Below are 72,089 nucleotides of genomic sequence, written 5' to 3' on the forward strand. Positions count from 1 at the left end.
TTATTTAAACACTTTTGATAAAAATTGATTAAAATACATTTAAAAAGCTATTTTGAGTGATTATCAAACACTCTAATTTTTTTCTAAAATGACTTATTTTCTAAAATAAACACTTAATAATGTAATCCAAACACACCCCTAGTCTCACTTATAAGTTTCTATATTTTGTTATCTATTTTCTACTCATGTTCTAAAAAAAATCAAGTGAGTTTTAAAAACTAAAAGCAAAGTTGTTGTTGTTGGTGCGCTTGTTAATCCCTCTTACCTCTCATACATGGTTAAAAAAAAAGTTATTTGTTTTTACCACTTGAATATAAATTGAATTATTTGTTGAAAATCATAATTAAAAAACAGCGATATTTTGATGCATCATAATATGTTTTTATAATAAAATTAGAATGAAATAAACATAAATTTTAAAATAGAAAACTAATTGTTTTCTAATAGGAACAAAATATATATATGTATATTTTAACAATGTATATGTAGTGAAGAGATTGAAACTTCAATCTCAAAGTTGATAGTACATATTTATTTTAGTTGAGCTATCAACATGTTAACGAGGCATTAATCGATTATCCTAACAAAAGTTATTTGTCAATCAATTATATTCTCCTAGGAGAAGTACATTGAAAAATGTTAAAAGTAAAAGTAAAAATAAAAATAAAAAGAAAAAAGAAACTGTCTACAAAATCAGAAACGTAGACAGTATCCCCATCCCAATTCCACTCCATTGAAGTGCTTTGTGTTTTGTTCTACAATCTCTGAGAATTAGTGAAATTGAAGGAAGAAGAAGAGGAAGAAACTTAATTTAAAGCAAATTCTCTACTCACCAGCCTTGCCTTTTCACCAAGGGTCACTTTGAATTTCGAGCTATCTTTTCCTCCTCATTCTTCTTCTTCTTCTTCTTCTTCTTCTTCTTCTTCTTCTTCTTCTTCTTCTTCTTTAAACTCCAACTAAATAAACCAACTAATCCCTCTTGTTTTCATCTCCATCCACATTCTTTTCATATAAATCCTCTCTACAAACTGATTTTCTCACAACCCCTTTTCATCTTCCTCCTTCAATTCATACACAGAATCAAGATGACCCAGAAAAGCTCAGTAGGAAGATCAGGTATTCCATAAAATATATATATATATATATATATATATGTATACCATTGATTATTGTACATGGTGTTCATTTCAACTCTAGTTTTCAAACCCAAAGAGAGAGAGAAAAACGCTAGGTAAAATTGAATGTACTTTTGCGAGGATATGGGTAATATATCTTATAATGAACAAAGAAAAGTATTGTCTCATTTTATGGGCAGAGAGAGGGTCTTAAATGCTAATGTCTGTCTGAGTATTAGACCTTAAAGAGCTCAGAGAGGTCAGATAAAAGGCATATGATAAGCAGAGATTTGGGTTTTGATTTTAAAAAGTAGTTTCAGTTTATGAATTAATGAGAATTCTAGGTATTTGGGGGAGTTTAAAACGAGCTTAATCAGAGTTTTATTGTAATCTGGGTTTTTTTTTCTAAAAGACAAAATTTATGGGTTTTTTGCAGAGAGGGGAAATGGTTGAAGGGTAAGAGAGAAGAAAAAGAAAAAGAGAAGGAGACAGAAAAATTTAAGGTGGACTTTGCTTTTGGAAGAAAGGGAAGAAGAAAAAGGCTTAAACGATAGCTTTCGTTCCTGACTTGGAATGTGATATATCGAAGGAGAGAAAAAGGGCTTTTTATCACTACACAGCCAAAGTACTGTGTGAGTTATCATCATCGATATGTATAGGACAGTAACCCCACCTGCACTCCATTCAACCTCCTTCTTCTTTTAAAGTTTAACTCAGAAACCCCATTTTCTCTTTTTCTCTCTCTCTTAGAGTTAAAAAAAAAAAAAAGTATCAAGGGAATCCACTGTGTTGTAACTTGTAACCATAGGTCAAAAAAGGGTATTGTGTTTGTATAATTAGTCTTTGTTTCAGAAAAGGAATGAAAGTGGTATGGAGGTGGTGGATATTCAAGAACAAGCCTGTAGGTTTCCACGAATTGGAAATGGTAGAAATGATTCCAACAAGTTAGGGCAAAAGGGGATTTCACAATACTCCCCAGATGATGAAGAAGACAAAGAATTTTCGAAAAGGGTTGCTGTGGTTGCTTCTGCTACTGTTAATCCCGCCGGACGAGTTGAACCAGGTGGAATCGGCGGAGTTGGTGGAGGCGGTCTTCGTGGATGGCACCACTCGTCTCGTATTATTAGGGTTGCTAGAGCTTCTGGTGGCAAAGATCGACACAGTAAAGTTTGGACATCGAAAGGGCTTCGAGATCGACGGGTTCGGCTTTCCGTCGCCACCGCGATTCAGTTCTACGATCTTCAAGATCGGCTTGGTTTCGAACAGCCCAGTAAAGCCGTTGAGTGGTTGATCGAAGCAGCTTCTGACGCCATCGCTGAGCTTCCATCGCTGAATGGCTCTTTTCCTGAAACTCCCAGGCAACTCAGCCATGAGAAAATGGGTAGTGATGGGACCGACCAAGGGTTGGATTCACCAGAAGTGGAGCTCGACGGCGACCCCAAGAAACACCAACAGAATCAGCGGCAGCAACTTTCATTGGCGAGGTCTGCTTGTAGTAGCACCTCAGAGACGAGCAAGGGCTCGGGCTTGTCTCTCTCCCGCTCCGAAATCCTAGTGAATCGAGCGAAGGCACGTGACAGAGCTAGAGAGAGAACTGCGAAAGAGAAGGAAAGAGAGCAAGAATCTCGCGATACCCATTGCCTTCCCAACAACCCATCTTTCACCGAGCTTCTCACCGGTGGTATCAACAACAACGGCTCCGATAACACCACCAATCGGACGAATTCGGCCTCGCAAAACAATGTCGTGGAGCCGAATTTGTTCGACAAGGCGACGGCCATGGATTACTTAGCTTCTTCTGGGATTATAGGCCAACAACAACCGTCGTCGTCTTCATCTTCACGGCCTGGCCATAATCAATCTGCGGGATTTTCAGGACAAATCTTTTTAGGGAGTCCACACCAATTGCCGATGCCGATTCCGCCATTCAACGTCTCGGCCGCTGAAAATACCCAACAGGATCGGCTTCAACATTTCTCGTTTGTCCCAGATAATTTGAACGATTATAATCTCAACTTCACCATCTCTGCCGGCCTTTCAGCTGGTTGCAATAGGGGGACCCTTCAGTCCAATATTTCACCGTCTCTTTTGCCTTACCTCCAGAGGTTTCCTCACTTAGACGGATCAAACGTACCCTTTTTCATCGGAGCTGCGTCGCCAACGACGACGGCTCCATTACAGTTGGAAAATCACCATCAGTTGACACCAGCATTGTTTGATGGTAGCTGGCAACTCTGTTACGCTGATGGAAGCCATCATTCAGATCAAAAGGGAAAAGGAAAGAACTGATGAGTTCTCAGAAAGCACATTTCTTCTTCCACCCCATTTCCAGGTATTTCAAAAACCCATCATCTATTGTTCATCTTTAATTATTCTTTTTTCATTTTCCATCCCAATTTAATTAAACTTCATCGTCTATGATATCCTGTTCCTGTTCCTGACTTCCTGTCTGGTTCTTTTCTTCATTAATCGACATGGTTTCCTTATTGCTGGAATTCTTGACATCTTGGATTCATGTGCTGCTGTTGTGTTGTGTATGTCTGATTTGTTTTCTTGATAGTCACAAGAACACGAATTATTGGACATATACTTTTGTGGGTTTCATATATTTTAATTTTTATCCGTTGAGTTTTTGTCTATATATTATAATGAATATTACGATCCCTGCATGGATTGGTGTGAGGGTTGTTGTCCCCCACTGGCCACTCCCCATTGCGTTGTCTTGTTGGTTTCCCTTCTCTCTAGCATCATATGGTTATGTTTATGTTTATATGTCCATGACAGGTGTTAGAAGCTAGCTCCATCTAACTATGTTCATGCCATGTGTTTGTCACCGAGTGAAAAAAGCGCACTTTCACAAAAGAGGACAACTTTTTACTGTTTTCCTCTTCTTTAAATGGCTGTTTCAGTGTTTAGCTAGCTAGGGTTTCATGGGGTTTAGTGAAATGCCCTAAGCCTAATTAGATTCCTGCTAATTAGTGTTGAACCAACTAAAACGAGAGTAACTATTCCTCTGCTTTGCCCTAAGGCCTATAAATATAATATTTACCCCCTAAGGCCTGCCTATAAATATAGTATTTACCCCCTAAGGCCTATAAATATAATATTTATCTGATCAAGATAATTTTTTTTTACAAATTTATAGGTCACCTCCTTTGAAAACCTTGTACGAGAGCTATAAATTTTACCGTTGTGGTTTATGAAATACATAAATCGTATCTTTATATCTTATAATATCTTTTCAAATATCATATAGTTTATTTTAAATCTCATTTTGACGAACTACTAGGCTGGTTATTGTTTATTGTTTTTGGAATGATATATGTGGTTGATGCTGCTACATAGGGTACTTACATTTAAAACATAGGAATACAATTTGCAGATCTCATAGATCAGAGTGTAACTTGCATGTGCCTGACAAGTCAAACAGTCAACTTTGAATCCCTTCTATGCCATTGGGTTCTTATTAAGACCATAGTCTCTCACAAAGATTATGCATGCTAAGTTTAGGTGGAGAAGCCCCTGTTGGTGGCCAAAATAAGGTATCTATTAAAAGATATCAGCTAAAACCAAAAGAAGCTATGTATATAATATAAGTAGATATCAAGAAAAATTAAATGTTTTTATTAAGACCATAGTCTCTCACAAAAGAAGCCCCTATTGAGGCGATTTTCGGAAATAGAATTTTTAATATGTCTAAGTACTTTTGAAAACAAGAAAAATTAAATGTTTTATTTAGAAACATACTTAGGGAGCGTTTGAAATAAGGAGTTAGTTATTATAGTTTGGTTATAATAATTTGTGTTTGGAGTGTAGATTATTTTAGTTTGGGTTATAATAGTATGTGTTTGAAGTGTAAACTATTTTAGTTTGAGAAAGAAATAGTAAACATTGTAGCAAAAAATAAAAAAATGATGAATGTTAAATAGTAAAAACTATAGCAAATAGTAAATATTGTAGCAAATGAGAATTTTGAAATAGTACTGATTATAGTTAATTAGAGGTTTTGAAATAATATTTACTGTACCACAAGATGGTTATTATAGTCTTAGGATAATCCTTGCCTCAAACGTTCCCAATGAAATTTTATAAATATTTTTTACCATATAGTCAATATTATGATAAATTTGGACGGACCTCTTTGGATAAAATAGGGGATAGTAAAACAAATGTACTTCATAAATTCATCTTTGCCACTGTTATGCATTTGAACACACCTAGAAATGTAGAAATATAGATTTATAAGTAGGATACATATTATGGAGTTGATCGTAGCGTTGACTACGCTCAATTCATTCTTAGATGAGCGTAAGTCAGTCATATACTTGTAAGAGACTATGCTATGCACTGTACACCATTCTTCTCAACACCACCGGCTTTGGACTGTCACTATATGTAGGCAGAAACTAGTCTTTGCTATTACACCTATCATCTATCATCTGTGGCAGAGTTCAACTTAGTCTAAACTAGTAGTACAATGATAAAAGATTTTCTACCACGCATCTTGCATAAGTATTTGTGCTAGTTTATGCACACATCTATTAATCTCGTAGGATAACCTACTACATTTATGTGTCAAGAAAATTCGTAGGGTATTAAATCTCTAGATAGATGACCATCATGATTAAAAGTATTCCCTTTATGTCCTTTGTTATAGTTATGACTCTATCGACAACTAGACCAACTTATAATGTAATGGTTCTTTACAAAGAATTTTAAAACATTTAAAATTAATAGTATTTAAAAGTCATCTCAAATTTACAACCTTCTATAAATTGCTAGTCTATTTGTGATCAATACGTTAGATCTAGATGTTAGGTATCTTTTAAGTTCTCAAATTGTTTGGATGTTGTGTTTTTGGTCAGCTTTAGATGGTAATTTCTTTCAATTTGAAATGAAAAGAAAGTCGATAAACAAGTATCTTCTTGAAAGAAATAGAAATATGGACTACATATCTTTAGCTGTAACGTGCACAAGACACATGTTTGAGCATGCTAGTGTCTTACATCAACAACTTGCTTAGAATAGAAGAACATGCTTTTGACCCCCTCTCTACTTTTTTCACTTTTCATCTCACATTTTCTTCTGATTTTGGTGGTTTGACATTCAAATTTGATTATTAATTATATCCCTTTTGTGGTCAATGGAATAAATTAAATGCAAATCAGAATTCAGATAAGGAAAGTAGAGGTACACCTTTTAGGGGGAGAAGAATCAAAGTGATTTAACCTTTAAAAAGAATTCTTTTCGGTAAAAATTAAATACAGATTCTTCTCTAGGTAACTTTAGCTTTCTAAAATGAAATATAAAAACTAGAAAATTACTTAGTTTCCTTTTAACAGCATCTATTTTTGTGCATTCTATCAAATTGTTCAATCATAATTTATCATGTGACAAACTTTTCTTAATTCTTTTTTAAAATATTTTAGTTCTTTTTCTAAAATATTTTAATTCTTTTTCTATGTATGATGAGAATGAGATATATGAATATGGGTGCATCAAATATTACTCTAAAAACTAAGAGGATGGCTGAGGAAACAATTCTCTATAGTGGAGATCATTCTATTGATACCATTAGTACCCGTTTTAATCAATGATCTCTTCAGTCCTATGGAGTTGTCGGCTCTAACTTTATTCTGTTACTTTAGAAAACATTTGAGGGATCCTCAAAGAGGAAAAAAAAATATATTGAAGGATGCTTGGAAAATCAACATATTATTTCTTTTTTGTTATTAATATTATTGTACTATTATAAAGAAAATTCAATCAAACAAGGTTCTGGAGTCAAGGTCCCTGTTGGTGCCTGACTTTGGGTAAATCAACAAATCATTAACATGAATTGAAATTTAAAACATTTGACATCAAGGTCCCTAATTGGGTTTAAATAGTAGGTATAATTTCAAAATACTGATTAGCAGTTCATTTAAAGACAACAGTTGGTTGATGATGGATAATCATGTAATTAAGAACTATAAGTAAAAGATCAGGACTTCTAAAAATTTTATATGATTGAAGTTTTTACTTTTTTCTTCTTTTTTTTTTTTTTTTTTTTTTTTTTTTTGTAGTGGTGGTGGAGTTGTCAAAATCACTGTTGGGTCATCTGTGTGGTTAACTCAATGGGCTATTGGGCTTATTAAATTAAAAAGGCTATTGGGTCATATGGAAGGGATCAAATAGAGATCTAATTAAAATCTTAAAACAACCAGTAGTACCAACAAAATTTTAGAGATTGTCAAAGACTATTCATTTAATCTAATTCGTATTGCCATCTACTTTTACTTTGTTTCATTTTTCCTCTAGTTGGCACATTTTTTAAGTTCTGACTAGACATTTTCAGATGAGTGTTCATTTAATATGCTCCATAATTATCTTCTTGCTTTAACTGAAAACCAATCAAATAACCATTTCACATTCTTCTGTGATTAAAGGTTGAAAACAAGCAATCCCTCTTTTTATCTGAAGATGAAACTCGATAGAATCCTTTTCGAAATTTCTTTACTTACTGATATGATTGAAAGTTGAGTATATAATTGAGATATTATTTATTAACTTTTTGGTTTTCCCTTTTTGTAAAGGAAAGCTAAAAGTAAAATGTTTGACTTTGTGGATGTGCTTAGAGGGCCCAATTTAAAACGGCTTGAATAGTGAATAGGAGCCTGTATTTTTTCAGTAGAAAATCCTATTCTCTGATTCCTAGTTAATGGGTATACCATTCTTTCTTTTAACAGATTCAAACCTTTCCATGAGATGAAATTAACAACTCGTCAAATCTGGTGATGATCTGCATGTTAGAGAGAACAATATTTTTTGAAATATTTTGTGCATTCTGGAAATATCAGTATCCTAACAGAAAATATCTTTAATGACACAGCCTGTGATCTAAACTTGGCATTCTGTTCCAATGCTTTCAAGTCCAGTTTATGCTGAAAATTTTCACACCGAGAAACCAGTTTATAGATACCTTTTTCATAGATTTCAGTGGATGTCATTTTCCTTGGCAGGTTGTGATGCTGGAAAGATGAAGATGGAGCAACAGAGATGGCCCCGCCCATCGTGAGTCCTCCATGTTCAGATCTACACATTTTTATGGTTCTGAAACACTTGCTTTTTCTTTGCTTTATCCCATTTTGAGTTCCTTCTTCAGCTCGCATTGGTTCTTATTATGTTTTCAAGTGCTTATGTGTAATCTTCCACAAGCAAATGCATGTTTTGGTTGTAGAAAAACCATTGCCAACAGCTTCCTTTGAGGGTAATTCCTTTTGGCTTCCTAACAATCCCCCATCCCCGACAGACTTATCTTATTCTTTGATCACCTCTCCTTTTTCTTAACTCTTTTAGATGAGGAAAGTGTTTTCCAAGTTACACATTTACAGGATATGTTCCCAGGTGAGATATTCCATATAAAGATAACACGACCCCATTAAAACAGCTTAGATATATGTCTCTAGTGTAATCATTTCAAACACATTCTTTCATTTCCTCTCAAATATTTCGTCTCAACCTCCAATTCTGTTCTTATCAGGTATTTGACATTCTGCAATCCTTTTCTGTGGTTAGAAGTAGAACATAAACCAATCCTAAAACTGACATGCATCAATAATCTGATCCATGGAAGACTAAGAAAACCATCTTTAAATGCACTAGAAATCAGAAATCGGAAAGAAAGTATATGTCACCACTTCATTTTGTGCTAGGAAATGAAATAAAAACAATAGCACAGAAATAGTGATTAATTTGTAGGTTTATATACTACTTTGGCTCGTTTATGTTCATGTACTTTCAATTTTAGTTCATTTTGATCTTTATACTTTTAAAAAGTGACCATTTGAAAAGTATAAAAGTATAGGAACCAAAGATGAATTAAAGATGAAAGTGTAAGGATTAAAATGAACCTATAGGAATTAAGTAGTAATTAAACTTGATAATGAATTATAGGAAAGTAATAATGGGTGAAGAAAAAGTCAAAGGGTACAGAGGAGAGAAGGAGGGCGTGCGTTTGAGTTCAACAAAGACTTTATTTCACGTGCATTCTCAACTCTACAAAGCTAAGAAAAGAAGATATTGTTTCATGTGACAAACAGCTGCACATAACAGCTAATTCACTCATTAATTTTTGTTTATTAAATTAATTATTCTCATTATTGTTTTAATCTATTGGCTTCCAGAGATGGCCAAGTGAGACAGGGTATTGAGTTGAGAGAAATTGGTAGAGATTTAAGCAGCTAAGCCTGCATTATTTAGCCAGTAATTACATGGATAATATCCAACTATGACAGAGAAGCAAAAATATTAATAAACATGGGACGACACGTGCATATTATATCATTCTTTAATTTAAGTATTATGAAACAGAAAACCATGTTGTAATATTTAAATCTTCATTATTCATTCAAAAAATAATCTACATGTAATGTAATGATCATCTAATAAGAGAAGCAAGACATGTTTGGTTTTTTTCTCAACGGTATTGCAAAGATATTCAAATGACCAATTGTTCATAAAGGGTTAGATTCTTTTGCCAAAAGGAAAACTGGAAATTCTCAAATTGGTCAAAATTTCAAGTTGAACTAGAACATCTAAAGATACCAAGAGAGAGAGATGAGTGATTCTCAGCAATCCAATGAGTGGAAATGGGAGCACAACAAAATGTGAAAATAGGACTGGGCAAAGTTAGGAAATGCTGCACTAGTTCAATAGTTGAAACGGCATCACTAGCTTACATTCTAAACCAAGCAGCATGGAAGAGATGTGTACCGTGTGAATCGGTCCACCCCGCATTATACGGGACGTTCGAATTTGAATGAAATCGAAAAGTAAGCCTAAAATGCACCTGCTATTCACCTAATAGCCGCCCTAGAAGCTGATGGAATTTTCTCCAATCATTTTAGTGGTCAAAACATTCCAACTCATTTTCTACACTATCATGATTCATGAACAAGAAAAATGAACTACTTTCTCAAGTTGAAAGCAGTGGATAAGCCATGGACACCCCTGACCTACCAAACAAAAAACCACAAAAAAGTTGTCCCTCTTCCTTCACATTCAATAGTGAAAAATGGTGCATAGGACAGATGACATATTAGGAACAAGATAAGGTCCATCACAGACACACCAAGGCCAGTTTTTGAGTGTCACTTCTAAACCTGGGCAATGAAGGCTTTAGCTTTATCCAAGAATTTGGCACTTACAACGCAGCTTCTCATATTATGCCAATATTCCCTGTCCCACTCACATTCTACATGTAATGATATGCTCAGTTGCATCATTGCACAATAATGAGAAATAACAGTGTACAACTAGGCAAAACTTACCAATCTTTGTACACATCACCCCCTCTTGTTCAATGTGTACAAAGCCCGTTGCTTAATAATAGAGCCTTTTCCCAATTCCATTTGTTTTTCTTTCCTAGCCCTTCCCCACACTATGTTTCATAATAGAAAAAGAAAGAAACGGGAGAAAGAAAAGAAAACTCCACAGCAATTCCAGGCCAGAATGAGAATTATTCAACTAAATTTAACAAAGGGCTTACATTTATAAACTTCAAACTATATCACATGAGATCATAATGAAGTTCTTACCTACAGTATTCACATATACAGGATGGACAGAAGTTAAAGGGACTACAAACTCAAAGCTTTTACAACATCATTCTAGCTGTTTGTCTGCACTCCAAATAGCAAATGCCTGTAACAAAAACAACCAGCAGATGCATTTTCAACTATCACCTTTACCAAAAACGGTCGACCATTTGTATTATAATAATGCCAACAACGAATGAGTTTTCTTTCTTTCCTCCCTTTTTGTGCCACTCCAGTCAGAAGTTGGTTTCATTGTCTTCCAAATATCTCATCAATCAATAAGAATTTCTTCCTCATTCTCATTTTCTGAAGGTAAGCAATTTCCTCCCCCCCTTTTTGCACCATTGTTCTTCTCCATACCTGAAAACCCAAATTCTAATACAGTTAAAGTCTTGAAAGTGCCTAAACAACTACAAGAGGTGAAAATCAAAACCTTGCAAAACTCACCATTACATCAGATAACTAAAATTATTACAATAAACTCATTCATTGTACTTGAGAAACATATACAAGGAGCTTCTTTTCAAAATTAGTATCAAGTGAAGTTAGTTATGAATTACGATCACATTCAGTTAAAGGCCCAATCATTCATAATAATTGACCAGTGTATTATTGTCCTATTACAAACGGAAAGAAAATATACAATAATATTATAACTTCCATGTTCCTAAGGTTCATTTAACCCAAAAAAGAATCCAAGTGAGCATTCTACAGACCATGGGGTGGAAGCCATGGACCACAAGCAAATTTCATTGTTCATAGACATAATATAACAAAGATCTAAATCAATTGATCTAGTCATCTAACTTGGAACAAAACTAATCTTGCAAGAATCTAAGACTAGGACAATAATTGCTTGTATGCATTAAGAATTTACCTTGAATTACTAATGTGGTTTTAGAAAGAGTTCATCTCAAGGCAGTACGTTCTCCTCTTCACCAACATCTTTGCAGCAGTCCTATATGGTTCTTCAAAAGCAGTTGAAGCCCAAGAGCAATCAGAAACATCCTTTTTCGCCGCAGACTGTTCACTGGGGCGGATAGCAACTAGTGTAGCGCCCTTCAGTATCAACCCATTAGGCAATTCTAAGTGTGTGGCATACCAAAGTCTCATATTCAGAGCTGGTACAAGAGTTCTCTTAGAAGCCGAAGAAGCAGACAAGGGCTTCACTCTCAACTCCTCAAGTTGATCTTTGTTCATACAAAGCACCCCTTGTCCATCCGCATCAGTAAGAACCAAACTATCCAAAGTCTTGTGATCTGCTATTATTGGTTGCAGCAAATAGTGCCTCGCTGAAGCTGCAATAAGCGAACTAATCGTCCATACGACTCTCAATTTTAGACCTCCATTTGTATAAAAGGATTCGGGTATACTTCCGTTATCATCGCTAGCACCGCCATTGCCAATACAAAACCCCCCATCAGTCCCATTATCTTGAGCAATATCAGTCCCATTATCTTGAGCAATTGAAGGCTTAATAGAACCAGGGTGAATCACCGAAGAAGCACCCAAAATCACACAATTATCCAAAGTGGATCCGAAATCGGCTCGCCATTTCAACAATACCCCATCATCAATACCCAATTCCCCACTCGGAAGCTCGATCCGGAGGAATCGAATCTCGTTGAAATTCTTGAGAACTTGAGTTGGGGAATGATGGGTCACCCCACCTTGATCAATTTCACCATCCTCTTCGGTTCCAACCGCAAGAGAGGAGGTAGAAGAAGAAGAAGAGGAGGCCAAACTGGAAGACGGTCGTGTCTGACCCAAAAACTGGCCCAACGCTTGAAGGGGCTTAACAATGCCACCAAATACAAAGCGAAAAATATTAAAAAAAGGGCCACGAGATTTACCAGAGGAGGAAGAGGAAGAAGACGATTCATCATCGGAAATAACACAATCCACACGAACAACAACGTTTTCCACTTGAGGCACAAGACAATGAAACCTTCGAGAAACAACACAGCATCGACCAAGAGCCTTCACGTCACCGATCTTGTTGAAAATAAGAAGAAGAAGGGAATCAGGAAGACGATCAAAGTGGTCGATACAACAAGAGGTGGAAATGGAAGCGGAATTAAGAGAAAACAGAGAATCAGGTTCTGGGTAGATCTTAGATGTCAGATCTAGGCGCAAAGACGACATTATTAAAGGGGAAAACAGAGAGAAAGGCGGAAATTGAGGAAAAGAGAAGATGGGTAAGGCTGAAATCAAAAGGGTATGTAGAAAACAGAAATGGGATTTGCAGGGGAAACGGAAATGGGTATATAAAAAAGAGGGAGAACAGATCTGAGGAGAAAACAGAGGGAATTAAAACCCTAATCTTTTGGGAAGGAGAAAGGAATTGGGAGATGGGGAAAGAAGGGGTGAGAGAGAAGAAGAGAGAGATTCATAAATCCACGGGTTTGTCTTTTCAGAGAAGAGAACGACACATGAAAATGAGGGAAGAGAGAGAGAAAGAGAGTTGAATAATGAGCGTAAACAGAGGAAAAGCTGTGTTTATGAGAGACACTGTTGTCTTCTTCTCCATCTTCTTCTTGTTTTCGCCTTTTTCTTTCCCTAAAGTTTGTTCCTTTTTTTTTTTTTTTTTCCTTTTCCTTTTTTTTCTTCTTTATTTGGCGAAGAAAAGGGAAAAACATCTTCCAACTTACTTTAAACCTTAGATTTAGGATATCTTTTTTTTTTTTTTTTAATTATGTGTTTCAAATGTTTTGTTTTATGCCCTTTCATTTTTTACTTTTAGTTTTTAAAAATTAAACGTTCTAAATTTTTTATTTTATTATCTACTTTTTATTAATTTTTAAAAATTAAAAAAAATTAAAAATTAAAAAAATTATTTTCAAATAAAAGAAAATGAGTCAATTTATTAACAAATATAGTAAAATATCAATGTCTATACAATGATAGATGTATATAGTTTATCATTGAGACATTTTATTTTACTTAAAAAAATTCAGCAATTCTATCATTTAAAATAATTATCTAAAAAAAAGTAGTTTTTAAAACTTGTTTTTGTTTTTGAAATTTGGCTAAGAATTCAACTTTTGTGAATAAGAAATATGCAAATCATGGTAAGAAATTGAAATGAAACATGTTTAATATTCAAAAATAAACAAATGAAGAATAAAATTGCTACCAAACATGACTTTACTATTTATACAACAACTCATATGATTTACAATGTTAATTTATATAAGTTGATGTGACTAATTTCGTTTGAGTCAACTTATCGATTTAAAAATATAAAGAAAAAATTCAATGATAAAATTAATCTTTTTTAGAAAATTGAAATAGTTGGTTTTGATGATATCATACCTAATTAAAGTTGATACAATACAAGTGTGCTAAGAATCACGAGGGTCCGAATTCCCTACTTTTGATTGTACTAAGAAAAAGTTAAACAACTAGGATATTGAAATTATCATCAACATGTCGACATATCCATATTTTTATAGATTTGTCATCCTCAATCGATATTTTAATTTATTTAAAATAATATATAACTATTGTAAATATAATATAAATAATAAATATTTTAATTTATTTAAAATAATATATAATATTTATTTATCATTTTCTTTTCATTTTTTGCTTTTACAATTTTTTTAGAAAATATTAACTGTAATGATATATACATTGATATTCTTGTACAAATGAAATATTTTAAACTTTAGATATAACATGCTATAATTAACCATTAAATTGTTTAAATTAATAAATTTTATCTATAATTTTTTGTTTTCAAATCTTACATTAATGAAAGTAGATGTACTTGGCATTGGGATGATTTTTTGGATTTTTCTTTATATATATATATATGAAGTGGAACACTCATCTTAGAGATATTTTTAGAAACTACACTAATTAAATTATAATTTTTCTTTTAGACTAAAACAACATGGACAAACACAGAAAATCAAGCACCTCTCTCTAAAAAGGAGGGAAGAATACTATCTCGAAAAATAATTTTATTAAATTTTTGTATATTTAAACTTTAAGACTTGTATATTCGATCTTTGAAATTTTAGAATTATGAATTTAGACTCAATTTTGACTCTATTAAAACTCGTGAAGTTTCATTACACATATTTTAAATTTATATATAATAGATGATCACTTAATTTTTTTAAAAAAAAATAAATTTTCAAGGACTTTTTTTAAATACAATATATGTAGTAGGAAAACTTCAAATCTCTAACTTTAGTGGAGGTAATACATTCTAATTATCACTAAACGATGTTTACTTTGATAAATTCTTAAATGACTTATCAAATACAAAATTGAAAGTTTAAAAATCTATTAAAGACTTTTGAAAGTTTGTGAACTAAATAGACACAAATCTCAAATGTTATGAATTAAACATGTAAATTAATCTAAATAGTTCTCTTCTGAATTTTTTTTTTTTTATTTTTGAAAGTTCTAAAAATCACTTATGTTATCAAATATATATACATATACATATATATATATATATATATCCTTAAATGAGTTAAGAAAAGATAGAAAAATTATTTAAAATGATACAGATAGACACAAATAGCAGTTTATCGCATATAGATAATAAAATTGACATCTCTTAAAAATATGTATAAAACTACTTCAAATTTATATATCAATTACTGGATTATTGTTATGCTCATTTTGGCTACTTTAAATTTTGTTTTAGTTGGATTGTTTCTATTATTATTATTATTATTATTATTATTATTATTATTATTATTGATTTTTAAGTTCTAAATCAAGCTAACAATCTTTTATTATTAGTATTATTGGAAATGTTATAAAATGCAATCCTCTGACGTGTATTACCTAAATTGATTGAACTAGTAAGATTTTTTCATTTTCATTCAATTTCAATTTCCGCACCTATATATCTAAATATTATACAAAAATGTTAAATCTTTCTCTCACCAAATTATGTTAACTTTCTTTTTTTGGCAAAAGAAAATAGATACAAGCAACCAATCGTTTATAAATTATACCAAATCAATTTATATTTTTAATTAATATGATGACCAACTCTTGCCACTATTTTTCTCCCTTAATCGCCCAATTTTCTACTCTATAATTATATGTGAGAATATAAACATTTATTCAATTCTCAAAATATACATGTATCTTTCTATCATGTGATTATAGTTCGATTATTAGGGACATGTTTAGTAAATAATTTATAGTCTATCTTTTTTTTTGTTTCAGATTTACTGAGTGTAAGGAATATGAGTTTGGTAGACCATCTGGATTTTATTTTCGAAAATTGCTTTCGATTTCTGTGATCAAACAAGTATCATTTTTTATGTTTCCGGTATATTTAAATTTTGAATTTGAAATTTTAAAATGTAGAATTATATTAAGAAAGATTTTAAAAAAAACATTAACAAATATAATATTTCACTTTATGAAATCAATTATTTTTGTTAAATTAAAATATGTATTAAATAATATATTATAAAATATATATGTTATTACAAAATAATAATTATACAAAATTTTTAACGTAAAACATATTTATAAATTAATTAATAATAGTTTGTAGTCAACCAAATATTTAGTAAGTAACCATAATTAGTCTTAACTTCATAAATATTATAAAACACATTTTGAACCATTGTTTAAATTGAAATTTAATTTTTAAATTTGCTACCAAATACATATATGAAAACATGAAATACGACTCTATTTTCATTGAACCTCATGTTTTCAAATTTTTATTAGCATAAATTTGTTGTTCTTTTTTTTTTTTAGTATGTAATACTCTTTTTTTTAATACAATTGAGGGTAGATGATTCGAACGACTTCGTGGTTTATAGAACACTCGTATGTCAATTATGGTATGCTGTTAGGCTATGTAATACTCTCTTTCTAGTCATAAAACTACATTCTTACCATATAAATTGGGAGTTTAACTAAATGTGAATGATTAATGAAAGTTAAGATCGATGATCATTATTATGGATAATAATTAATAAGATAGTGATATATCATTTTGATCTTCTAGAAGATATATAAAATTAATTTAAATGTAATATGTGAATAAGTTTTCAAAATTTATGAGGAGAAAAAAATCTCAATAAAGACTAAATTGGAAAAATCAACGAAAAAAAATAACCATAAAGACTTATTTTAAAACTTATTAACAATACAAAAGACTGAATTTAAAATATTACACATAGTTTTAACTAAAACTAACTAAAATTAATCTCTCAAGTATTGAGATTGTTATCACATGATTTTGGATCGCAGGTTATAGTCGACATAAAATGAGAATAGAAATTACAAGGTCGAGAAAATAAGAAGATTTGAACCAAAGGTAAGCACCCTAGGCCTAAAATGGTTTCTATGAGAGAGAGTTAGTTTGTGTCAAAGCCCAAATTGATGTGTTTGACCAAGGTTAAGGTTGAAATCGAGCCTAGCAAAATAACTAATTGGGCATTTTCCCATGCAGGCCCCAGACCAAAGCATTACCCTAAGGCCAAAATGGGCTTAGGAAAGACGCTCGACTGAGGTAAGCCCTAGCCAAATGCGAAACATGTATGCCCATCAGCTGGGAAGTTGTATGATTGTCCTAAAGCGACTCTGAAATCCTATCGGAATAACCTAGTTCAATCGCCTCTATAAATACATCATTATAATTTCATATGAGGTAACTGATCCTACTCTCAAACTCCCTAACTTCCATACTCTTTCACTCTCCAACTTAAGCATCGGAGAATGTGTGGCAAACACCACATCAGTGTGTAGATTTTCTCTTTTATAGACCACGTTCTTCACCTCTTCAAACAAATTCACTGTTAATATCACGTGAAGGTCAGATACACTTCTTCTATTTAGATTTTGGTATCATAGAGAACAAAATTATATTTTAATAAATAATAAATGGGATAAAGAAGACCTACTTGTTGTAATAAAACTTTCACAATTTGTTTGACTGGAAGATAGAAATAAATGTAAAAGTTCGTTATATGTCGTTAGAAAGGAAAATATATATTCCAAAAAAATAATAAATATAATATGAAGTAATGTAAATTTACATCAGTCACATAGTGTTTGTACTCATATCTTGTTCGTATTGGGCTTCATTGCGTGTATCTAGTGGTCTTGACCTTCGACCCACTTCTCTCACGTCTGCTCTCAAGATTCGCCCAACTGACATGCGTAAGAGATTCTCACATTGGGTATAGTACCAAGCATACTGCACTTTGATGCTTAAGTTTAATAAGGAGCGACAATTTTACCTAAACATGAAAAGAAGTAAGGTTGGGTTTCTTTTTGGAGGTTACTTACTTTCTCCTTTAGGGTGGCTAAATGAGACTATTTATAAGTTTGTCATTTGAAACACGTCTACAGTGTCGAATCTAACTCGGTCATTTCTTAATTGATATATATTTATCGGCTCAGCCAGTCGACCTAAACTCTAAGGCATTAATATTTCCTTTTTGAGACATGCATTTTTCTATGCCTCCTTTTGTTGGAAAAAACCTCCCACTTTTTACCGCATGAATAAGCATAACAGAGAAATTAAATGAAAGCAATAAAACTGAAAACATAAGAATTTACGTGGAAAACTCCCAACTCGAAGAAAAATCATGCCTACCAGAAAGAAATCCACTATGTGAAAAATTGTTACAATCACACAAAACAATTCTCTCCCCGGATCCCAGTACAAGAACACTCTCTCAAAGCTTTTAACTACTCACACCTTTTTCCCACTTACCAGTTGAGAATATAAAAGGAATTTAATTATAGTTAATACACTAAGCTTAAAGTGTTTATAGTTGGGACAACTTGAAACTAGAGGCATAGGCTCTTTTACAGGTTTGGAGCTCGTCCATATTCTTCAATTTAACTAATATGGGACAAACCATATTTTGTCAAAACCCAACAAATTCCACCTTGATAAGATATTTGAAGAATCCACAGCTTCTACAACATCTATTGTCCTCATCGACAATCATAATTCTCAAATAAGAGAACTATAACCTACTCCACCATGAAAAGTAGACCACTTGGAATATCACCTCCCAAGATTTTCCTTTTTCGTCATATGTCGACAAACCTTGTTGATATTCATCATGCAATTTCCATCTACTTGGCTCACCTGGAAATCTTTCAGCCATAGACATAACTCCCACCACACACCTTACATATCCACCAAGTCGATGCCCGTGTGCAAACTTGTGGAGCTGCTAACATCACATCCTCTATCATGGTAAAGCAAACATACCATAAGGATGAATATTGCCTTGCTTTAATGGAAGAGATTGTCATCTTATGTGACGACGGGGACAACATTAGCATTCGACTCAGAGCTTTTTGACGAATAGGACAATCCTTTTTCATGTGTCCAAACTGTCTACATTCCCATCAAACCTTTTTATGCACGAACTCTTTCTTCTTCTTCCACTTGTTGATTACCAGTACTGAATCCTCTTGTGAAGTACGTCTTTCACTATTCAATCTTCTTTCCTCAGATAAAAGTTTACTAGCAACCTCAGCAAATACTAATGTTTCCTTCTCATACATTAAGATTGGTTTCATGTATTCATAAGAAGGAAGAAGTGACCAGATGAGTTGGAGTGCCTTATCTTCATCTTCTATCTTCACTCTCATCACCTCTAACTCAGAAACAATGTCATTGAGAACAGTCAGATGATCTAATATTTTTGTACCTTCCACCATTCACAAGGTGTGAAGCTGCTCCTTCAAGCACAATCGATTTGAGATGCTTTTTGTTTGATACATTGTTTCAAGCTTCTTCCAAAGCTCTTTGACTGTTGTAATTCCATGCACATCTGCAAGAATATTCTTAGCCAAACTTAGCCTAATTGCACTTGCTCTCAAATTCATCTCCTCCCAATCTTCATTGCTCATGTTGGATGTCTTAGAACCTTTACTGGAACCACCGCTGTATTCTCCTGGACCACTATCACCGCTTAACTCTTTAGAAGCATCAAAGCTTGGTCTTCCCTTCAAAGCCTTGTGTAACTCAGCTTGTATCAGCACATCCTTAACTTGCACTTGCCATGAGCCGAAGTTGATCCTTCCATTAAATTTCTCCACATCAAACTTTACCAAACTCATAAAGTTTAACATATCTGCTTCTTTTCCTAGCAAAACAGTAAATAGTGAACAACTCACACTATTCACAAACACCTCAACCTATTTCAAGAATTCTCTAACGCTCTAATACCACTTGCTGGAAAAAACCTCCCACTTTTAGAAATTAGAAAAAAGCAACTAAGTCATCCTAATTACAAGAGCACTCTTTCAAAGCTTTTAACTGCTCATACATTTTTCCCACTCACCAACTAGAGAATACAAAAGGAATTTAATTAGAGTTAATACACTAAGCTTAAAATGTTTTTTAACCGGGACGACTTGAAACTAGAGGCATAGACTCCTTTCATAGGCTTGGAGCCCATCCCCAATCTTCAATTTAATCGATGTGTGAAAAACTGCACTTCTAATATTTTGTCAAAACCTAACACCTTTCAGTACCGGATTGGATCCACCCATAGGTTTTGAGGCTTGCCTTAGGCAACCTTCAACACATACCAACCTAAATTATTTAAAATAAGGCAATAAAAAGGAAAACTAAACCTTCAAATAATACAAACCCTTAATTATTCATGAAATTAAAATGATAGAAAAATAATATCCACAATACAAAGTAATGTAAATTTAGGCAATAAATAGCCAGAACTAAAACTCCAAATAATACGTACTAAAAAAAAAACCCTTCAAATAATACAAACCCCTTAGTTATTCTATAAAATTAAAATGGTTACATCAACAATATTTATTTTATTCACTTCCAATTTTCTATGATCATCAATACAAACTATTATTTTCCAATATATAAACAATATATAGTAAATAATAAAAATTAAGAAAGAGAGAGAAAGTGGAATAAAATGAGAAAAAGATATGGGGGTGTTAAGGTGGGGGCAACTACTGCATAAATTTGGTGTGGTGGGTTTAGGGTCACAGCCAACTTGGGTTGGGCCAACTGGTCTAGGGGGCCAATCTTTAATTTTAATTTTAATTTTAATTTATTTATTTATTATTATTATTATTATTATTATTATTATAATATGTATCACTTGCTACTTAAACACCATCATTATAACTAAAATTACAAATCATAATTAAAAAACCAATCATGTGCCATTAATAATTAATATTCTTCTAACCTCCCATTAATTATATCAATTTAAACATAAGTCAATAAGTTAAAATATTGGTAAGATGTTAAATTCTTTAACTATATGTGTGGTTGAACTAAAGAAAAAACTTCTCATTAAGTAGTTGTCTTGTTTTTTATTACCACATATTACCAAGTTTATTGAAAATTTTATATTTATTTTCCTCAATTTCATCATTATTATAATAATAATTTTAAAAAAAATGACACTAATTAGTGATTGATATGTATAACCAATAGAGTAGGGATATAGAGCTTAGAAATCCTAGAGACGGGAATTCCCCATTTAGGCAGGGAATGAGAGAGGGAGTGGAGAAAAAAAAATTCTTTGTTAGCTTTGTCGACCTCTTTTTTTTTTTTTTTAAATTTATTATTATTGTTGTTGTAATTATATATAGTAAGCTTTATTATTTAATGAAGAAGATAATGGATATGTAGATTATATATATAAATAATTTGATAAGTAATTATTTTATTTTGTTCTACTAAAAGATTAAAAAATTTCTCTTTAAATTCAAATTCTCCCTATAGAATTAAATATTTAAATAAAAAAATAAAAAATAACTATATAATTAAAACTTTTTCAATAGATTCTATTTATTTTATTTTTTTTAAGAAAAACTAAATGGGGGACAATTCTTTATGTAGAATCCTCTCTGATTCTCGTGAAATTGAATAGAAAATTTTGTGGGTCGTTTGGAGTGGAGATAAGGAGGGGAAAGCTATCTCCAACTCTACTCCCTCCATAAACATCTCTACAATTAAGTTATATTAGATTGATGATAGTTATATTGATATAAAATAAATATATATATATATATATATATATATAAATCAACTATCAAAAAAATAAAATGAGTTAATTTAAACACAATTTAATTGACATGAATTTAAATTATCAATCTCGAACTCATATATTGAGCCTCCCATCCAAATGTTACATTAAAAAAGTGATAAGAATAGAAATGTAATTAAGTACATTGATGGTACTAAATGAGAGAAATGGGGCATGATATTAAAAGAAAGTGGGACAATGGAGAGGTTGGGGTTCATAAATGAAGCACCATATTTTGCTTCATTTTTGTACGGACCTTCAAGCTCCTTTTCTTAATACAACCCTTTAAAAAAAAAAAATTAATTAATTTCTCTCTTAACCACATGCCAATGCCGACACTTATGTAATGAGTAGAGATTCCCATTTCCTTATTATTATTTTTTTCTTCTTCATATTTTTCTAAGAAATTAAAAAAAAAAAAAAAAATCTCACGTGACAAAATTCAAAGTTTAGTTCTTTTTAAGTATTAGGTTCGGCGGTACTTGTGCTCGACATTGATTAGCACAAAATTAAACTTTATCACACTCAATTTACTTTTATTGACCAATCTTTTAATATAAGATGTATGAATGTTGATTGTTGTAATTTTTTTTCCAATAAAAATTCACACTTGTAATATGGATTTTAATCATATAAAAATAACTAAATAACATTTTCAAATATAGCAAAATTGATAGAAGACAGATATCTATCAGTGATACTTATAGACACAGTATGTTATCATTGATTGATGTCTATCATTATTTACCATTAATAGATAATGATATTTTGTTATATTTGAGAGTAAGGTAATATTAGGATGTACTCATCTCTATACTTTCCCCTCCCATCACTCACACCAAAAAAATAACTAAAATATTTCAATAAATAATTTGCCAAATGTAACATTATGATATGACAATTTGGTGGGATGCACAAAAATAGTACTCATCGGGATGCAATTAAGTATTTTTCTTGAAAATATTTCTATCAATTTTGTCATTTACAATACCTATCAAAGTATGTGTTTATTAATTATTTACACATATAGCAAAAACAAGATTAGCTCATTTGGTAAATTTGGTACATTCTGCTATATATGTAAATAGTTTAGCCCATTTCTTATATTTGAAAACAATCCTATTTTTTTTGTTTAGCACTTCAATGAAATAAAGGGGATCTTAAAAAATAGAAGGAAAAAAAAAAAAAGAAAAATATTTATACAAAATAGCTAAATTCTTCTCCCTCTTCCCAGTCTTCACCGCCTCTCCGTCTCCTTTGGATTCAGACCCTCCATTCCTCTCTCCAAAACTTGCAAACCAGTCCCCACCTCACCTTGGATTCAGACCCTTTACTCCTCTCTTTAAAACCTTCATAACCTCACTTCTCAATTTATTCCCAATTTTCTTAACCTATTACAACTTCTCATCGACAACATCAATGCTCACAAGGTCAAAACTCATTGCAAAGGCTCAAAATCTCGCAGTGCAGTTGGACGGTCTTAGCAAGATCTAATTTCTCCAGCTCATCAGCATATATAGAACAAGGTCCCTAAGCTTCTTTGACAAACAAAGGGCACGAATCGTATGTTGAAGAAGTTCGATAGTTTGATGAAGATTGAAGAGCTGAATAATCTTGGTAGAAACATATTTCTAGATTCAGAAAGCTCAGATCAGACATGATGGACGGTGGATTGGAGGGAGGAGACACCAAATCGAACAGTGGAGAGGGCATTTTCAATGTACTTGGGAGATGAGAGTTGAGAGAGTAGATCATTTTGGGGGAAGAGGGCCTCACTGCGAAGGTGTGATCCAAGGAGACAGATGGCCTTCTGAAACTTCTTGACAGTAGAGGTCGGCGAGTTGGAGGAAAGAACGATAGAGGAAAAAGAAGTGATAGAAGTCTATCAATATCTATCAGTGATAGAACTTATATAAGTTGATAAGTATTTATCGAGATTTTTTTTTTTTATTTTTTAAATACTTTGACCTTTTTTATTTATAAAAATTTCTCTAAAATAAATACCGAAGAAATATGATCGAGAAATTAGATGGTCAATCCATCAAGCATCACTCACGAGGGGTTGATTGAAGAAAATCTAATAAATAATGAAATTAAAAAAAAAAAAGAAAAGATAGTGTTGTTCGCACGTGCCATGTCTTGGAAGCAATTAATAAAAATTGAATAATAATGATTGGAAAAAAAAAAAAGAAAGAAAGAAAGAATTGCCTAAGAGAAAGTACAAAAATATACTCTGTGGATTGAATTCCGTATGGTTTTAAACCGTACTATCATATAAAATACAATTCATAGGATCATATAGAAATTTCCGAAATTTAATGTTTGGTTCTTTGAATATGGATCATTATTTTCTTTTTCCTTTTCGTCATTCATATGATAAAATTTTATGATTGACAATTGAAATGAAATAATTTAGTTATTCAAAGTGTGAACTCAGGAAAAAATTGAATTCAAATGTGAAGTACACATATAGTATCTGTTGTAAAGATTTGAATGTTTTCAATAATAAAGACATTCATGTTTCTTTGTTCCAAAAAAAAAAAAAAAAAACTATTAAAGCTTATGTTACTCAACTTATAATAAAAAGGAAAAATTGAGGGTCTAGAGTATTGAAACGGTTTGATAGTTGATTTAAATTCTTTAATAACTAAAAGAATGTCATAATATTTATACTATCAATTTCAAAGTCAGATGTTTGATTATCTCAGACCATATATCACCAAAAGAAAAATCTTTAGTAACTAATGTGTGCTAACATGAACGTATATAGCTCAAGTTGTAATGTATAATTGATATCTAGCTTGTTTTTTTAACAATATGTGAAGTGAGAGAATTGAATTTTGACTTTGAGATTAATAATAATACAAACACTATGCCATTTGAATTAGGCTTATTTTGGCTATTATTGATATTTGGTAAAAAATTCAAATCTTCTATTTTGTTATTGTACTTTATTTCTTGTAAAATTAGTTTAGAAATAAATAAACTAAATTGAATATACTCAATGATTTTACAAAAAAAAAACTATATTACATATTGGTTATATGAACAAATAAATAATGAAAAAGTGGACGATGAGAATTTTTAATATAGCAATCACATGATGTATTTGTTCTCTTTTCCTTAAAATGGATGGAGAGTCATATCATATGAGAAAGATGACTATGATAATAATAATAATAAAAAAATATTAATGCATATGTTGATTAAGTTATATGTCGGCATAGTATATTATATCTCTTTATTTCATATGGATTATTATCCAACTAATTCAAATAATTCTTATATTAAAACCTAATTCAAATGATTATAAATGAAATGATAGGTAATAAATACATTATGGGTACAATTAATAGCTAAAATGATTCTTTCACTCAACTTGCAATTGTATTGTAGTGAACAAATCTCAAAGTTAAAAGAATCAAAAGGGAAAAAAATAAAGCAATGTAAATCTAAAAAAGGGGAAAAAGAAAGGAAAAGAATAAATAACTTTAGGGAATCTAAATACTTTAATGGAAGAGGTGGGAGGGAAGGTTGGATTCCAAAGTAGATGTCAATTTTAGGAATACATTTAATATCAAAATGGCCTAAGCCCTAAAGTGGGAAGAACACCATAAGAACATGTGAAACAAAAATGTGTGCATGTGATATTTGATGATCTCATGCTCTACCCCTCATCTAGGCCATCTTTTTTTTTTTTTTTTTCTTTTTTTAAATATATTATAAAATGAAAAGTGGATTTGGCAATTCATGTAATTATGTGAAAGTGAGAGGGGTGCATGTCTATATTATTTTTCTTATTATTTCACGTATTATATTTCCTTGTTTGAAAATTGTTATTATTATTTAGTCAGTTTTGATCAAATTAATTTTGAGGGACTTAATATAAGATATATTAAAAATATAATGATTAAAATTAAATATTTTAAAGTATATGGACTTAAATTAAATAAATTCTAATTTAAATGACTAAAATGGTATTTTAATCGATTTTTAAAAAAAGAAAAATCAAACTTTTTAATTCATTTCAATTGGCATGTGGTTTGATTTGATGATTTGATAATTTGAGACTAAATTGCTCTAACATCTTAAAAGTTGTTATGGAATATTTTATAAAAATAATATTGATTTGATTCAATAACTAATTGCTTGATTATACTACACGCACATATAATGAATTAGGGACTTTAGAGTCATTTGGAATTTTGTTTCTAAAAATAATATAAAGTTATAATCAAAGATAATTTAGTTTCTCAAAGATAATTTTTATCGAAATTGTTTCAATAATAAAAATAATTTTCATACAACAAAATATATTATGTGAATATGTTTCTAATATTTATAGTAAGAATGCTAATAGATAATGAAAGTTTTTTTTTTAATAAAAATGACAATATTCTAGTAATGTATATTAAATTTAAGATTTATTAAAAATGCAAAGACTGAAATTAGTCATTCAAAAGTATAGTGTCTGAAATTGAACAAATTTCAAATTACATAGACTAAAATAGTATTTTAACTAAAAAAATGTTTAAATACCATTTTTGTCTCTATACTTTAGAGTTTGTTCAAATTCAATTGGTGTATTTTTAAATGCCCAATTTTAATTTATTCCTTTAAAAGATCTTAAATATAGTCAACATTTTTCAATATATTATTGAGTTTTAAAAACTTTTTATTATGTCAATATAAATTTTGAAAACATGTTCACATATGGTACTTTTTTACATTTTATTATTATTTAACTAATCAAATTAATTTGGAAAGACTAAATTTAAGATTTTTTAAAAGTACCCTGAGTAAAATTATAAAGACTTGAATTGAATAAATTTCAAAGTATTGGAACTTAAATGGTACTTTAATAATAATAATAATAATAATAATAATAATAATAATAATAATAATAATAATAATAATGAAGTACTTATATTGCACTTACGTCACAACATAATTTAAATAGTTCATGATTATGAATTTGATTAAAAAATCTATGAAATAATATAAAATTCATTTACACGAATCATTCAAGCGGATTAAAAAAAAAAAAAAAGAGATAACGCCAAAAATAAAATTCTGAATATTTATACTTAGAGATATGTAGAAGGAATAATTTGATACACTTACATAAATAAATCCAAAATGAAAACGATTGGCGAAATATGATAATAATACAGCTAAGCTTTCTTATTTATTTATTTATTTTCTATTAATTTTCAACAGATATTAATGTAGTCCAGCTAACATATCATAGAAATTTCTAGGACATGACCCACAAGATTTTTTTTTTTAAAAAAATAAATTCTAATAAAGAAAAAAGAAAAAAAAAAGATTTTCAAATGCTTTTCTTAGGATAGCTAATTTTTAGCTCTATTTAAAATTAAATGTAGTAAAATATAAGAAGCTGTCTTAGCTTTATAATTGCACAACTACCAAAAGCTTCTCATTATTGTGTCTCTAATGTGTCCCTTCTTTTAGTGTAAAAATGTTCATGTCTTTCATATTATATACTTCATTTATTATATATATATATATATATAAGTGATAGGTTATTGGTGAAGCTTCACTCAAATTATAAATTAACCCTAGGTTTGAAAATGAGTTTTAGTCCTTATCATTTAATTAGTTCATTTATATAGTGTTGATTTCATTTTAATGTATTTTATTTGTAAATGGTGATGTAAATGAGTTTATGTAAAATAGATTAAATTAAAATTGATTGAGATTTATTCAATTCGATAGTATTAACTATTTTGTGTTATCTTTCATTTAGATATAAAAATTGGGAAGATTTGAACTTTTGTTCTCTACCTTGAAAGTATATATCTAAATCAGTTAAGTTATGAATAGCTTCACTTCATCTTTCATAATCACTCACCATTTTAATTATTGTACTTTTAATAAATCTTAAAACTAGTCCTTATAGTAAGTTTATTGTTGATTTTTCGTAAAGTTTAGTCTCTTGTAAATATTCCCTTTATAAATTGTGAAAATATATTTACAAAGTGTCTTTTCTTTTCACTATTACTATTGTTTAAGCAATTTTGATAGAAAAAGAAATTAGTTTAAAGGATTAAATTTAACATCTATGAAATATATAAACTAAAATTGATCGATTGAAAGTACATAGACAAAAAATGGAACAAAACTCAAAGTTCGAGGATCAAAATAGAACAAAATTCAAAGTAAATAATCAAAATAGTTTTTTTTTTTTTTGTTTTTTTGCTGAATTTTCATGTTATATTCCAGGCTCGAAATATAGATGTTGATGGAAATATTGAGGTCTTGATTTTATGGAGATATCAATAGAATATTCAGGAAATTTTATGGAAATTGTTATAATTAGTTAATGAAACTTTGATTGAGGCTTAATTAGACTATAATTGACCACTTTTAATCACAATTTCTATAAAGTAAGACAATATTTAGATGTCTATTGCAAATGTATGTGCAAATTTCGATGCGAGAGTAGAAATTTAAAAAAGAAATGGAAAATAACTACAAAATAATATAAAGTTTAGGAACATTTTGAGGTAAAATGATGTGAAAATTAGGAAAATTTTGAATGGTTAAAGAAAAAACTCACATCAATTAAAAAAATTTGTTTGAGGTTAAAAATAAATATATTTTATTATTATTATTTTTGTTTCAAATTTAATTTCTTTAAAAATGAAAGTTTTGAGTCGAAAATAAAACTAAAAATTAAGAAAGTTGGAAGTTAAAAAAAATAACACATAAAAAAAGGTTCAATTCTTTGTCGAAAAACTTAAATTGAACTAATATAGAAATAATTAAAAAAATGAAATTTTCTCGAAAGGTTGAAATTTCTTGAATCTCAAAATTTTGTCGAAATGGGAGGAATCGAAATATTCTTGAAATTTCGAGATTTCGTTGAAATTTGGAGAAAAATAAAATTTACCTCGATCAAAATTTCGAGACCATCAGATTTTCGAAGTTTCGATGGAAATTTTAAATCGTGGTTATATTTAACAAAAATCTTAATCTACCAACACCATACCCCATTACTTTAACTAAATGCAAGACATTAATTTAGCAGCCAGGATTATTAAGAACTTTTTATAAAAATAACGAAATACAATATTTACCAATATAGGCCAAGGATTTTTCTGTTTTTCTTTTTTTCTTGAAGAAGAGTCCAAACCAAAAATTGAGAAAAGAGAACATTCTTGAAGCCATGCATTGAACATTGTCTCAAATAGATTAGAATATCAATCCACAGTATCAGTCTACATTCTACAGTGCAAAATGTTTTAAGAAAAGCTTCAGAGAAAACCCACTATTTATTGGCTTCTGATTGGGGGGTTGAGTTGAAGAAGATAGAAGTTGAGATATCTTAATCTTCAGAAGCATAAAGGTTTCTTCCACAGCGATCACATATGTTGGAATCACTTGGGGAGGAGGCAGTGTGTGGTTTTTCCTTCTTCAGCTGTGGAAGATCAATTTTCAGCACATCATGAAATGCTTTGGACCCTTCTTTCAGCTCATCCAAACTGCAAAACAAATGCTTTTACTATTAGAAACACATATACAACATACATCTCTTTGCCTTCCAGCAAACTCCAGCTAATCTTTAGACAGTACTAATTATTATGTTCATTTTCAATTATAAATTTTCAATGCTAGCTCATTCAGACCATTCAACTTGTTCTTGGCTTTTCAATGGTGCCTCGGAAACGCAAACCCTTTCCGATTTTCTCTCTACATCTTCCACCATTCGCTAATTGCTACAGCACGACCTAGTTCAACCTCTTGGTTTCTTGAAGGAGTGCAGTCCAAAAAGCCAACTCGCTCTCAGGTACTCTCTCTCTTTCTCTACTTCTTTCCCCATTAGCCCACCCATCGAGTTCAACTGAGATTTTTTTTTTAATATTCTTGCGAGTTCATGCACTTCGACTAACCTCACGTGACAACCTACCTGATCTTATAATCTTTAGGTGCTAAGAAAATTTATAAGATATTAAATCATAGGTAGGTGATCCCTATAGATTGAACTTGTTCTCTTAAACCATTTGTCATAAGCATGACTCTCACTAATCATTAAGCCAACCTATGATAATGATAGTTTGTCCAAGACAGATTACGTGGGACCAATGAGTAACAAAACATTTGACAAAAGAATAGGAAGGAAATATATGGAAGCATTGCAACTAAGTCATCCTACTTCTTACTGTACCCAAAAGAATTCAGTTTACAACGTTAATGTGAGGAAAGGTCAGCACATTTGAGAAAGTTAAATAGTAGTCTCGCTATACTTTCTTTTTCTTTGTTTCTCAGTTAAGAGAAACTCCTCCAAAAATAGGCACATGCCGGTGAATGCATTGAGCACACGGTGTTCTTTAGTAAAAAGCAAAAGAATAGTTTGCTTTGTGCTCAATGCCCGGCTCCATTATTTTTTTTTCCTTGTTTCTTTGCATTTCTTTTTCTCTTTTTTCTTTTTTCCTCCCTCTTTTCTCTCCTTTCTATTAAATTGTCTCTGGCTAAGTTTCAGAATATGTTCCAACAGTAAATGGTAAAAAACTTGGCATACCTAATGGAGAGTGGAGGAGTTAACCGAATTATAGTATCATGTGTTGGCTTAGCAAGAACTCCCCTTTCCTTCAACTTCATGCAAATATCATATGCAGAAACAGGAAGTAAAGCTTTTCCTTTGAGCTCCACAGCAGTGAATAAACCTCTTCCTCGAACGTTCTTGATGTATTGTGGGAATTGTTCCTGAATCTTGATGAGCTGATTTCTGAGCTCCTCTCCTAATTTAGCTGATCTGCATTGTATGTTGAAAATAGTGTTCAACATTTTATAATATAATTAAGAGGAAAAAATGAAAGAGTAAAGGAAACGAATACATCTTGAAAGTATCCTAGTTCTATTAATGCCTTTCTTCAAATGTATCATACCTCTCAGCAAGTCTCTCATCTTTGATTACTTCAAGTGATGCAATAGCAACTGCACTTGCCAATGGATTTCCCCCAAAAGTACTATGCATAATAAGATAAGGGGCAAGATCAGTCTTAATTTGACATCACAAGTCAGCAGCAGTTCCACAAAATTTGAGAAAAGAAAAACAGATAAAAGGCTGGCTCTAAAAAGGCTTAAAACTCGTTTAACTAAAAGGTACGTATGGTCTATTCCATTGTTTGAAAGGACAATGTCTTTAGACTCACTTTTACAAAGAATCAGATGAGCACTATTCGATTGTTTGAAATGACCAGAATTTCTACAATTTCTACAATTCAACAAGAAAGAAAGAAAAAAAAAACTTGATTTTGTTGCTTCCAAAATTTCTATAATTTCAGATACAATTCTGAAAAATGAGAAAGGAGAAAGGAGAAAAATAAATAGTTACCAAAGCTTTCTGTTTCTAAAAAACATGTAAATGAAAAACGAGAAACAAAAGGTTATGGACCAAATTCAGTAGAATGGTCACTTGTGTAGTTGTGTTCACTCTGCTCAACAGTTTTAAATACCTCTCCAAAAGCTGATTAGATAACTTGGGCCCTTAAGATTTGTTCTACTTAATTGCTTCCCTCACTTGTAAATTTGAAAAGGACCTCCTATTGGAAGCAAACATTTTAGAAGGTAAAAATGTTTTTTTGTTTTTTAAACAAAATCTAAACACAAGTTACACACCTCCCATGCTCTCCAGGTTGGATACAAAGCATTACTTCTTTGTCAGCAAGGACAGCACTTACAGGAATTACTCCACCCCCTAATGCTTTTCCCAGTATCTGAAATGAACAATCATGCAGAAGTTTATTCGCAAAAGACAATCTAGTACTAAAGAAATGTTTTGGTATATCCATATCAATAAATTAATATCAAGAAGTTTAAGCTCAATAAGTAATACGATTCACAAGGTACCGTCATACCAACAAGAAAATAAGACAAATAACTAATTAATCTAAAATATTAATCTAACACTATATAATATAAAATGAACAACTAAACTAATCATCTAACAATTCTCATCCATCATTTCTTCTTAAAGTTGCAAAGCTTCTAATGCAAAATTATTTCATTTAAAATTGAAGGCTTGAAAAGAAGAAAGACTGGTATGAAAAAAATAAATACACAGAAGCATGGTTAAGAAGCTTAGCATACAATTCCAAAGCTATCAACGTTATTCATATTATAGTGTAAACATGGAAAGAAAAATAGCAAACTTCTTTAGAGAAAAAATAATAATAATAAAAATAAAACTATGAACCAGCACTACAGCAGCAGTAACAGTCTAAATATATTTATGGAATAAGACTATGAACAAGCTTTAGATGCTATATCTCTGATCTTCATTCAGAAAAATAAAATGAAGCGCTAAGACATATTGAACATGAGGGAAACAAGAATCTGATTTCCGAGATAATAGTAAAATCAAATTTCCATGTGAGCCTTGCAAATATTATACAAAGTGTTCTCAAAATAAAATATGCTAGAGCATATTCAAGTAAGAAGTTCTCCACTCACGATATTTGTTCATAAAGTCAAACTACCTTGAGATAAATTTCCTTTTGTATTACGAAAAGATAAATAAGAAACACATTGGCTAAAGTAAATATTTAAAAAAGTATTAAACAAACAGCTTCATAAGTTAGGGAAAAGTCGCTAACTTTTCTCAAAAGATGGGGGCAATGGGTAAGAAAGCTGATCATTCCTATATTTGGGAGATCTAATGCATTTTAGAAGAATGTAAAACATAAAAGAAGCTAATTGGCCATTGCTTGTACTAGACTACCCTACTCCAGCATGGAACTATATGAAATAGGGATGTTGATTAGCGACCCGCTATCATATACATATCCATAGTAATATGGCAACCTTGAGAATCAAATAGAACAAAAGTTCTATCAGAATTAAAAAAAATAAAATAAAAGAAAAGAAAAGAAAAAAGCTGGATGTGAAACAGGGGTATAGAAGGAAGAGGGAGAGAATGCATTACCACTAAATCTGGTCTGACATTTTCCCAATCACAAGCCAATAATTTTCCTGACCTTGCTAAGCCAGATTGTATTTCATCAGCAATCATTAAGATATTATATTTTGTGCAAAGATCTCTCACAGCTTTCAAGTAACCATCAGGAGGAATAATGACCTGAAAGAATATCAAAATATACTCAAAAAATAATTCAGAATTCAGAACGGAGACTGTAAGAGTCGAAAGATTAGGTAGCAAATCCTCATTCTTCAACGGTAAGAGGCAGATAGGAAAAAAAAATAGTATTTTGGACCTTTCATAAATCTATGTCAAAAAGAAAATAATAATAAATTTTGTTATGGCAAATGGTTTTAGTTTTTCAGAATGTAAGATGATCCTTCAATATAAATGCAGCTGACAACATCTACGAATCAACCATCACTAGTATAGAAAGATTTAGGTCCAATCATACATACCCCTGCCTCTCCTTGAATGGGCTCAAACAAAAACCCAGCTATTTGTTCCCCGTGTTCTGCATTCCATAAGAATGACAAGCAATGAGTTAGACCAGATGGCAAGTACAAATCCCCATTACCAAGCAAAACAAAAACAAATATGGGCTATTTTATAGTGAAAATACATGAACAAGATGCCTCTTTTATGATTATTTTAGAAACAGATTTCCTAACATGTAATCACAAACACGAGGATAATGTCTTGGAACAATATATTCTCCCAACCTTTAAAAATTTTCTCAAGGGCAACTGCATCACCAAAATCAACTTTAAGATGTCCAGGCAACAAGGGCCCAAATTCACGAGTAGCTTCATTGTCACAGCTCATGGAAATAACACCCAACGTTCGGCCATGAAAGCACCCACAACATGAAACAATAATAGCCTGCATATTTGAGAGAAACGATAGGACTTCAAAGGTCATTTAATTATGGAAAAATATCTGGGGATAAGTTATTAATTTTTTAGCATAATAATATGTTTGATATGGACTCTTTTAATTGTAGATTTTAAGAAAAGTAATTTATTAAGCTCCTTATAGCACCCATGTGCACTTAACAGCAATCAAGTCAGAATAGCAATGAATTTCCAACTAAAATGGAATATAGACAAACTTCCAAATTTTGAAAACCAGAATAAAATTAGTATACAAAAAATCCCGACACTGTACCTCATCTTTGGGGATTCTCTTCTTCTTGTAACCCCATTTCCTTGCCAACTTCAAAGCAGTTTCTACTCCTTCAGCACCAGTGTTCATTGGAAGCACCATATCATAGCCAAAAATTTGTGTTAAGCACTCAGCAAATAGGGGAAATTTATCATTATAAAAAGCTCGAGAGCTAAGAGTGAGTTTTTCTGCTTGTTCCCGGAATGCTTTGACAATTTTTGGATGACAATGTCCCTACAGGCACAAGGCAATAAAATAATCAATTAAACATTAAATAAATGATAAAACAAGTCAGTTAGTGTTGAGTATTTCTTAAAAAAAAAAAAGAAAAATTAAAAACACCTATTATCAGAATTAATAATGCTAGAGAAGATTGACACGTATGAGACAAACTTTCGAGTGAAAATGACCAGAACCTACCCCCCTTTACTTTGAGATGAAGTGAGGAAACACGTTCATCATTCAAATAACTTTCACATTTAGTTCACATAATGCATGGAGATCAATTACACTAATGTACCTGGTTGACAGCAGAATAAGCTGATAGAAAATCCAGATATCGCTTACCCTCTGGGTCCCATATTGATGATCCCTTTGCTTCAGAGAATACTACTGGAATTGGGTGGTAACTGCATGACGTTGTAAAAAAAAACCATCCATAAGAACAGAATCAACGTGAAGAAGTACATTCACAACTAACAAAGGACATAGGTTTAGACAATTTATAGAATACAAAACACTTCCTAAGGGAGAAAGAAACACAAACAGCCTTTTGAAGAACATTTGTTATGGCATAGATTTATCTAAACTAATGCCTGCTGCAGAACTCCAGCCATTTAATTAGTAACAGAACTACAAAAACTTCTTTATCTAATCAATAATCTAAGCATCAAACACTCTCATTTTAATCTCGCAAGATGATTGGTATCTTCTGACAGACAGTTTTCAAACATGGAACTCAGTATTCCTCCACGATGTATCCTTAAGACAATTTTACTCACTCTAGTGCCTAAATTTCATGAGTAATTGTCTCCCATGATAGAATAGATTATCTAACTTATGGAAGCAGCACCTCGATCCAACTAACTATACTTCATGAAAATAAACTGAACTTCTACAACTTTATAAGAAGGGAGAAAGTTTCAAGGGAGAGAAAAATGCTTATGAAAAGGGTTAAAAGCCAATTTGAAAAGGGGATATATTTATAGACTAATTCGTGGTCATTGGAATGCATCTATTAAATTTGGAAAAGACATTCATTCATGAAACAAACTAACTCATGAAAACGAAAGAATGCCACTCTACACGAATAGTCAGGATACCATTTATTCCAACAAAATCAAGGAAAGTATTTTAATAGAATGAAATGATCCTCTAAAGAATAAGCATGTTACCATGAAACAAGAGAAAGGGAAAGAAACAAAGAGAACCCACACGCTAAAACATCAGAAACCTACAGAATCCATTCAATTCAAGATAAGAGCAAGAGTTAAACAGGAAACAGAACAAGAGAAAGACATCAAATGGGAAAAACAAGCTCACTTATGGGCACTACGATCTTTTTCCATATAGATGAGCTTCTCAGAAGCAGGAAAAGAAGAAGCACTGCTTTCAGGAACCGTAGAAAATGGCCTCATTCCCCTGCAAACCAAGCTTACCAAATATTGCAACTGCCTTCGAGACGCCATGGATGAAAAGGGTTTTTTAGAAAACCTTGAAATTAAACAAAATTCCCTTATGGGTTGAACCTTACAGCATCCACAAAGCAAAATATCAAAACCCCAGAACCTAAGATAAGGCCTTTTATACGGCTATGGTGTGTGTTTATGAGATGGAATTGAGTAGGTTAAATATATCTCGTAAAAGCGATTGAATTTGCGAACCCTTTTTCTTAAAATGAGTATCCCACTCGTGGTTTATCGCTGTTGACTGTTGCTTTTGCCTGTCTTCACATTGCAGGCTGACAACAGAAGCCAACAATTTTTTCCCTGAAAAGAATTCGTATTGTACATACAGCTCGTGAGGCGACCTCGGTATTCAAAGAGCATAAGCAAGTTCATGGAATCTTGGAAATTAGCCAAATTTGCCTATAATGTTTGTATTATCAATTTTATATTAAAAATTCGATTTTCACTCCACGTATTCTAAAAAAAAGAAAAGTAATTAGGAGAGGAATAAATTATGTACAATTCTTATCAGGTGACTTTTAATTGGTAATGATCTTTGTTAAAGAACACATTCTTTTTTCTTTTGTAATCCATTGGATTGTAACGAAACTTTTGTAATTTTAAGGAAAATACAATAATACTATTACCAAATAAAGAAGGTATAGTTGCCCTACAGACAACAACAATTGCTCGAAACGAAGATAACAATCAGTTTGGAAAAAATGGAAAGAAATAAGCAAGAATGTTTCTCAAACACACAATGAGCCAAATTATACCTAGTCAAATTAAAACTACATTGAGTATTACTATTAGTGAAAGAAATTGAGAAAGACTTGAAATATCAGTCTTACAATAATCAGTCTACACCTTTGATACGTTCTCAATTTTCTTATTTAACATTTAAATAAGGAGTAAACAATCAACCTATATTGTCACTTTACAATAATTTTAGGTCTTTGCAATAATTCAATATCTCAATCATAAGACTCTCCAACATTACAGTTCCCGCACTCAATGGATTAAATAAATATCATGATAGTCATAGATCGCTATGAGCAAATGATTCGAAGGAAAGTTAGTAATTGATCCAAACCTAGTGACAGAGACTTCTCGACAACCTGAAGCTTGCATTCAACTATAAGGATATATTTGGGAATGATTTTGAAATTATTAAAATCATTTTTGTCATTGTTTAAATCTATTTCGAAATTTGTCTCTAATCACTCAAACTTAATTTAAAATTTAATTTTACATTTTAAATGCAATTTTAATATCATCAGATATGATTTCAGAATCATTAAAAACATGCTTCAGAGTGATTTTAAAATTGTGAAAAATAATTTTAACCATTTTTTAATCACTCTCAAACATACCGTAAAATTAACTAAAACATAGAGGACGATTTGGAGAAAGAGAAATTTACTCACTCTTAATTTGAATTGAAGGAACTCGTAAGTTCTAATATTCTTATACAAAACTGATAGATTGCCCTATTTATTCAATTTAAATGCTTTAGATTTTTTGATTTTTTTCGATGAGATAATTGTCCAAAAAATCCATTTTAAAGATAAGAAATAGCAAATGACCCAGTTTTGTAAAAAAATGTCAAATGTCCCTTTACTGATATCATGACCACGTGAAGTTACGATATTTCCCTTCTTTTTTCTTTTTCCTCTTCTTTTTTTGGTGCAAGAAATCTTCCTCTGCACGTCGTCTTTTTCTTCTTCGTCTTCTTCTCTTTTGTACGTCTTCTTCTTATTCTTCGGCATGACAAGTCCACACGAGCAGCTCCAACGCGACCGACTCTAGTGAGTAAGAGATGAGAGAGATGAGTGATTTTGTGAGTGTTGGAGAAATTTTCGTTTTAAAGGAAAAAAATGAAAACTTGAGTTTTTCATGGGTTTTGTGAAAAAGAGAATCTCACATTGCTTAAATCAACAAAGGAGAGTCCCTTTATATACCCTTATCTCTAGTTTTGGGTTTAGGCCCCAAGGAGTACCCATGTATTAAAGGGGGTGAGAAGATAGGCATATGGGGATTGGTGGTCATTCCACACGTGCGTTGCCGTCGTCCATCCAGTCGGGCAGGCGTGGCGAGGTTATTTGGAAAAATAAAATTATTTTTTCTATTCCACTTAATATTATTTCTCTTTTTTCTCAAACGTTCCACGTTTAGACGCGCGATCTGTCTGTTGCGCCCACCCATTGGTGTACCTCTCGTGCTGATCACTTGTCTCCCTACCTTTCACGCGTTTTCATTGACCCTCGAGCCTATAAATTAAATCATTTTTAGAGAAGCAAAACACTATTCATTCTCTCCTTATCTTCTCTCAGTGTGAGTTTCCTGACCGATTCCTGTGCAGTTCCATTCGAGAAAGTATTATCTGGGTTATTTCATTTTGGGGACGGCATGGCCATTGTTGAATTATTTACACAAGGGATAGAGCTACGAAATGACTTAAAGAGGGTGAGCTCTACGAATCAGCCTGTAACAGTTTTCTTTATTGTAGGTTCATTTTTTAGGTTTGACGCCGTTCGAGCTATTCAATCGCAGTTATCTTCTGTCTACCGAAGGTAGTCGTTCCTACAATTTTAAGACGTCCATCCATCTGCCGCTATTGTGATGACCTTTTGAAGGAAATCTGAATATAGATATCTTGTGAGCGGAAGCGGATCGTTCCAAATCTCATCCAGAATGAACACAAACAATTACAGTCTTAACGGAAATAGATTGTGCATAATCAGAAATTACAACATGCTATTTAAAATGAAGATACAAGAGATAGAGTATGCAAACCTTTGAAGAACTCTTCTTCAAGTATCCATCGATCGTTCAGCAACTAGTTCACCAGCACGAACTTGAATGCAACGATCAGAACTCGATCTCAATGAATGTCTGAATGAACCTCGACCCCAATTGAGTCCAACTTGATCCTCGAACTGAATTAGAATACCACCACAATGATTACCTTGGTATTCTCAGTGTGAGAATCCAGGAGTTGTGGGCTCTGTATGATTTTGGATTGAGGAAAGCATAAGGTAGAAGATCGAGTAAGTGGGAGATAAATGTTGTCTATCGTATAGTTGAAATACTCGATCGTTTAGAAGATGGAAGCCTATTGTATAGACTTTGCTACTCGATCTTGTAGCAACGATTAAGCGAGTAACTATCGTATAGTAATCTCGTAGCTTGATTGTGTATGTTCTCTATGTGATCGTTTAGTAAAACACTTTTACTTGATCGCCTTTTTGTGAGATTAATCCAAATGAATAATTAACTTAATTTTGGAAAACCATTTTCCTTTTTATCTCATGGTTACCATAAAACTTCCAATAACCTCCCACTCAATTCGATTATTAGAGAAAAAAAATAATTAATTATCACATAATTAATATGTTATAAATAAATATAATAAACAACTTATCATATTATATCTATAACTTATAGTTTTAATATTTCATCATATGAAACATATAAACCATATTTTTTCTCTATTTTATGATATTTAATATAAATCATATTTATATTAATTCCTCCAATTAATGTATCTAATACATCATATCAATTATATCATATATAATTGAATTAATTTAATTATATCACATATAATTAAACTTCCTCTTGTTTAAACACTTCAAACTAACCCAAAATCTGATTCTCAACTTGAATCCATTGAGCTACCAAGGGTTTGAAGCTCCAACGGTACGTGAATAACTGACTAAACTCTTTAATCACGAGATCTACCATCCGTTAACTGTTGGTCACTCTACTAAAGTCTGACAACTGCTCTTTTTCCACTACAGATATATTTCTGTATCCATTGGATATAACCAGTCAACAATACAATAACCCTTGACAAATCGCTCGTAAGTACAGTTGAACCAATTTACCATTTTTCCCCTATAATTACATCTAACTTCTTAAGTACCACTAATTCCTCTAATGAACAATAAGTCATAGTCCTACTATGACTGAGTCTTCTCTTCCAAAGAGTGGGTGTGGTCACTATGTTCAAGACCCGGAATCAGCCCTTAAGGGAGCGATTTATCTACTTACCACTGCTTCGGGGAAGAAGTGAATTTCGTCTTGTGTAGCTGAGTTCCCAGCTCCCCAATTAGACGAATCCCCAAAATGGTAGGCTTGTTGAGTTGGCAATCTGGCCAGTCTCACCCATACAAATCAAAGGACCGCCCTCATGAGCAGGAGTTTCCAACTCACTCAGGGTTAAGGTCATGTCACCTATGGTCATCCTAGTGAGATGTAAGTCTCAAGTATCAACGACGTTAGATAAAAGATTAATCATCTCGTGGTCTCGTCTTATATAAACTATTTGTTTAGGATACTCCCACTCGCATGTCTCCACATAAATGGTCAGGATCAGACCATTTGTAGCACTTTACAACACTTGTAACATCTATAAAGTGGGTTGTATCCCTAGTGCACTAGGATAAAGTATCCCTCTTTTATCCTTACACTACAAACCATTTAGGTTATTACTTAAGGCATGATCCACTTGTACGTCTCACATACATGCTTAAGTTACATAAAATAACCATGGATCTTAGTTTATTGGATTGAGTAAATGCTTATAAAATAACAATTATTTTATTAACAACAATATGTTTATAGAGATGTTTACAAACTATGAGACCATTGGGAGAATTAGGACATTAATTCCAACAATCTCCTACTTGTCTAATGTCCCGAGAGACTAATGTACAATACATAAAATAGTATAATATACAATCAACTAGGGCATACTCTATACCTCAGTATCATCTCCTACTTGCCCTAGACAAGGTACCGCATGTCCCGTAGACCCATACTTTCCAGATGACCCTCGAACACTTTAGTCGTGAGAGCCTTTGTAAATGAATCAACAACGTTGTGCTTCGATGCGATCTTCGTGACTATTACATTACCGCGATGCATAATCTCCCTGATCAAATTATACTTCCGTTCAATATGCTTGCCTGTTCGGTGACTTTGAGGTTCCTTAGAATTTTCCACAGCCTCGTTATCACAATAGAGAGTGATTGAAAAAGATATATTTGGAACAATTTCCAAATCGGTAAGGAACTTCCTAAGCCAAACAACCTCTTTAGCAGCTTTACAAGTGACTACGTATTCGGCTTCCATAGTGGAATCCACGATGCATCCTTGCTTGATGCTTCGTGGAACTATAGCCCCTCCATTCAGAGTGAACACTGACCCTGATGTTGATTTTCGAGAATCTCTATCAGTCTGAAAGTCAGAGTCTATGTATCCTGTAAGGATCAAATCTTTATCTCCATACACGAGCATATAGTCCCTCGTTCTGCAAAGATATTTGAGGATCGTTTTGACCGCCTCCAGTGATCTAATCCTAGATTGGATTGATATCGATTGACAATCCCTACTGCATATTAAATGTCAGGTCTAGTACATAACATTGCATACATAAGGCTTCCAACAGCCGATGCATAGGGAATCTGTCTCATTTTTTCAACCTCTTGAAGTGTCTTAGGACACTTGTCCTTAAACAAAACAATTCCATGCCTGAAAGGTAATAAAGCCCCATTGGAATTCTACATCGAGTATCTAATCAACATCTTGTCAATGTACGATGCCTGAGACAAGGCCAACCTTTTGTTCTTATGATCTCGAATACTCTAGATCCCTAGAACAAAATGCGCCTCTCCTAAATATTTCATTTGGAATTGGACGGCTTGCCACTTCTTAATGTCAGCCAGAAAACCTACATCATTCCCAATGAGTAGGATATCATCCACATACAACACTAGGAAAGCTACTGAACTATTGATGATTTTCTTGTAAACACTGTTGGGTTTGGTGTCCTAATTCTCCCGGAGTCTCGTTGTTTGTAATGATACACATTGTTTGATGAATAAAATAAATGTTATTTCATTCTAGCATTTACTCATATCTAATAAACAAAGCTCCATGGTTATCTTATGTGAACTTAAGCATGTATATGTGATATAAAGGTGGATCATGACTTAAGTGATAACCTAAATAGGTCTGTAGTATAAGGATTAAGGTTAGATACCTAATCCTAGTGACACTACGAATACGACCCGCTTTGTAGAGGTTTGCAAGGGTTGTAAACTACTACAGATGGTAGATTCTGACCATTCATATGGAGACGCGCGAGAAGAAGTGTCCTATACAAAGAGCTTATATAAGATCGAACCACGAGATGATTAGACTCTATATATAACGTCATTGATACTAGAGACTTACGTCTCACCTAAACGACCATAGGTGACACGACCTCAATCCTGAGTATTTTGGGAACTCCTGCCTTTGAAGGCGGTCCTTTGATTAGTATGAGTGAGAGTGGCTAGATTGCTAACTCAACATGCCTACCTTTTTGGGGACTTGTCTGATCTGGGAGCTGGGAACTCAATCCATAAGATGGAATTCACTCCTTTCCCGAAGCAGGGATAAGTAGAGAGATTGCCCCCTTAAGGGCTAATTCTAGGGCTTGAACATAGTGGCCATAACTTTTCTTTGGAAGAGAAAACTTAGACATAGTAGGACTATGACTTATGTTCATTAGAGGGATTAGTGGTACTTAAGGAGTTAGATGTAACTACAAGGGCATAATGGTTATTGGCCGAGTTGTACTTACGAGCGATCTGTGAAGGATTGTCGCACTTTTGATTGGTTAAGATGGATACACAATATATCTGTGGTAAAGAGAGTTCAGCTGTCGGTCTTTAGTGGAGAGCCTGGCAGTTAATGGATAGTGGATCCCGTGACTAAAAAGTTTAGTCAGTTATTCACGTACTATTGGAGCTTCGAGTTACAGGTCCATGAGATCCCCTTGGTAGCTCAATGAGGATCAGTAATTGGTGTTGATTTTAAATGTTCAAATTGACAAGAGGTAATTTGATTATATATGATATAATCGGTATGATGTATGAGATACATCTAGTGGAAGATTAATGTAAATGAGATTTACATTAAGTACCATGGAATAGAAAAAGAGCTATGGTTTTTATGTTTAATGAGATGAAATATTAAAATTATAGGTTATAAACATAGTATGATAAGTTGGTTATTATTTATATTTATAACAATATTAATTATTGGATAATTAAATATTTTTCTCTAATAACCAATTGAGTGGGAGGTTGTTGGTGGTTTCATGGTAACCGTGAGATAAAAGAAAATTTGTTTTCCTAATTTTAGAAAGGTAAGTTTGAGATTTTCTCTCTCGAAAAATAATCTCACGAAAGTTGTCAAGTAAATGGGATTTACTAAGCGACAACTTGGAGCGAGCTAAGCGATCATGTAGTGTTTGTAGGCGACAGACACGCAACTAAGTGATGAGCTAAACGATCACTTAGCTTTTGCTAGATGATCGATTAGCTTTTGCTAAACGATTGGGCATCAACCTATACGATAGGTTCAGTCTTCTCCCACTTGCTCAATCTTTTACACGATTGTTGTTTCCTCCATTTTCTACCTTAAACCAAGTCCACACAGAGCCCACTCTCTAGACTATCACACCGAGAATACCAAGGTAGCCTTCTTGGTGGTGTCATACTCAACTCGAAATTGTCGAGGTTTTGTGGAGGTTGTTCGTGTTGTTGGGGTGTTCGTGACCGAGGCGATCGTTGAGTTTGAGTGCGCAGTGTTCGTGTAGTCTAATGGTCGTCTTGTACGAGCATTCAAGGTTGCTGTGTTCGAGCATTTGTGATCAAGGACCTTGGCGATGAGTCTACAAATGTGAGTAGAGTTTCTTCTTGATCATTTGTAGTATCATGCTGTAATTTCTGTAATGAATGCATAACCGTATGTTTCTATTTATGACTGTAATTGCAAAGTTTATATATGATTATAATTTGAACAATTCGAATTATTCTATCATACTGTTCTAAGTTTATTCCATACGAGCTAGTAGGGGAACCTAATAGACCTATAGATCATGGGCTTCAACAATCCGAGATTAGCTGGCTAAACTTTTTAGATAGAGCTAATCAACATTCGTTAACTCACGGGTCATTCCACTATAGTCCCGTAGTTTCACTCCCCTCACTATAGATATATTTGTGTCCATATGATATAACCATGATTAGTAAGCTAATCCTTCACAGGTTGTTCGTAATCTCGACTGGGTCATAAAAACCGTTTTACCCCCGAGACTACATCTTATTCCTTAAGTTCCACTGATTCTCTAATGAACAATTGGTTTAAGGTCCAACCTATAAACCGAACCCCTCTCGAGCCAATGAGAGGGTGGGGCCCCTTGTTCAAGACCTGGATTCAGTACTAAAGGGAACAACCTATCTACTATCCCTCTAACGAGTAGGAGTGAATTCCATCTTGCACTCTATGTTCCCAGCTATCCACCTGATCTTACCCCTGAAATGGGAAGCTTATTGGGCCAGCGATAATGAGTTGCCCTCACCTATGTAGATCTAAGGATAATTTTGAGTGAACAGAAGTTCATAGTTAGCTCAGGATTAAGATTAAGTTACCTAGGTCATCAATTAACGAAATAGTCAATTTTATACATTAAATGGCATTTAGAACGTAAAAAGTGACTATTACATGGTTCAGTCTTATGTAAACTCTTTACATAGGATGCCCCCATTTTCATGTCTCTACATGAACGATGTAGGATCACATTGTTTGTACTAACTACAAAATGGGCTGTATCCATAGTGTCCCCAAAATAAGGTGCCTAACCTTATTCATATACTATAGACCATTTTAGCTATATATATTTGAACTTGATCCACATTTATGTCACTACATAAAGTTCAAACTAAACTTAATAGCCTCGGAACCTCAGTTTATTGGATTCATGAATATAGAATTTAAATTTACTAAAGATTTTCGATAACAGCTTTATTGAACAAGAATATGATATTACAAACTACGAGTTTTAGGACATAAAATCCAACAAACTCCTACTTTGACTAAAACTCCTAGTAGGATCAAACGATGCTGAATTTAACTGTGAGAAATTAATATTACATATGAGTACAATAAACATATGAATACAATAAACTAGGGCATATACCAAAAAGTTCTCCCACTTGTCATAGTTTACAAAAACCGTAGACCTAAACTCTGTAGGTGACCCTAAAAAACTTTAGTCGTGAGGGTTTTTGTAAAAGGATCAGCAATGTTTTGCTTAGAAGGTATCTAGGTCACTACAACGTCACTACGGTGTACGATTTCCCGGATAAGGTGGTACTTACGTTCGATGTGCTTTCCCCGTTTATGGCTTTGAGGTTCTTTTGAATTTGCAACTGCACCGCTGTTGTCACAATACAAGGTGATGGGTAGATGCTTATTTGGAACAACTTCCAAATCTATCAAGAATTTTCTCAGCCATACTGCTTCTTTTGCTGCTTCGTAAGCAACTACGTATTCAGCTTCCATTGTGGAATCAGCTATATAGGTCTGTTTTATACACGAGCATGTAGTCCCTAATTCTCCTGAGATACTTTAAGATGTTCTTAACGGTAGTCCAATGATCACGTCCAGGATTAGACTGGTATCTATTGACGATCCCTACTGAGTAGCATATGTCAGGTCTAGTACATAACATTGCATATATCAGGCTTCCAACTGCAGAGGCATAGGGAATATTTCTCATATCCTCAACTTCTTAAGGTGTCTTAGGACATTTTTCTTTTGATAGATGAATTCCATATCTGAAAGGCAACAAACCCCTTTTGGAATTCTGCATTTTATATCTAGACAACATTTTGTCTATATAAGATGCTTGAGACATGGCTAGTGTCCTATTCTTGTGATTTCGAATAATTTGGATCCCAAGAATATACTGCGCATTTCCTAAATCTTTCATTTGGAATTTTGTATCTAGCCATTGTTTGACGTCAGTAAGATATCCTACACCATTCCCAATGAGTAGAATATCATCGACATATAAAACTAAGAACACTATCGTAGAATTGACGATCTTCTTGTAAACACAAGGCTCGTCAACATTCTATTCAAAGCCATAAGATTTGATCGCAGTATCAAACCTTATATTCCAGGATCTAGAAGCTTGTTTCAACCCATAAATGGATTTTTGAAGCTTACAAACCTTTTGTTCTTGACCCTGTGCAATAAACCCCTCTGGTTGAGCCATATAGATACTCTCTTCAAGATCGTTGTTTAGAAAGCCTGTCTTGACATCCATCTGCCAAATTTCATAGTCATAAAAGGTGGTAATGGATAAGAGTATTCTAATCGACTTAAGCATGGCAACAGGAGAGAAAGTTTCTTCATAGTCCACTCTCTCTCTCTAGGTATAACCTTTTGCCACAAGTCGTGCCTTAAAAGTCTGTACTTTACTGGCTTGGTCTTGTTTTCTCTTGTAGATCCACTTACAACCAATTGGTTTTACATCATTTGGTTGATCTACAAGTTTCCAGACAAAATTGAAGTACATAGACTCCATTTCGAGGTCCATGGCTTTGACCCACTGATCACGGTCCACATCTTTCATCGCCTGTTTATAGGTCGATGAATCCTCTATGCCATCATCAAGTATGACGACTTGTGTTTCTATTAAACCCAAGCAATGGTCAGGATGATGAATAGCCATCCCACTACATCGAAACATTCTCAACTTTTGAGAATGATGTGACTGACCTAAGTAGATGAACTAGCTCTATCTGTAGCGTCTTTCGAAATTTCTTTCAACACTATTTTACTACTTGGTTGATGATTTCTAATGTGGTCTTCCTCTAGGAATGTGGCATTTGTTGATACAAATACCTTGTTTTCTTGAGGATGATAAAACAAACCACTCATTGTTTCCTTTGGATAACCTACAAATAGGCATAACTTTGAACAATGTTCCAATTTCTTGGGATTTTGTACTAACACATGTGCTGGGCAACCCCAAATTCTAAAGTGACGTAAACTACTTTTACGTCCTTTCCATAACTCATAAGGTGTTTCTGAAACACTTTTAGAGAGAACATTGTTCAAAATATGGACAGCAGATTCAAGTGCATATCCCCAAAAGGAATCAGGCAATTGAGCATAGCTCATCATAGAGTGAACCATATCTAATAAAGTTTGGTTTCTTCTTTCTGATACACCTTTTTTTTAGGCGTACTAGGTGCAGAAAGTGACTGGATCCCGTTTTCTATCAAATAGTCTTGGAATCGTATGTCCATATACTCTCCACCTCGATCTAATCGAAGTGTCTTTATTGTTTTATCTAATTCATTCTCAACTTCAGCCTTATATTCTTTGAACTTTTCAAGAGAATCAGACTTATGATTAAGCAGGTAAACATGGCCATATCTTGAACAATCATCAATAAAACTGATGAAATATTCATACCCATCTCGAGCCTTGACATTCATTGGTTTACAAAGATCCGAATGTACGAGCTCTAAGGGTACTTTGGCTCTGAGACCTTTTCCAGTAAAGGATCTCTTGGTCATCTTTCCTTCAAGACAGGATTCACATGGAGGTAAAGAGTTATCTTCTAACTGACTTAAAAGTCCACTCTTGACCAATCTCCTAATCCTATTGAGATTTATGTGACCAAGTATTAGGTGCCATAGATAGGCGTTGGAAGAACCTTTTGTTTTTTATTCTGAGTTTCTAATGTTCTAAACATTTCAGTATTTAAAACAAATTTTGCTCTAGTTGGTCTTAACTTATATAAGTTGTCTTCAAGTGTAGTAGAACAAATTTGAATACTTTTACAAAAAATGAACGCTTCATTTATATTAAAAGATATTATATATAATTGTTCTATAACACAAGTGATAGATATCAAATTCCTCTTCATAAGAGGTGCATACAAAACATTTTTAAGTACTAGATATCTATCTTCAAAAAATAACTTCAGATCTCCCACTGCTTCAGCTAAGACAACCTCTCATGTTCCAACTTTGAAGGTTATCTCACCTTCTTCAAGCTTTTTCCAAGAACTAGTTTTCTGAAACGAGAAACAAATATGATTAGTGGCTCCTGAATCTAGTATCCGGGTTGAAGTATCATATTCCACTAAACATGTTTCAACGACCAGTAAATCATATTTACCTTGTGTCATCTTCTCAGCTTTCTTCTCTGCAAGGTACTTCAGGCAATTTCTCTTCCAATGCCTGTTTTGGTTACAATGGAAACATTTTCCTTTATCTGTATCTTTCTTTCCCTTTTTAATCTTGGGAGCTTGCATTTTTCCCTTCTTTTTCATTTGAGCTTTAGAGGGTCCAACTTTCTTTTTAAAGGACGATCCTCTTATAAAATTTTTTCTTAGTGGTAGCAACATTTGCTTCCACTTCCTTCCCCTTACCTAAAGTAAGGTTTTGGAATCGCTGAAGCTCGTTAAAAAAGGTAGTGAGGTTAAATTCTATCTTGTTTAAAGACGCATTTGTCTCGAAAGGTATAAAACTCTTCGGGAGAGATTGTAAGATAAAGCTAACCTGGTTAGCCTCATCAATGGGTCCGCCATTTACTTTATCGATATTGAAGTACATCATCATGTCTAGGACATGTTCTATAACAAAGGTCCCCTTCTTCTTTCGGTTCGTGTAAATATGCTTAATTGCCTCGTGTCTAAGGGACCATGATGGTTGCGCAAACATTTCTCTTAATGAATCTATTATCTCTTTAGCCGTAGCTAAGGATTCATGTTTCTTTGCCAAAACATCAAACATGCTGGCAAGAATATAAACACGAGCCTTTTCATTGGCTTTGACCTATCGATCGTATGCTTCCCGAACAGTTCGGTTAGCATTTGAGGCTGGGGCTTGAGGACATTCCTCAGTTAAGACAAATCTTAAATCGTCAATTAGCAATATTGTGTTTAGATTTGATTTCCATGCCGAATAATTATCGCCATTTAGTTTCTCGGAAGCTAAGAGTTGAATTATCGAGCTATTCATGCTGAAAAGATAAACATATCCTTTCTAGTAAAAAAAAAACATTAATCTTTTAAATCCAATCAAGTTTAGCAAAAAAAACTAATAATGTACCCTTCATTATTATTTTGCAACAATATTTCAAAAGTTTAGAGTAATCTCTACCGACGGGCAGTCGATTATTCCTCTTTTCAACCAAGACAATCTTGACTAGATGCTAAACCCAGAATAACTCTTTATTCCTATAGCACTTTAGTTATCGCTACTTTGGTCGAGAATATACTAACATCTTAGTACTTCTTGTAAGTGTAACCTTCCATTTTTGGATTTCAGAAACCAGAATCAACATGCTCCCGAAAGTGGAAAGTCAATATGAAAACTGATCTAAGAGAGCCTATCCAGATTTGAAGTTCGCGGTGTTTCGAATCCTATAATACAACCCTCTGAAGGGAAAGGTCGCTCTAGGGCAGACATGCAAGTGCATTATAGGAATCTCACAGTGCGACCTAATGGAAGAGATTGTGGGATATGTTGTTACATACCCCTCACCCACTTACTATGAACTACTTTCCTTATTCACCTTGATATTGATCCATGTAAACACTCTCCGAAGGGAGTCCGCTCCTAAGCACGGCCCAAAGCCCCGCATGGATCTCACGATGTGAACTCTTAGGGACACTAGAGCTAAAAGTACGCTACTTCTCTCTAGCTGAAGTGTTCTATAATGGTTTAGGGTATAAAAAAAAAATACTTAGAGATATATTTCGGCTAAATTAAACATATCCTAAGTCTAGGTGATAGATCCATGTATAACTCTTATACTGGATTTTAACCTATGATGTCTAGGTGATAAACAAATTTTATTACCTCACATCTCTCACGCATGCTCATTAAAACTAGGGTTATCTGACTTAGATGCCTGTTTCATCTCTAGGTAGAAGGTGTTCCGTAAACCGTCATCTTAAGAACCCTCAACCTTAGACAAGATCTCTCCAAGTAAGTAAATAACTCTTCGTTTAACAAGTAATCGACCTATTCTAACTCTTTAGAAAAGTCGATTAAAATTGCACCAATTTGATCCTAGGTAAGCATGCAACTTTTACCTTTGTTATAGATTTTAAAGTCTAGGTTATTTTATAACAATTATAAAATAAAATTATAACCATTATAAACCTAGAATCATACATCTATAACATACATTCATACTTAATGATCATGCTTTAATATAACACTTTATATTTAAAAAAAAAACTTAACATGCATACTATATACATTATAACAATTATAACATATATTAAATGCATGTACATGTTTACCTATGGTGGTTTAAATCTATATAGCATACTATATGCACAACAAGATTCAAAATTTAATTAAAACATATATCAACATGCATAATTAATTAAACACCCTAAAATGGAATGGTTTTGGCTCTTAAATTAAGCTAACAACTAAATTATTACAATAATAATTTGGTGTAGTACAAAAACCGCTCTCGAACCAGCTTCAGACACTCAAACCGGCCCAAAAAACTCCAAAAACCAGGTTGAACCGATCAAATGGACCAGTCCAGACTGTCTGGACCGGCTGGTCAACGGGAACTGGCGCAGTCAACGGAAGCGGACACGGGGCGGGTCTACGGAGCCTTCTCTTAGGTCGGGTCTGGGAGCAATCTGTCGGGTCTGGGATCAAAACTAGGTGTGTGAGCTTTTTTTTTTCTTTCATTTTGAAGCTATCTTCTTTCCCAGAACCGAGCAATTACATCCTAATTTCAACTCTAATGACTCTAACAAATTTACATACCCTTTTTCACACATTAATGCTCATAAACATGTGAGCAATTACAAATTAATACTACAAAAAAAAACTTAATTTAATTGCCAAAACCTAAAAACCATTTAAGTTTCCAATCTCAATTTTATCTAATAAATTGATACCCACCACATGCAATTAAGTAAAATTAAAACATTCTCTGATACCACATGATGGAAAATTAGGCATGCGCAGCGGAAAAGAGAATCGATTTTACTCTAATTGCACAAATAAAACATGCAACCCTAAATAAACTAATTAGGGTTATTTTGAAATATTGCCTTCAAAGCTCCCGAAACTCGTCTATCTCCGCTCGAACATGAAGCGGACAACCATTAGAGTTGACCTACTATCCTCTGAACTCAGAACTGGGTTGTGGGACCCGATGGATGAAGAACCCGAGAGAGAGAGAGAAAGAGATGGAAATTGAAGAAGGGATTTTGGGTTGGGTTTGAGTTTTTTTTAGCCCAATTTTAGAAAACTATTTTGGCAAAAAGTCCAAAATTTTTTAATCCAAAATCATAAACCCATATTTATAGAAAAGGGCCATGCAAAATTGCATGAAATAACTTCATAAAATCCCAACACCTAGAATCCACTATCTAAGTGGGCTTAATGTCTCTACTATAAGCCAACACCTAGCCCACTATTTTATTAGTGGAATTATCCAATAAAATTTTGGATTTTTCCACTAACTTTAGTCAAAGGGCAAAATAGTCATTTGGTCAATGTCAAACTTTGACCAAAAAGTCAACATTTTGACTTTTTATGATTTTTTCCGTGTTGACTAATTTCGACCTCCCGAGCATGAATCCACATTCATTTTCTCGAAATTCAAATCATATTTGAATATAAGGTCGGTCAAAATTTGACTTTGAAAAGTCAAAAGTCAACTCTTTGACTTTTTACATCTTTGACCATTTCCATTATTTTCGAGCTTCCAAATATGAACTTATTCATATTCTTGATATTTAAGTCACATTTAAATATTAAAGTTGTATCTCTAAACTAAAAAATCGACCACTATATCACATATACTTGTCGATTTCTCTCTCTTCACCTAATTCGAACAATTCGAATTATTCTATCATATTGTTTTAAGTTTATTCCATATGAGCTAGTAGGGGAACCTAATGACCTATAGATCATGGGCTCCAACAATCCGAGATTAGCTGGCTAAACTCTTTAGATGGAGCTAATCAACATTCGTTAACTCATGGGTCATTCCACTATAGTTCCGTAGTTGCACTCCCCTCACTATAAATATATTTGTGTCCATATGATATAACCATGATTAGTAAGCTAATCCTTCACAGGTTGTTCGTAATCTCGGCTGGGTCATAAAAACCGTTTTACCCCCAAGACTACATCCTTAAGTTCCACTGATCCTCTAATGAACAATTGGTTTAAGGTCCAACCCATAAACCGAACCCCTCTCAGGCCAATGAGAGGGTGGGGCCCCTTGTTCAAGACCTGGATTCAGTATTCAAGGAAACAACCTATCTACTATCCCTATAATGGGTAGGAGTGAATTTCGTCTTGCACCCTATGTTTCCAGTTATCCACCTGATCTTACCCCTGAAATGGGAGGCTTATTGAGCCAACGATAATGAGTTACCCTCACCTATGCAGATCTAAGGATAATTTCAAATGAACAAGAGTTAATAGTTAGCTCAGGATTAAGATTAAGTTACCTACGTCATCAATTAACGAAATAGTCAGTTTTATACATTAAACGACATTTAGAACGTAAAAAGTGACTATTTCATGGTTCAGTCTTATGTAAACTCTTTACAGAGGATGCCCCCATTTTCATGTCTCCACATGAACGATTTAGGATCACATCGTTCGTACTAACTACAAAAATGGGCCGTATCCATAGTGTCCCCAGAATAAGGCGCCCAACCTTATTCATATACTATAGACCATTTTGGCTATATATATTTGAACTTGATCCACATTTATGTCACTATATAAAATTCAAACTAAACTTAATAGCCTCGGAACCTCAGTTTATTGGATTCATGAATATAGAATTTAAATTTACTAAAGATTTTCAATAACAGCTTTATTGAACAAGAATATGATATTACAAACTACGAGTTCTAGGACATAAAATTCAATAGCTTTGTCACATCGTAGTCATTTAGACGATCGCATAAGGCGGGCGTTGTGCGGAGCGCGCAAAGCAATCGTGTACCTCAAGCTTCATCGCTTAGTTAAACGTACATGATCGTGTAATATTTACTAAACGATCATTTAGCTTTGGGAGCATTGGTAAGCGATAGAATGAAGCGCTTGTTTTATCGTGTAGACGATCGTGGGGAGTTTAGTACACGATGGTTGGAGACGCGTTGCTTCGCCCGAGTGGTTCAAGACTGGGTTCGCCTGTTTTAACCGGAAACTCCTTGTTTTTGTAATAGTTAGCTTTAATTTTGTGATTTTAAGGCAATTTTACCCGTTCATGAACATTTTTTTCTTATACATGTGATGTATGGTGCTTATATGCCAAAGTGTTTGACATATAGTTCAAAGCCCACCTTAGGTTGTGCAATTATTCATGCATCATGTATTATAAATGTTATAATCGAGCATGAAGAAATTCTTGAAAGCATGCGTATTCATCATGAAATATAAGAGTTATATTTTGCATGTAGTGAGCATTATCATGCATCATCCTTTTATTATAAGTGTTATAGTCTAAGGGTGAATGGAAACATGTTTTGCTTGTTTCTTTGCTGTTTTGTATAAGTGTAATATAAAAGAAGTAGCAATGAATGGACAATGCATTAAGCATGACTTAGGCTATTTATAATCGTTATGAATACCTTGTATGTGTTAGCCTAGCATTGTGGTTATGGTTTCCGTTTATAAGTGTTATAAAAGAAATTAGACCTAAAATCAAGAAGAAAGAGTTGCATGCGGACTTAGGGTGAACTCAAGTCTTTTAAAAGGGTTTTAAAATTGGATTGAGATAGACATAAGTTCAAATGGTTCTAAAGAGTTTAGTAATCTAGATTAATCTTTTAAAATCGGTTTAATAGGATTAAATTGGTTGGCATAAAAGATTAAATTTGTTTTAAATCTATCTATAAGAGCCTTTTGTCTAAGGCGGGTTCTGACTAGGCTGGGGTTCTTAAGTTGACGGAAACATACCACCCATAATTGGGAACTTACTTGGAAAGGTGAATTAGATAGATTTTCAACAAGCCTGCGATGGTTTGGTAAAAGACTCCGTTAAAGAGTTTAATGGATGATGATCAAAAGTTGTTTAACTATCCAAGGTAAAAGTTACTATTGGGAAACCTAAAAGCCACTTAGTTAAAATCCTTAGCCGTTTTTTTCTAAGTAAGCTAAACCCTAGGTTATAAAATACTCAGTGGGTGGAAGAGATGTATCTGATATGTCTATGATTCCACTCACGTTTCTCCCTGAATGTTCACACCATAAGATTCATGCTTGGCCTCGTGGTGCCCTGGGAGCATCCCCCTTCGGATGGTGTTTGCATGAGTCAATATCAAGGTGAACAGAGAGAGTATTTATAGTAAGTGGGTGAAGGGAATGTGTCAACACGTCCTATGGTCTCTGTCATTGGTTCACACTGTCAGATCATTCTGTACTCCCTTGTGGCACCCTGGGAGCGTCCCCCTTCGGATAGGTTTTGTGCAGTTGGTCAAGATCAAGGTGAACTCCAAAAATGGATAAGGTCGCTTTTGGTTTTGCCCCAATCAGATTTTTCCCTTCGGATTGGCTTTTTGGGGCAGACCTCTAGGGTCTAAAATGGTGGGTCACACTTACGGGAGATTGTTAAGTAAGTTAATGGTCTCTTGGCCAAATCAATGATGGCTAGTTGTTATAGGAGCAAGAGTTGTTATAGTATTAATGACTGGTTGAGAACTTCTCAATTCAGAGGAGGGATAATTGACCTCCCTTTGGTGGCTTTTGTTTTAAACCTTTGAAGCGTCATTATGAAACTAGATGTCACACAGGGTTCATATTAGTTTTGCTAAAACCTTATTGGATATTGTTTTGTTTTACAACGAGTATTTGCTTAAAACCTAACGCAGGTCAATGTGTTTTTCTTTTCAACAACTCGTTCGTATTTTCATTTAGTGCTTTTAATATGACTGACTACTTACAGTGGAAAGAATCGTGTGAAACATATTTCGTGGAAAACGACCTCATATTTTTCATGGTTGAGGAGTGTTCTCAAGTCTCGACCCTTGATGCACTGCGAAGTGTTCGCAATGCATATGAGGTGTGGATGAAGGCTAATTTGTTGGCCCGACTTTAAATTTTGGCTAACATACCTGATGTTTTGGTCAAAAGGGTTGAGAACATGGTCATTGCACGTGAGATCAGGGACTCACTACAAGATTTGTTTGAAGGCCAGTTCTTACTTTTCGAACATAAAGGGATGGATGACAAAACAAGTAGTGTCAGTTGTTTTGAAATTGTGCAGATAAACTAAAGTTGCGTTAATAAAATAAATTGCGATGAAAATAAACCTAAGCTAATGTGATGCAAGATAAAAGATACATGATATACATGATGCTGAGTTCGAGACTGACTGTGAAGTTTATACAAAGGATCGTGGTATGCGATGGAAAATCTTTATGGATGAATCAAAAGGGGAAAGAATAATTAGTACAAACGTTGCAAGTTTGTTAATTACGTTAAAGATGTAACTAAGGTTCCGCTTTCCCTTGGCGTACACCTCTCGGTGATCGGTCGCGTTCCCATATCTCTATGGTGAAATAGGGATGAACGTGGTGAATTCAAGGTTACTTCCATCTCTAGAAGTACTTCTTGCTTTAGTTAACGCATTTTGCCAACCCTCTCTCGATAGGCGAAATGACATCTTCACTTTTGCTCTCACAGGTGAAGATGCTGTCTAGCATGCCTTAACTAAACTTAATTATTTCCTTAACCCAATTAATTTACTTCCTTAATTCTTGCTAATTACCCATGGGATTAAGAAAACGTCATGGAGAAAATGGATTATGGGTGAACGAAAATAGATAGAGAAATGATAGTGGAAATGATCATAATATTCAATACTAAGATTAAGCGTCTGATACATGGTGTGAATGATAGAGATTAAAAAGATGAATACAAGTGATGATAAAGAGAAAGAAACAAATACAGAAGGGTGTCAATGTCTTGACACAGATCTGGACGGTGGTTTTGCTTGCCAGCGTGTGGAATGGGTGAACAACATAGTTTCCCTCTCAGGCTTGCTCGTCTGGTAGAGGTGACCTTCATACAGAGCTTCGATGACAGGGATCGAAAGGATTCTTTGCCTGGAGACTCACCTCTCGGCCTTGTCGCTTAATTCTTCCTGGATCTACTCTGATTAGTCACTCAACCAGTCTTTCTCTCAAATCAGTATATACACTTTTCTCTGTATTCAAGCATATATTTTTCAGTGGAATGGCCGGAGCTATTTATAGGCTAAGCTTTGACTCTCTGACTTGTGGTCCCCACTTTATTGTTAAGGCAACTCCTGAAATGGTGGAGTGAATATTCCTTCTGTTACGCAATCAATCCCGTCAGAAATGCACGACGGTCAGCTATACATGCGTCAGAATCCTTCGCATTTACGTTGCTCTTCACATCTTCGATCGTTTGCCCGCATGTGGTGTTATTTTTTATTACCGCATGCGGTTGAGATTACGTTGATCACTTAGATCTTGATCGATTGCCGCATGCGCCGTCATTGTGTTGATCGTTTATTTATTTCTGAATGATGGGCGGAATGCGACGTAGATGCGTTGTTCTTTTTATCTTAAGCCTTGAACGAATGCGGTGACTTGATTTCCTGCAAAATATACTTGAAATATTCTTTTCTACCATTGCAATGGTGTCAGTGGGTGTATTGACGACAATTTATAATTATCGCATTTCTTAGCTAATTTCTATACAATCGATGCAACTTTCCTTTCTTTTGGCCGCAATATCTAAATAAAACAGTATAAATAACTTGTATTTCTACAAGTTATCACACCCCTAAATTTAGATATATGCTTGTCCTCAAGTATATCTTCTACTAAGGTAATATTACTCAATTCCTATCCTAAATTTTGCGTCGATTGGTTGCTCCGAATGCTCCACCTAGGCACATTACTTAACATCGTAATTTCTTTCTATCCTTGATAATTCCTAACAAAGCCCTACTTTATTCTTCTATACCACAAATTCCTGCTAAAAAATGCCTTTCTAGTTTTAAAAAGAATGTTTACCTCTTCTTGTCAAAACAACTTGATGCGTCTAGATGCGGTGGTCAAACCTTGCGTCATTTATTAGAGACTATTGATCATGGTTACACCCTTCATTTTGGCTTGTTCCCATGGGTGTCATGCGAACATCCAACTACGGTTGTGTGCCAATCTCAACTTTAGCTTTTGAATTTCAGAGGAGTTGTCTCTTGTTTCTTTTATTTTTTTTTCTTTTTCTCATTTTTCTCTTTTCATATTGCATTGTTCTTGGAAACCCACCTTCGTTTTGGCTTGCTCCTACAGGTGTCATGCGAAAATCCAACTACGAGCAGGCTTCTTTCACAACTTAACTCTTATTAGGTTGGGATTGTTTTTGGAGTTTTCCTTGCACTGACATTGGAGTTTATATGATTTTTTTTAATGGTAACGCATTTTTCTTATTGACCGCATCACTTGATCTCATCTGCTCAGACCCCACCCCCAAAATTTAGAGATGCGCAAGGTTCTCATTGTGTTGTTTTATACAGAATAGACAACACTTGAGACAAAGTTTTAAAAAAAAAGGGTTTGAGCAGAATTTTGAAGGATAAAAGGTAAAACATTGCTATAGCTACGAACTAACTAAGTGTTAGTTAGAAAATACAAAGTGTGGGAAATGTTTCTAAGTGTATGCATATTATACATCATGATAGCGCAATGAATAACGCAAAATAGAAGATCAAGAATATCGCAAATAATGGTTGATAAAGAAAAGGCTATTGCGTACTTGAAAGAATTGTTACTTAGTTGTATTAAAAATTAACTAAGTATACAAGGAATTACAATTAACGCAATACAATTTTTTTTTTATCATATACAAAGAATCAAAGAATCCACTTCTTTACCTAGAAAAATAATGAATGAAATTATCTTTTGTTTTTGATTCAGACAGGTGCACAATTAAAAATTACACCACGCTTCCATTAACGCAAATACATTTTTGCCGAGGACGGGCAACAACACATGTATTATCACAACATACCCCTTAACTCAACGCATTTCTGAAGGACGGGTGCACGATTTCTACCAGCGCAACACTATCTTAACATAGTGCGTTTTTGCTAAGGACGGGCTAACAACATACGAGTGCAGCACACCCCTCAATGCAATGCATTTGGGTATAATGGACGTAAAGTGTATTTGTTGTCATGAAATGCACCCATCATCGCATTGCATACCAATTTTTTTCCCTTTTTAATTCATCACTAACGCAAGTCGATGGTAAATCCTCACCATTCATGTGGAGACGTGCGAGCGGGGGTGTTCTATACAAAGAGTTTGTATAAGACCAGACCACGAGCTGATTAGACTTTGTATATAACGCCGTTGATACTAGAGACTTACATCTCATCTTAATGACCATAGGTGACACGACCTTAATCCTGAGTGTTTTGGAAACTCTTGCCTTTAAAGGTGGTCCTTTGATTAGTATGAGTGAGAGTGGCCAGATTGCCAACTCAATATGCCTACCCTTTTAGGGACTTGTCTGATCTGGGAGCTGGGAACTCAATCCACATGATGGAATTCACTTCTTTCCCGAAGCAGGGATAATTAGAAAGATTGCTCCCTTAAGGGCTGATTCCAGGGCTTGAACATAGTGGTCACAACTTCTCTTTGGAAGAGAGAACTTAGTCATAGTAGAGCCATGGCTTATGTTCATTAGAGGGATCAGTGGTACTTAAGGAGTTAGATGTAACTACAAGGGCATAACGATTATTAGCCGAGTTGTACTTACGAGTGATCTGTGAAGGGTTGTCGCACTTCTGATTGGTTAAGATGGACACATAATATATCTATGGTAAAGAGAGTTCAGCTGTCGGTCTTTAGTAGAGTGCCTGGCAGTTAACGAATGGTGGATCTCGTGACTAAAGAGTTTAGTAAGTTATTCACGTACCGTTGGAGTTTCAAGTTACAGGTCCATGAGGTCCCTTTGGTAGCTCAATGGATTTAGTTGAGAATCAGTTCTTGGTATTGATTTGAAATGTTCAAATTGACAAGTGGTATTTCAATTATATATGATATAATCGGTATGATGTATGAGATACATCTAGTGGAGAATTAATGTAAATGAGAGTTACATTAAGTGCCAAGGAATAGAAAAAAAGTTATGGTTTATATGTTTCATGAGATGAAATATTAAAACTATAGGTTATAAATATAGTATGATAAGTTGGTTATCATTTATATTTATAATAATATTAATTATTAGATAATTAAATCTTTTTCTCTAATAACCAATTGAGTGGGAGGTGCTTGGTGGTTTCATGGTAACCGTGAGACAAACGGAAAATTGTTTTCTAATTTTAGAAAAGTAAGCTTGAGATTTTCTCTCTCGGAAAATAATCTCACAAAAGTTGTCAAGTAAATGGGATTTACTAAGCGATAACTTGGAGCGAGTTAAACAATTGTGTAGTGTTTGTAGGCGATAAACACGCAGCTAAGCGATGAGCTAAATGATCGCTTAGCTTTTGCTAGACGATCGCTTAGCTTTTGCTAGACGATCGCTTAGCTTTTGCTAACGATCACTTAGCTTTTGCTAAACGATTGAGCATAAACCTATACAATAGGTTCAGTCTTCTCCCACTTACTCAATCATTTACACGATTGTTGTTTCCTCTGTCTTCTACCTCAAACCAAGTCCACACAGAGCCCACCCTTTAGATTCTCACACCGAGAATACCAAGGTAGCCTTCTTGGTGGTGTCATATTCAACTCGACACTGTCGAGGTTTTGTGGAGGCTGTTCGTGCTGTTAGTGTGTATGGAGGCTGTTTGTGCTGTTGGGGTGTTCGTGACCAAGGTGATCACTGAGTTCGAGTGTGTGGTGTTCGTGCAGTGTAGCGGTCATGTTGGACGAGCATTCGAGGTTGCTGTGTCTACAAATGTGTGTAGAATTTCTTCTTGATCATTTATAGTATCATGTTGTAATTTCTGTAATGAATGCATAATCGTATGTTTCTATTTATGACTGTAATTGTAAAGTTCATATATGATTGTAATTTGGAATGATCTTTTCGTTGCTTATGGAAATCCTTGTGCACGATTTCCTTCAAACACAAGGCTCATCAACATTATAATCAAAGCCAAATGTGATCACACTATCAAATCTAATGTTCCACAATCTAGATGCTTGTTTCAACCCATAAATGGGCCTATTAAGTTTGCAAACCTTTTGCTCTTGATTTGGAATAATGAATCCCTCTGGTTGAGCCATGTAGATGGTCTCTTCAAGATTACCATTAAAAAAGGCAGTCTTGACGTTCATTTTTCATATCTCATAATCATAAAATGTAGTTATGGACAGGAGAATTCTAATAGACTTCAACATGACCACAAGTGAGAAAGTTTCCTTATACTCCACTCCTTTGACTTGGGTATAACCCTTTGCCATGAGTCTAGCCTTAAAGGTCCTCACCTTTCATCTACACCTCGTTTTCTCTTATAGATCCACTTACAACCTATAGGTTTTACCCCATCAGGCTGATCTATAAGTTCCTAGATGGAATTGAAGTACATAGACTCCATTTCCTGATTCATGGCTTTAGTCCACTCATCTTCATCAACATTCTCCATTGGTTGCTTATAAGTCAATGGATCCTCAACTCCATCATCAAACATGATGTTTTGGGTTTTAGTCAAACCCATGTAGCATTTCGGTGGGTTTGCAACTCTCCCATTACGTCGAGGCAGTCTCAACTCTTGAGATGGTTGACTAGATGAACCAACATCAACAACTCTTAGTGATCTATCAGTCTGTTCAACAACTCTTGTTGAACTCTCAGTGGTCTCATTAGAAATCTCATTTAAAATAAGCTCACTTCATGGTTTATGATCCCTTATGTGGTCTTCTTCCAAGAAGATAGCATTTGTCGATACAAACATTTTGTTCTCACTCAGATCATATAAGTATCCACCCCTCATTTCTTTGGGGTAGCCTACAAATAGGAAAACTTTCGAACACGGTTCTAACTTTTTAGGGTTAGCCACAAGCACGTGGACTGGACATCCCCAAATCTTGAAGTGGCGTAAACTAACTTTACGGCCTCTCCATAGCTCAAAAGATGTTTCAAAAACACTCTTTTAGGGAACATTGTTCAAAATCCCCAAAACAAGTCTGGAAGATGAGCATAACTTATCATAAACCAAACCATGTCCAACGGGGTTCTGTTTCTCCTTTCTGATACACCATTCTGATGAGGTGTACTGGGGCTGAGAGTTGGGACATGATTCCATATTCTATCATATAGTTCTATAATTCTAAGCCCATATACTCTCCACCACGATCAGATCGTAGTGTTTTTATCTTCTTACCTAACAAGTTTTCAACTTTAGCCTTATACTCCTTGAACTTTTCAAGAGCGTCAGACTTATGTTGCATTAGGTATAGATACCCGTATCTTGCATAATCATCTATGAAAGAGATTAAATATTCATATCCACCTCGAGCTCTTACACTCATTGAATCACAAAGGTCTAAATGCATAAGCTCCAAGGTTTCCTTGGCTCTATAATCTTTTCCAATAAAAGGTTGTTTGGTCATTTTGCCATCAAGGCGTAATTCATATACCGACAAGGAGTTTTCTTCTAAACCATTTAGAAGTCCACATTTCATCAACTTCTCAATCCTATTGAGGTTGATGTGACCTAACCTTAGATGCCAAAGATGGGTGTTTTTCTTAGGAGAAACCTTTGGTCTTTTTGCAGTTGTCGTTGTTTTGAACACTTCAGTATTAAGCAAGGTTTTTATGACTAATGACCTTAGTATATACAAGTTATTTTCCATTGAACCAAAACCAATCTCCATACCATTCTTAAAAATAAATACTTTATTCTCAGAAAAGGAGATGAAATAACTTACAAGAAACTGAAATTAAGTTCCTTTTAATATGAGGAACTACATAAACATTATCCAGTAACAGATAACGTTTCATGTCCAAAAATAACTTTAGCCGGCCTACAGCAACAACTGAAATAACCTCACTAGTACCGACTCGAAGAGTCAACTCTCCAGCTTCTAACGATTTCTAGGAACTAAATCCTTGGTAGGAAGAACTTACGAGATTAGTAGCACCTGACTCAAGTACCCAGACAGAATCATCATTCTCTACCAAACACGTCTCTAAGACAAATAAATCACATTTATTGTCTTTAAACTTCTTCCTCTTCTGGAGAGTAGTGGGATCAGTATCAGAACCTATATAAGCTCCAAGTTCCATTTCAGAGAACAATTCTCGTCGATGAATTTATCAGAGTCCGCAACAATTGCTTTTTCTTGTAGTCCCTTGACATTCAAGAAAGATTGAAGGTTATCTTTGGAACTGATACTACTGATTTCTTTGTCATCCATCTCATTTTTCTTAAAAAGCGAGAACTTACATTCAAACAATTCTTACAACGATTCCAGATTTCACGTGCAATGACCATGTTCTCAAACCTATTGGCCAATGCATCAGGTATGCTAGCCAAAATGTGAAATCGTGCCATCGAATTAGCCTTCATCCACACCTTATATGCATTACGAACATTTCACGGTGCATCAAGGATCAGGAACTGAGGACACTCCTCAACCATGACAAAATCAAGGTCATTTACCACGAAATACGTTTTAATAGACTATTTCCAATGTATGTAATCGGTCAAATTAGAAAAGGCAACTAACAGAAAATCATACAATGGCCTGTTGCTGAAAAAACAAACACATTGATCTACATTAGATTTTAGCAAATACTCTTTAAAAACAAATCCAATCTGATTTAGCAAAATTTAAATGAACCCCGTGTGTCATCTAGTTTTGCAATGACACTTTAGTAGTTTAGGACAAAAGCCACCAAATGGTAGTCAATTTATCCCTCTTCTGAATTGAGACACTCTCAACCAGTCATTACACCAGAACAACTCTTGCTCCTATAACGACTAGCCATCATTGATTTGGTCAAAAAATCATTAACTTGCTTAGCAATTTCCCATAAGTGTGACTCTTCATTTTAGGTCATCGAGTTCCACCCCAAACAACCAATCTGAAGGGAAAAAGTCCGATTGGGGCAAAAACTAAAGCGACCCTATCCATTTATGGAGTTCACCTTGATATTGATCAACTACACAAACCATCCAAAGGGGGATGCTCCCAGGGCACCACGAGGCCGTGTAAGAAGGTCTCACAGTACAAACCAATGAAGGACACCGCAGAACATGTTGACATACATCCTTCACCCACTTACTATAAATACTCTCTCCGTCCACCTTGATATTGACTCATGCAAACACCACCCGAAGGGGGGATGCTCCCAGGGCGCCACAAAGCCAAGCATGAATCTCATGATGTGAACATTAAGGGAGAAACGTGAGCAGAATTGACATATCATATATATCTTTTCCTCCCACTAAGTATTTTAAGAACCTAGGATTTAGTTTACTTAGAAAAAACACGGCTAATTAGTTTAACTAAGTGACTGTCTAGGTTTTCCCAAAAGTAACTCTTACTTTGGAAAGTTAAACAACTTTTGATCATCATTCATTAAACACTTTAACAAAGTCTTTGATCAATTGTTTCATACTTGTAGTAGATCTATCTAATTCACCTTTCTAGGTAGGTTCCCAGGTAGGGGTGTTCCGTTTTCGTTAGCTTAAATACCTCAGCCTAGCCAGAACCCGCCTTAAATAAAAGGTCCCTTATAGATAGATTTATTACAAATTTAATCTTTTATTCAAATCAATTTAATTCTATTAAACCAATTCAAAAGATTAAACTTAGTATTTTAATCTCATTAGAACCATGAACTTAGGTCTATCTCAATCAAATTCAAAACCCTTTTAACACATGATTTTACCTAAGTTCGCATGCAACTCTTTCTTATAGATTTTAGTTCTAATTTTCATTATAAAACTTATAAAAGGAAACAACTAAAAACCTTCCACAATGTGAAGCAACACATACAAGGTATTCATCTCTTATAAATAAGCCCAAGTGGCATGCTCCATGCATTGTTCATTCATTACTACTTTTATATACCTCTTATATAACAAAGCAATGAACCAAGCATACATGCTCTCATACACCCTTATACTATTACACTTATAATATAAAGATGAGCATGAATATGCTTAATGCATGCATAAATATAACTCTTATATTATATAATGCATGAGAATGCTTTAATATAATTTAATCATGCCATCTACTATATTATAACACTTATAATATATGATGTATGAATAAATTGTATAACCTAAGGTGGACTTTCAATCTATATGTCATACACTATGGCATATAAACAAACATACATCTCATGTACATAAGTAAAAAATGATGGATCGAGATAATTAGCCTCAAATCCTCAAGAATAAAGCTAACTATTACAAAGAGCATTGAGTCCACCGGTTCAAATAGGCGAACCAGGTCTTGAACCATCTGGGCGAAGCCGCATCTCCTTGATTGTGTAATAACTCTTTGTGATCGTCTAGCAACACTGTACGAGCATAAACGATCGTATAATTGATGTTAAATGATTGAGTAAATAATTTACTCTATCGTGTTGCATTGGCTGCTCGATCGCGTGGACGCTTGGGGTAATCTAAATATAGATATCCTGTAAGCAAAAACGGATCATTCTAAATCCCATTCAGAATTAACACAAATAATTATAGTCTTAACGGAAACAGATTATGCATAATCAGAAATTACAACATGCTATTTAAAATGAAGATACAAGGGATAGAGTATACAAACATTTGAAGAACTCTTCTTCAAGTATCCCTCGACTGTTCAACAACTAGTTCACTAGCACGAACTCAATGCAACGATCAAAACTCGATGTCAACGAATGTCTGAATGAACCTCGACCCCAATTGAGTCCAACTCGATCCTCAAACTGAATTAGAATACCACCACAATGATTACCTTGGTATTCTCAGAGTGAGAATCCAAGAGTTATGGGCTTTGTATGATTTTGGATTGAGGAAAGTAGGAGGTAGACGATTGAGTAAGTGGAAGATAAATGTTGTCTATCATATAGATGAAATACTCGATCCTTTAGAAGATGGAAGCTTATCATATAGACTTTGCTACTCGATCGTGTAGCAATGATTAAGTGAGTAACTATCGTATAATAAACTCGTAGCTCGATATTGTATGTTCTCTATGCGATCGTTTAGTAAAACGCTTTTACTTGATCGCCTTTTTGTGAGATTAATCCAAATGAATAATCAACTTAATTTTGGAAAAGCATTTTCCTTTTTATTTTACGGTTACTATAAAACTTCCAATAACCTCCCACTCTTCCGTATTAGAGAAAAAAAATAATTAATTATCATATAATTAATATGTTATAAATAAATATAATAACCAACTTATCATGTTATATTTATAACCTATAGTTTTAGTATTTCATCATGTGAAACATATAAACCATAGTTCTTTTTCTATTTTATGGTATTTAATATAAATCATATTTATATTAATTCCTCCAATTAATGTATCTAATACATCATATCAATTATATCACATATAATTGAATTAGTTTAATTATATCACATATAATTAAACTTCCTCTTGTTAATTTAAACACTTCAAACTACTTCAAACTAACCCAAAATTTGATCTTCAACTTGAATCCATTAAGCTACCAAGGGGACCTTATGGACCTGTAGCTTGAAGCTCCAACGGTACGTGAATAACTGACTAAACTCTTTAATCATGAGATTCACCATTCGTTAACTGTTGGTCGTTCCACTAAAGACAGACCACCTGCACTCTTCGTACTACAGATATATTTCTGTGTTCATTTGATATAACCAGTCAACAGTACGATGACCCTTCACAAATTTCTCGTAAGTACAGTTGGGCCAATTTACCGTTTTGCCCCTATAGTTACATCTAACTCCTTAAGTACCATTGATTCCTCTAATGAACAATATGTCATAATTCTACTATGATTGAGTCCTCTCTTCCAAAGAGAGGGTGTGGCTACTATGTTCGAGACCCGGAATCAGCCTTTAAGGGAGCAATTTATCTACTTACCCCAGCTTCGGGGAAGGAGTGAATTTCGTCTTGTGTAGCTGAGTTCCCAGCTCCCCAATCAGACGAATCCCCAAAATGGTAGGCTTGTTGAGTTGGCAATCTGGCCAGTCTCATCCATACAAATCAGAGGATCACCTTCATGAGCAGGAGTTCTTAACTTACTCAAGATTAAGGTCATGTCACCTATGGTCATCCTAGTGAGATGTAAGTCTCAAGTATCAATGAAATTATATAAAGAGACTAATCATCTCATGGTTCGGTCTAATACAAACTATTTGTATAGGATATCCCCGCTCGCATGTCTCCACATGAATGATTAGGATCAGACCCTTTGTAGCACTTTACAACACTTGTAACATCTACAAAGCGAGCCGTATCCGTATTGTCACCAGAATAATGTCTCCCTCCTTTATCCTTATACTACAGACCACTTAGGTTATTCTTTAAGGCATGATCCACTTGTATGTCTCACATACATGCTTAAATTACATAAAATAACCATGGATCTTAGTTTAATGGATTGAGTAAATGCTTATAAAATAACATTTATTTTATTAACAACAATATGTTTATAGAGGTGTTTACAAACTACGAGACCACCGGGAGAATTAGGACACTAATCCCAATACCTTTCAACTCAGTAGATATTAAGTCCTCCGACCTCAACCGTCCATTCTGATTCGAAGGAGTGAACTTCAAAAGTTGGAAGTAGAAAATGCCAAAAGTCAAGAAGGTTGCTGAGTCTACACTATGGAAAAGCCAACTGTCCCAAAGGAAGATCCAACAGATCAAAGATATAGCTAATTGGGAAGAAAAAAACGTTTTATGCAAAAAATTTATTTTAAATGGTTTGACTGATGATTTGTATGACTATTATACCACAATGAAGACAACAATGGGATGCTCTGTAGAAAAAATACGATACTGAGAAGGCCGGGTCGAAAAAGTATGTTGTTAGTCGTTACTTGAAGTTCTAAATGATGGATGACAAGTCTGTGGAGGCTGAATCCTATGAATTGCAGAAGATAGTCCATGAAATAATAAGTGAAGGTATGCCTCTTGATGAGCAATTTCAAATTGTTGTCATATTGATAAATTGCCTCATTTGTGGAAGGACTTGAAGAATACCTTAAGGCATAAGACCAAAGAGTTCTCCTTAGAGAGTTTGATCACTCGCCTGAGGACGGAAGTAGGATTAGAGGGAAAAGGTGGACATTGTACCAAGAAAGCTCACCTCAGTTGCTGTGAAACCTGGTCAAAGGAAAAAGGGAACTGAGAGGTATAGGGTTGAAAGTCCTAACGCGGAGGAAAACACAGAACATTACTCGTTATTTGATTTAAGTATTCTAAAATACCCATACATTGGCAAAAGCCAGATACAATACAAAGACCAAAATTAAACATCATACTATAAAAATATCCTAGGTTAAGCATACAATTCAATAATTCTACAGAAAAAATCTTACCTTTGTAGAAACCTCAATTGAATTTGCCAATTCTCCAATTTATTGAAACCAATACCACCAGAAGACTACAATCCTATTCTCTGAGAATCTTTGAGGACTTTGGTTTGTGGGAACCAACTGATAATTAGAAAAAAGGGGAAGGAGAATTTGAGGTAAAAAAGTACAGAAATATTTTGTTTGTTGTATTCTATGTGTGATCAAAATCACATAGTGCCTTTTGATCACAAGAGAGAGGATCATGGGATCACCCATATTTCAGATAACTCCCCTACATGGGAGTTACTTATTTATTAAATTTAACTAATTAATAATTAATTAAATCTAATTTAATTAATGATTTCATTTAAATCATATTAAATGAAAGATCTCTCACATAACTTATAGTTTCAATTTAATTAAATTAAATGATTATTTAATTCTCCAATTAATAATTACCAAATTAAATATCAAATATTTAATTTTGCCTACATTTGAATCATATTCAATTGTATTTTTCTCATAACCTATAGTTTTAATGTGTATCAAATGCACATCATTTTTAATCTACAATTTTAATATGAATCTAATTCATATTAAATTCATATTTGAACTCTTTTAAATATGTTAATTCTTCGTAAATTAATTTTGAATCATATCAAAAATTAAATTTATATTATAATGTATCTTATATTATTTCTATAAGTGAATTTGAATATTTCAAACTTAATTCAAGACATAGTTACCTCAATTCCCTTTACGAGCTAGGAAGGGACCTCATATACCTACAAATCAGAAGCTCCAACTATATGAGATTAATTGAAACTCATTAACCAAATTAATCAATATTCTTTAATTATGGGTACACTTCAGTAAAGACCCACAATTAAACTCTTCTTACTACAGATATATTTATGTATCTATAGATATAGACCAATGCAAATTAGTCCTTCAAGAGTGTTCATAACACTAGCTGGATCAAACTACCATTTTACCTCTAGATTACCTCTATATCCTTAAGTACTAGTGCTCCTCTAATGAACAACCTGTTTATAGTCCAATCATTAAACAAAACCCCCCTATTGAGATAGTGAAAGGGTAGTGCCCTTTGTTCAAGTCTTGGAGATACCACATACGAGAACACTCATCTACTTACCCTAAAGTCTGGAAGGAGTGAAATCCATCTTGTATTATTATGTTCTTAGCTCCCCATTCAGTCTTGTCTAAAAAATGGTAGGCTTATTAAGTCTGCGAGCTGGCTATTCTCACCCATACAAATCAAAGGACAATTCTTCATGAACAGGAGTTCATAATATACTCAAGACTAAGATTAAGTTGCATAGGTCATCTTATTGAAATAGAAACCTAACTTGTCAATGGTGTTACATCTAGTGGTTACTATTTCGCAGTCCGGTCTTATGCAAACTCATTGCATAGGATACCTCCATTTGCATGTCACCTACACAAACGTGTTGGATTATTACATTTGTATCTAATACAAAATGGGTCATTATCCATAGTGTCACCAAGATAAAGCACTTTACCTTATCCCTATACTATAGACCCTGTAGGTTGTATATTGAACATTAATCCATGTATGTCTCCACATACAGTTCAAGACTCATAAGACAACCTAGGATGTTAGTTTATTGAATTTAGGGTTATTAAGACAAAATAGAATACAACACAATCAATAACACTTATTATAATAATATTGATAACTCTTTATTGATGATAGTCAATTATTTACATTTATTATCTACGAGTTTTAAGGCATAAAACCCAACAAGAAAAAAAAGTTATAATCGTGGATCCAACAACTAGAACAATAAAAAAAAAAAAAAAACATAAACCCCCCTAGAGGAACGATATAGTTCCTTTGCTTTAATTGTAACAAACCTGGGCATATGGCCAGGAACTATAGGAATAGCCGTCATCTTGTTGAGCAGGCGAACTTGACAGAGGAGGCATTAGTAGCCATGACCATAAAAGTAAATGTGATCGGTGGCTTTGAAGGGTGGTGGGTAGACACTGGTGCTATGCGCCATGTTTGTTATGACCTTAATCTCTTTAAATCTTATAATGAAACTGAAGATAAAAACATACTATTTGAGGATCACCACTCAACGAAAGTTACTGGAATCGGTAAGGTAGAGTTGAAGTTTACCTTTGAGAAGACTCTCACTTTGAAGGAAGTCCTGCACACTCCGAAGATAAGAAAGAATCTGGTCTCAGGCTATCTCCTCACCAAGGCCAGCTTCACTTAGACAATAGGGGCAAATTTATATACCCTCACTAAGAATAAAAGTGATGCTTTTGATGCCTTTAGATTTAATTCATTCTAACTTATGTGAATTCGATGGTGTCTTGACCAGGAATAGTAAAAAAAAACTTTATCATTTTTATTGATGATTGTTCTGATTTCACGTTCATATATTTGCTGAAAAATAAAAATAATGCTTTTGATACCTTTATATTGTTTGTGACTAAAGTAGAAAACCAATTTAACCAAAAGGTTAACAGACTTCATAGTGATAGGGAAACTGAGTACGACTCAATCAACATTAACGATTTCTATAACTCGCATAGAATAATACATGAAAAGACTGCACCCTATTCTCCTGAAATGAATGGAAAAGCTGATAGAAAATATAGAACTCTATCTAAACTAGTAGTTGCTATTTTGTTTAATTCAGCAATTGCGTCTCACTGGTAGGGTGAAATTATCCTTATTGTGTGTTATGTCCTAAATAGAATACCAAAATCTAAAAACACAATTTCACCCTATGAAGTCCTTAAGAATAAGAAACCTAACTTGTCATACTTTAGAACTTGGGGATGTTTAGCCTTTGTAAGAATACCATACTCTAAAAGAAGAAAGCTTGCTAGTAGAACCTATGAGTGTGTCTTTATAAATTATGTAGTAAATAGTAAATTCTATAGGTTCAGTGACCTATGAACCAAGTGATCATTGAGTCAAAAATAGGTTGACTTCTTTGAGGATAGATTTCTTTTTAAATCTAGGAATAGTGGGGGCTCGGGTTTAAGTAGTCTACCACCTATTAGAAGTACAAATCCTAATGAAGAAGCTGACCTAGAGCCTAGGATAAGCAAAAGAACTAGAATTGTCAAGGATTTTGGGAATGACTTCTTGACCTATAACGTAGAAGAAGATTCTAAAGACCTAAAAGAAGCCCTATCCTCTGTAGATGTCAATTTATGGTAAGAAGCTATAAATGATGAAATGAACTCTCTTGAGTTAAATAGGACTTAGAATTTGGTAGACCTACCCCCTGGTTGCAAAGCAATCTTGAGAAAGAAACTCAAACCTGATGGTACAATTGACAAGTTCAAAGCCAAACTTGTAGCTAAGGATTTTAGATAAAGAGAAAACATAGATTTCTTTGGCACCTTCTCCTCTGTGACTACGATCACCTCAATATATGTGTTGTTTTCTCTAGTTGGCCTAAACCCTTGTTTATCATATGGATATAAAGACTGCAATCCTGAACGGTGCTTGAAAAAGAGATCTACATGGAACAGCTCGAAGGCTTCGTAGTCCGTGGTCAAGATAACAAGGTTTGTAAGTTAGATAAATCTCTTTATGGCCTGAAACAAAACTCTTAAGCAATGGCATGAGAAATTTTGATAATCTCATCACATCTAAAGAATTTAAAGTTAATGAAAGTGCAAATGCATCAACTATAAGTTAAAAAATAATCTATGTACTATCATATGTTTGTATGTAGATGATTTGTTAATTTTTGGATCAAACTTGCACGTTATAAATGATGTGAAATCCTTGTTGAGTGCAAACTTTGATATGAAAGACTTAGAAGAAGCAGATGTAATCTTAGGCATAAAAGTAACTAGGTACGAAAAGAGAATTTCTTTAGATCAATCTAATTATATAAAAAAGATTATGAAGAAATACAATTACTTTGAATATAAATCAACATGTACTCCTTATGATCTTAGTGTCAAGTTGTTCAAGAAAACTAATGACAGTGTTAATCAATTTGAGTATACGAGCATCATAGGCAATCTCAGATACGTTGTTGACTGCACTAGGCATGATATAGCTTATGTTGTAGAATTATTCTATAGGTCTACATGCAGACCTAGTAAAGAGCATTGAAATGCTATAGGAAGAGTTACGAGGTACTTGAAGAAAACCCAGAACCTAGGATTACGTTATAAAAAAAATTTCGTTATCTTGGAAGGGTTCAACGATGCTGACTAGAACTCCCTCTCAGATGATTTAAAGGCTATTAGTGGCTATATCCTAAATATAACAGGTAGAGTTGTTTCTTGGAAGTCCAAGAAAGAGACTAATTTAGCCCAATTTATGATTGACTCAAAAATGATAGCACTAACAACAACTAGTGAAAAAGCAGGTTGGCTTAGAAGTCTGCTATCAGAGATTCTCTTATGGGGAAAACTAATCAATCATTGCGATAGTACTGTAGCAATAAAAAATTTTCAAAATCGTTATTACAATAGAAAGAGACGAAAAATATGTCATAAGCACAGTACCACTAGAGAGTTCCTGATTAATGGTACAGTTAGAGTGGATCACATACGGACTGATGAAAAGTTGGCAGATACTTTGACAAAAGGACTAGTTAGAGAGAAGGTTTTCAACACCTCATAAAAGATGTGACTCATGCCTATAGAAAGATCAATCACATGTGAGAAAAATTCAATCTGTAGACTGGAGATCCTAAGAAATAGGTTCAACGGGTAATAGATCACAAGTGACATGAAGTGAATCATACTAAAACAAACTCAGAGGTTCGCTTCCTATGACCTAGAGTCTGAGTATCATATCCTAAAGCGTAAGAAAGGTTGAACTTAGTTCTCAATGAGATCTATACTTGATGTCAGATGGGGTACATACTTGCTTATGCACAGTGTTGCACATACCGATATTTCTCGACGAAAATGTTTTTCTTGTGTTCCTTAAATTTTTAAGTGGAGTATTGTTGGTGAGAATTTTTTTTTAAAGAGAAAAAATTAAAAGTGGAGTTTTTCATGGGGTTTGTGAAAAGAAGACTCCCACATTGCTTAAATAAAAAAATGGGAGTCCCTTTATATACCCTTACCTCTAGTTTTAGGTTTGGGCACCAAGGGATACCCATATTTTACAGGGGGTGAGGAGATAGGTAAAGGGGGATTGGTGGTCTTTCCACGCG

The 72,089-nt window shown here is 33.7% G+C and overlaps 3 protein-coding genes, 1 long non-coding RNA gene and 1 other non-coding gene across 6 annotated transcripts; 2 read left to right on the top strand and 3 right to left on the bottom strand.

Moving 5' to 3' along the window:
- The first annotated feature begins 716 nt into the window (after window positions 1-716).
- On the top strand, window positions 717-8,389 carry LOC120083626 (transcription factor TCP2-like). 2 transcript variants are annotated; one of them, XM_039039458.2, is made up of 3 exons: window positions 717-1,116; window positions 1,552-3,447; window positions 8,117-8,389. In XM_039039458.2, exon 2 carries the CDS (start codon window positions 1,986-1,988, stop codon window positions 3,402-3,404), a length of 1,419 nt encoding a protein of 472 aa, XP_038895386.2. In that variant the 5' UTR covers window positions 717-1,116; window positions 1,552-1,985; the 3' UTR covers window positions 3,405-3,447; window positions 8,117-8,389. The 2 variants fall into 2 exon arrangements, with proteins under 2 accessions (XP_038895386.2, XP_038895388.2); XM_039039460.2 differs by having other exon boundaries at window positions 841-1,116; window positions 7,844-8,389.
- A 2,206-nt stretch (window positions 8,390-10,595) lies between these two features.
- On the bottom strand, window positions 10,596-13,314 carry LOC120083627 (F-box protein At5g46170-like). The gene is made up of 2 exons (XM_039039461.2): window positions 11,571-13,314; window positions 10,596-11,053 (listed from the first exon to the last, which is right to left on the bottom strand). The coding sequence occupies exon 1, from the start codon at window positions 12,836-12,838 to the stop codon at window positions 11,591-11,593; it is 1,248 nt and encodes a 415-aa protein (XP_038895389.2). The 5' UTR covers window positions 12,839-13,314; the 3' UTR covers window positions 10,596-11,053; window positions 11,571-11,590.
- A 15,583-nt stretch (window positions 13,315-28,897) lies between these two features.
- On the bottom strand, window positions 28,898-36,138 carry DELTA-OAT (ornithine-delta-aminotransferase). Its single transcript, XM_039038990.2, has 10 exons — window positions 35,384-36,138; window positions 34,362-34,470; window positions 33,845-34,075; window positions 33,400-33,559; window positions 33,136-33,191; window positions 32,684-32,836; window positions 31,378-31,475; window positions 30,645-30,725; window positions 30,278-30,511; window positions 28,898-29,240 (listed from the first exon to the last, which is right to left on the bottom strand). The coding sequence occupies exons 1-10, from the start codon at window positions 35,527-35,529 to the stop codon at window positions 29,084-29,086; spliced, it is 1,425 nt and encodes a 474-aa protein (XP_038894918.1). The 5' UTR covers window positions 35,530-36,138; the 3' UTR covers window positions 28,898-29,083.
- LOC150034760 (uncharacterized) lies at window positions 29,240-30,638 on the top strand. The gene is made up of 2 exons (XR_016531266.1): window positions 29,240-29,545; window positions 30,239-30,638. It is a non-coding gene; the product is annotated as an uncharacterized LOC150034760 (long non-coding RNA).
- On the bottom strand, window positions 30,015-30,133 carry LOC120084324 (U5 spliceosomal RNA). The gene has a single exon (XR_005483687.2). It is a non-coding gene; the product is annotated as a U5 spliceosomal RNA (small nuclear RNA).
- Window positions 36,139-72,089: the final 35,951 nt, after the last annotated feature.

Source organism: Benincasa hispida, chromosome 8, assembly GCF_027475165.1.
Source record: "Benincasa hispida cultivar pf3 chromosome 8, pf3_genome.v1.1, whole genome shotgun sequence".
Taxonomy (NCBI): domain Eukaryota; kingdom Viridiplantae; phylum Streptophyta; class Magnoliopsida; order Cucurbitales; family Cucurbitaceae; genus Benincasa; species Benincasa hispida.

Coding starts and splice junctions, on each gene's coding strand:
- LOC120083627 (XM_039039461.2), bottom strand. CDS start 12,838: ATGTCGTCTTTGCGCCTAGATCTGACATCTAAGATCTACCCAGAACCT.
- DELTA-OAT (XM_039038990.2), bottom strand. CDS start 35,529: ATGGCGTCTCGAAGGCAGTTGCAATATTTGGTAAGCTTGGTTTGCAGG. Junction 30,726..31,377: donor CAACCTGGAGAGCATGGGAG/GTGTGTAACTTG, acceptor TATTATGCATAG/TACTTTTGGGGGAAATCCAT. Junction 30,512..30,644: donor GATGAGAGACTTGCTGAGAG/GTATGATACATT, acceptor CATACAATGCAG/ATCAGCTAAATTAGGAGAGG.
- LOC120083626 (XM_039039458.2), top strand. CDS start 1,986: ATGGAGGTGGTGGATATTCAAGAACAAGCCTGTAGGTTTCCACGAATT.